General features: G+C 40.0%; 2 protein-coding genes across 4 annotated transcripts; one reads left to right on the plus strand and one right to left on the minus strand.

The window, feature by feature from the left end:
- Positions 1–6986: 6986 nt before the first annotated feature.
- LOC124275926 (G2/M phase-specific E3 ubiquitin-protein ligase-like) lies at positions 6987–31104 on the plus strand. Of its 3 annotated transcripts, XM_046711633.1 has the most exons (8): positions 6987–7120; positions 23950–24013; positions 24098–24209; positions 24315–24379; positions 24603–24698; positions 27543–27647; positions 28450–28967; positions 29160–31104. In XM_046711633.1, the coding sequence occupies exons 1-7, from the start codon at positions 7035–7037 to the stop codon at positions 28483–28485; spliced, it is 564 nt and encodes a 187-aa protein (XP_046567589.1). In that variant the 5' UTR covers positions 6987–7034; the 3' UTR covers positions 28486–28967; positions 29160–31104. The 3 variants fall into 3 exon arrangements, with proteins under 3 accessions (XP_046567589.1, XP_046567587.1, XP_046567588.1); XM_046711631.1 differs by lacking the exons at positions 6987–7120; positions 23950–24013; positions 24098–24209; positions 24315–24379; positions 24603–24698 and adding an exon at positions 25232–25359 and having other exon boundaries at positions 27543–28631; positions 28807–28967; positions 29160–29374; positions 29913–31100; XM_046711632.1 differs by lacking the exons at positions 6987–7120; positions 23950–24013; positions 24098–24209; positions 24315–24379; positions 24603–24698 and having other exon boundaries at positions 27417–28631; positions 28807–28967; positions 29160–29374; positions 29913–31100.
- On the minus strand, positions 30537–36999 carry LOC124275940. Its single transcript, XM_046711644.1, has 10 exons — positions 36660–36999; positions 34479–34569; positions 34271–34356; positions 33860–34033; positions 33620–33743; positions 33023–33160; positions 32135–32247; positions 31516–31661; positions 31075–31304; positions 30537–30545 (listed from the first exon to the last, which is right to left on the minus strand). The coding sequence occupies exons 3-10, from the start codon at positions 34312–34314 to the stop codon at positions 30537–30539; spliced, it is 978 nt and encodes a 325-aa protein (XP_046567600.1). The 5' UTR covers positions 34315–34356; positions 34479–34569; positions 36660–36999.
- Positions 37000–72089: the final 35090 nt, after the last annotated feature.

Below are 72089 nucleotides of genomic sequence, written 5' to 3' on the forward strand. Positions count from 1 at the left end.
GATGATGTACCCTTGGATGCCGTTCAAATAGTGTTGATGATATTAACCCTGGATGCCATTTTGAATAATAACCCCTGGATTATACATTCAAATAGTTTGAATGATATTACCCCCCTGGATGCCTTTTAAATACAAGTCACATCTCAAATGTAAAGATATTACCGAAAACATTACAACATGGTTTGTTTTATGGTTTTTTTTGCGACGGCGGAGAAAGACTTGCTTCATTTAGAGCTTAAGCATTGCAGGGAGGGCAAGGCAGTAGGGAAAATAATGTGGTTCAGGGACTGTGAGACAGTCAAGGAACAGGCTGGCTTGTAAGATGGAGTTCCTGTGATTTCGTTGGAGATTTTGTTTTCAGCTTCAGCTATAAATCCTAATACATATTTTACTTAAACATATGGGCATTAATACTAACAGAAACATTTAGTGCAACAATATATGATTTTTGTCATTTTTTCAATCGAATGAATCATAATTAAGTTGTTATGGCTTTTAAGAAACAATTTCTCTCTTTTTAGTTTAGTAAGCAGACAACAGTAGTCGGTACTAAACTAACAAATTTGACATCGTAAATTGTTAACGTTTCACCAGGCATTTGTTTAAAGAAGGACCTTTGTGGTTGAATAATTAATGAATTTCCTTGTTTCTAAACCAGCAATTTGGTCATAATTGAGACGAGATTGTTTCTAAATGATGTTAATGAAATACAAATGTGGGCGGCTGTATGTTGTGTTACAGATTGACGTATACGGACTGGACGCCGTCTTGAATGTCGGCTGTTACGTCATTACCGTGGCAACGCAGCCCATCAACAGTATCCAATACTGTGGACCTTCGTCATTGATTGATTAACAACTAGTCTCTGAAATGAACATATTTTAGAAATCAGAAAAAAAAGTTGACCGGAGGAGACCGGAGACTTTCTTCATTTTCAGAAACTGTGGACATCTAGACTTGCCACATATTCTAGACTTGCATGGGCTTTACTGGATATATTTGTATCAGGGTCCGTATGACAGACTACGTGACTGATACCTGGATTTAAATGACTATGGATTTACGACATTTCCGTCCCGAGTGATTTCTGAGTGTAAATATACGCCATGTAGTGTGGGTTTGACATTACGTATACTGAAGTAATGGTGAATTATTAGGTCTTCATCACGCGGTGATCTAAATGGGCCGAGTTGTTACCGTCTGTGACAGATCCAGCACTTTGTATAACGTTTTCTTTGATAGAAGTGGTAAGTTTCGAATTCACGGCTATTAAAAAGAGATGGGAGGTTGACTGGTTGACTGGTTAATTAGTTGTAGTGTAATGCCGCACTCAGCAATATTCCAGCCTTTTGGCGGCGGTCTGTAATTAATCGAGTCTGGACCACACAATCCAGTGATCAACAGCAAGGGCATTGATCTACACATTTGGGATACGTTTTTCTGACACGTACACTTTTGGGGTGAGTGTAAAAAAGATTTGGTTCCCCCATAGTAAAAGTTTCGGTGGAACTTTTCATTCCAACATTTGTTCCTGTAATAGTGCATGCGGAACAATTATTTCGTTCCGCACACACAGAATTTATTCCGGGTAAAGAGGAACTTCCAGACACATCATAAAGTGTCTAAAAGAGGGTTTTGTTTGTTGGGGTGATCTAAAATTGGGGCGTGGGGGGAACGGAAAGGAAAAAAAGATTTTTCTACGGTATTTGTTCCATATGGAACAAATCATGTGGCTATCAAGAAGCAATTATCATGTGTGAAAGTTACTTAATTTTTTTTATGAAAATACATAGTAGATTCCCCAGAATGCGAACTGATGATTTTAAATGAATCTTGTGTTAAAAAGAGTTCAGTTATTATGTAACCAAGTTACCTTCATTAATCAGGTTACAGTCAGTAGCCAGGTTACAGTCATTATGTGACCAAGTTACAGTTGGTCAGTAGCCAGGTTAGAGTCACTATGTAACCAAGTTACAGTTAGTAGCCAGGTTACAGTCAACATTTTACCAAGTTAGTCAGTAGCCAGGTTAGAGTCAACATGTAACCAATTAACAGTCAGTCAGTAGCCAGGTTACAGTCAACATGTAACAATTAACAGTCAGTCAGTAGCAGGATTACAGTCAACATGTAACCAAGTTACAGTTAGTCGGTAGCCAGGTTAGTGAACATGTAACCTAGTTACGGTTAGTCAGTAGCCAGATTACATGTGCAGTCAACATGTAACCAAGTTACAGTTAGTAGCCAGATTACAGTCGACATGTAACCATGTTACAGTCAGTAGCCAGGTTACAGTCGACATGTAACCAAGTTACAGTCAGTAGCCAGGTTACAGTCGACATGTAACCAAGTTACAGTCAGTAGCCAGGTTACAGTCGACATGTAACCAAGTTACAGTCAGTAGCCAGGTTACAGTCGACATGTAACCAAGTTACAGTCAGTAACCAGGTTACAGTCGACATGTAACCAAGTTACAGTTAGTCAGTAGCCAGGTTACAGTCAGCATGTAACCAAGTTACAGTTAGAAGACATCCCGGATGTTGACAAGTTGGATGAGTTCATTTTGCATTCAATAATGACAGGAATAGGTTAGACCTACGGTATTTGTTCCTGTTCCATCGAATATTTGCCGTAAGTGCGGAATTTTTATTCGTGTCATCCATTCTCAATTTCACGGCATTTATTCCGAACCGGAACATTTACCACTCGGAACTAAATCATGTTTACATGAGTTGGAATGTTTCCCGCACAGCTGACACGATAGGAAGCCTCAGGAGCGTGGTGGTGTTCGCGCAGATAGTTTCCCGTTTATTGACTTTTTCGTAAAAAAAAAATAATGTGAAAATTAAACTTTAAAACGTGTCAACTTTCTAAAAAAAACAAACATAAAGTAAGCATTGTGTGATGACAGGTAACCAAGGACGGATCCAGGATTCTGGGGAAGGGGAAGTCCAAAGGTTAGGGGGAAATGCTCCTCTGGGAATTTTTTGTCGGGGAACAAGCCGCTCAGAAGCGGTGGGGTTGGGGGGATGCGCACCTCCGCTCTGGATCCGCCCCTGGGTAACGATGCCTGAACGAGGCTTGAGCCTTTGGTTCCAAGCGCTTCCTCTATGGCGGTGTGTGGACCCTGCTTAACTCGTGGTTGGAGGGGAGGCAAAGGTTTCGTCAGATATTCAGTAGATCTAGCCGGTAGGTGAGGTGATCGATGTAAAATTTTCACATTAGGTTAAAAACTCACAAAATATTTGATTAGTCTGTGAGAATATTCATTCGAGGTTAAGGAATAGCACTTGGGAGCAAACGTCAGGTCAGAAAAATGTGTCAAAACAGGGGGGGGTGCTTTTACGCGCATTTGTAACGTTGCCTCTGATTGCACAAAGAATACAAATGCACCAATGGAAAGATGGATAACAAAGTTAGAGACACTTTTTTTCATAGTTTGACAAATGTGACGTCAAATGTTGACTTTGTGAAGGTGAAAACTTCCGACGTGTAAAAAACATATTTATTCAAAGCGCACATGTCTATAAAAAATCTCATAGGTAGACGAATTATCAAGCTTCAATCTGCACTATGAACTGTGTTTTTCTAACAACGTGTTCATGTGGAGATAAAAATGAAAAGGACCCCACCGTCTATACCGGAAGTACTTTTCCTAGCGATCAAGTGACAGACAGAGCCTGCCAGCTGAGATCGTGTTTGTCAGCAAGCGTGGAAATACCGTCTTTCTACGAAATAGGTGAGTGACAACATATTTCATGCTTGCAATATGATGTATCCTGAACTAATGAACAAATATACACCATTTATTACCGCCGATCAATCCAATTTTAATATATACTTGGCCTAAATAACGTGCACAGTGCGTTGACCTATTTTTTCGTGAAATTGACATGGTTATCAAAAATGAAATACTACTGACAGTGAATGACATTAAATGTGATTGTGTGTTACTGTTAGTATATACAAGTTAGCAACATTTGGCAGTTGACCATGGCAACATTTTTTGTATTATCTCTGTTTTCAGTTGCATTCCATTTACAAAATCCCTTCACATTTCTTTAAGTCATATAAAAATTGCCATTGTTGATGAAATAACAATAATAAATAATCAATCATTTACTGTTTAAGCTTGGGGCCATTAAATTGTCACGATCTAATTAGTGCCATACTGTTAAGAAAATATATTAATTTATATTTTCCTTAATTTTCAGGACCAGGGCTGACCAACTGAAGAGAAGAAGCCTGACTACTTATGTTTTGCAAAGTGACAGATTGGTCGCTATTGTTTCTTCAGATTTTATTATTATCATGCAACTTGACCTGTATGCTGTTTATGTGATTTATTTTAAGCAGTTATACCTGCCATATATTGACAGTTTGTGATAGAGTTGAAAATGTTTCTTCCTCATATGTTGTGCATTGATCTGCATTGATCTTTGCCAAAATGGATTCATATGACCCAGGATCATGACATAACTTGCAACTGAAACTGTATTTGTTGGAAGCTATTTGCTTAAGTATTTATGATCATATTCAAAGACACCTAGACAATGGCCTCTAATACAAATATCAGATATGTTATATAATGTTATCAATCCATCATGCATGAGATATTGGATTTGATATAAAAAGGCTTAGCTAAGATTCTACATGCTCCTTGGGCCAGGTTTAGTTTTCAGCCCTGTGATATATATTTTATGTATTATGTAGGAGTTTCTAGAACCTTATTTATTCATTTCATTGTGGTACATACGCTGTTTGTAGAAAGGAGCAAGAGGTCCCTATTTTACTTGATTTTGACTTATTTTGACTCCAGAGACTTTAGTTAACATGAAACTTGCCTTGTATGCATGTATTGTCATTTTCTAGTCATTAATGCCAATATATAGCTGGAAAGAAATACAGTAATTTTTTTAGGGAGTAGGTGTGTTTTAATGCTAATAACTTTTTTATTATTTTTTTCTGTGTTAAAAACGAAGTATTTTGATAGCTTATCCTTTGCTCTAGCCCCACATAACTTTCATGTTAATTGTACGGGTAGAACTCTAGATATTCTTCAAAATACATTTGTATCTCTTGACCTTCAAAGTTCAAGGTCAAGCATATTTTTATAAACATTGTAACATATGCTTTTTTAACTTGATTGTCACTTTTTGGGGGATAAAAAGACGTGTTATCACATAACAATGACTATGTATGCTTATTGTGATGATGTTTTACTCATGTTTAGACATTATTCATGAAAACTTAGTGAAAAGTTTAAAAACGATTTATACGGGGCTACACTTACGGGGTCAGATTTTCATATTGTATGTGGTAAATTTATGTCCATTATCACTAAAATGGATAGACAAGATACCAATACAGAGATAGAATACTTAAACATATTTTTCTTCAGTGCAGAAATATTTTAAGAATGTTCCGAACCCCAAAAAATGGCTGAAAAAAGAAATTCATTTTTCTTTTCTGAGGGTGGGTGTCTTGTAAATCTAATAACTTTTTAATACAATTTGTTGGTATGAAAATCAAAGTGTTTTGTTGTTGAAACTTTACTCTAGCAACACATCAAATTTGGTTAAAAAATTCCTATTAATAAAAAATGAGTGATTATGCCTACTATTAATAGTTTTGACCTTTGGCACACTACTGTATTCGGCGGGAAATCAATATCTTGCGACTCACAGTCGGCAGCGAACAAGGTATAATATCAAATGCTAAAATGTCTCAATGAAACGTGTTTGTTTGCCCTCATAGCATGGAGTGAAAATAATAACATTGACAGTTTTGTGACCAGATGGTCAGATGAGAGGAACGACTGCTTGTGACAGACAAGTGGCACAGTGTTTGAGCTGCTCGCCAGTCATTGTAGTGAATCGTCTGGCCAGGAGCCGTGGTTTCACGGAGCGGAGCGGTAAACAACAGGCGCTCCCGGCCACTCTCACACAAACACATACATTGAAAAGAAATGTTTGTTTTTCATTTGATCTTCTCAGTAAAAAAACATTACTTGTCTTTGCATTTGAGAAATAAACAACAGCAGCACATTTCAATTAAGGTATTCTAAGAATCTCATTAATAATTCTTGGGAAAGTTGGCTACATTGGAATTTATTCTTATGTTACAGGCAACAGTAACTCCAGAACATTCACAACATGGAGGGTGTATATGGTTGTCACAGTCAGCGGGGAAGTATGGTGACAGCCTCCCTGTGTCTGGGGAGAGGATGGTGACAATCTCCCTGTGTCTGGAGGTAGAGGATGGTGACAGTCTCCCTGTGTCTGGGGGTAGAGGATGGTGACAGTGTCCCTGTGTCTGGAGTTAGAGGATGGTGACAGTGTCCCTATGTCTGGAGGTAGAGGATGGTGACAGTGTCCCTGTGTCTGGAGGTAGAGGATGGTGACAGTGTCCCTGTGTCTGGAGGTAGAGGATGGTGACAGTGTCCCTGTGTCTGGAGGTAGAGGATGGTGACAGTCTCCCTGTGTCTTGAGGTAGAGGATGGTGACAGTGTCCCTGTGTCTGGGGAGAGGATGGTGACAGTCTCCCTGTGTCTGGAGGTAGAGGATGGTGACAGTCTCCTTGTGTCTGGAGGTGGATGGTGGTGACAGTGTCCCTGTGTCTGGGGAGAGGATGGTGACAGTCTCCCTGTGTCTGGAGGTAGAGGATGGTGACAGTCTCCCTGTGTCTGGAGGTAGAGGATGGTTACAGTCTCCTTGTGTCTGGAGGTAGAGGATGGTTACAGTCTCCTTGTGTCTGGAGGTAGAGGATGGTGACAGTCTCCCTGTGTCTGGGGAGAGGACGGTGACAGTGTCCCTGTGTCTGGAGGTAGAGGATGATGACAGTCTCCCTGTGTCTGGAGGTAGAGGATGGTGACAGTCTCCCTGTGTCTGGAGGTAGAGGATGGTGGTGACAGTCTCCCTGTGTCTGGAGGTAGAAGATGGTGACAGTCTCCCTGTGTCTGGGGAGAGGACGGTGACAGTGTCCCTGTGTCTGGAGGTAGAGGATGATGACAGTGTCCCTGTGTCTGGAGGTAGAGGATGGTGACAGTCTCCCTGTGTCTGGAGGTAGAGGATGGTGACAGTCTCCTTGTCTGGGGAGAGAGGTGTGGGAAGATCACTGACAGGTAGGGCTGAGTGAATATTTATCAGCCTTAATGAGCAGTTTGTTCGGTTTAGTCCTGTTTTTTTTAATAATCTAAAAGAAGGCAGCACAATGATCCCAACAACACTGTAACTAATTGAGTTGAAATGTTTGTCATTTACTCAATAGTTTTGACAGGGAAAAGAGTCGGGCGTCTGTCTTTTTGGACAGGATATGACCATGTGTAGCAGGTTCAAATCAATCTCAATAAATTCTTTCTGGTGTGGCTTCATCTGAGGTCCTGGGTCTTGATTTAGCGCTACGATAGTCGTAAGTTAATGTTAATGTATGGCACTTACGACTATCCTAGCGCTAAGAGAGCTTCGAAAATCTAGGCCCTGGTCACTTCATGTGATGTGGGCCTGACCTGTCTCCAGGATTAAGTCACCTGGTCCAGGTCCCCACTCTGGAATGATCTATGACGAGACTGAATCCCAAGGCCTGCATTAATTGTACACCTGACTTCTCAAAAGGAAATGACTTATTGACATCTTTCATCACAAATACAGTTGATAAATATATTTTGCAAGTATGATGAATAACAAAGGGCACATTGTTACATGATGTTCAGATTTCTCAGGTATTTCCATTAAAGAAATAGATTTAAAAATGTCTAAAATTCCAACAGACCTTTGTACTGTACCATCCAAAATGAGAAGCATTATGTACAAGACGTGGAAGCATTTGTTGCTTTTGTATTCATACACCACATCGACTTGTGGTGTTGTAATGAATTGGTAATGAATTCTCATTTAAATATGTTCAGTGAGTTGTCAACTTACATTTAGCATGGATGTTGAAAATCATTGCTAGTTTCACGTAGCCAAACCTACATTAAATCTTCACTGCAAATAAGGTGACCATACTCTTATGATTCGATATGTGCAGTGTCTACCAATTGTCTGCACTTCCATGTAACCCTGCTGCCAAATGAATACACTGACAACAAAAGTTGATAGAATGAGCCTGTGGGAACCTGTTTTATACATGTTACTTGCTTTCCCTGTATGCTGGTTAGTCAGAACTGAAGAACCGAACTTGGTGCAAGCCTCACTGTAGGACCAACATGCTGCTAATCATTCAGTTTTGAAATGTGTTTCAGTTTATTTGACCACATTACTATAGTAGTTTATAATACAGCGTTCGAATAAGGGAACCGCTTTTAGCATTTGTTTTTGTCAATCAAAAAAACCCAAACCTTTGGCAGCTCCTTTGATTGTATCATGATCACGGGATTATGTGACCCCTCTTTGAACATGGCTGACATATTGTCAATGTCATCTTGTGCCCATTTCTACTGAGCTTGGGCTCAGACTGGTGACTAAGTCGCAGATTGTCATATGATTTTTGCCAGATGACATGTTTAAGATTTTTTACTTTCCAAAACCAAGTGTTTCTGGGGCTACTGCCTTTTCTACTGAGATTACAACAAAGGCCATTGAGCTGTAACTTTACTGGAAGGATCCCAACTGGGGTATTTCTACAAACTGCACAGAATTTAGTATTTAAGAAAGAAGCAGAATATTGTAGTGTTTTGTTAAACTCAGCATTACATAATTGTTCCCATGTCCTCTACCTCACAAACTCATTTCCAGTGTAACTCACCATGACATGATATTGTCACTTTTTATGTAGATGCAAGGTCACTTTCTTCCTGACACAGAGACCTGATAGTGCCACTCTACAACTTCGTCTTTTCAATGCGTACATTATTTTACAGATTTGTTCTAATGTTTTTTGCAGTGGTAAACCTAATGGGTTATAATTATATTTATCAAATCTATTTACTAGGCGACAGAAACCGAATTTTCACCAAGTTCTCAAAAGAAGAAAGTGAGGTGTATGCACAAGCACAATGGAAGGGCGATAACTCTGCTTGGCTTCACACAGAGCATCGATGTGTGGCGCTAATGCCTTTCGTTATTCTGACAAATCAAAATGATAAGCAATAAATAGATGACCCTATCTGAGAATTATATTCAGACGTTGCATTTCACTGCATTTACTTATATGTGTAATCTTGCTTGTATTAGGACATTTAGAGAGTTCTGCTCCTATACTTAAGTGCTAAGAATAAGTAAATGTAAGATATTTAGATTTTATACACAACGAAATTGTTTGCTTAACTTTAAAGTGAAGATTGAAAGGGATTATCGTTTGCTGTAATCAATGATACAACTGTTTTTTGTGCCACATCAGGTTTGGATGCTCTGTGACAAGGGGCGCGCACTCTCCAAACGACCTGTAGAGAGACATTTTCGGCCATTTTGTCGATATTTCGTCCATTCTGTTGTTTTAACGCCTAACCGGCTCACTGCTGTCTGTGCCTTGCGTTTCCTGTAATGTATGAATACATGTGATACCTGACAGGGCATCGTGGATAGAACATAAATCTCTCTGAAGATAGAACCCTTATCAAGTGGACAGCTTACTCACTCACTCACTCACTTTATCAGCCACTGATGTGTCGAAGCTAGATTTAATTACCGAGTTTGTTCCTCTTCGATGTAAAGACAAGGCCACTTTCTGCCAACAGGGTGTCGAATATAAAGAATAGTCTTACTGAAGATAGAACCTTATCAAGTGGACAACTCCCTTCCATCACTTTATCAACCACTGGTTTGTGGAGGATGGGTTTTATTTCAGAAGACCGTGATATTACTTCGTCCCAACACAGTATTCTGAGCAGTGGGTGCCACCATGTAACCACGGCTATAACTCTTCTCAGCAACGACAAGCAGTTACACATTTGTTCCAATGGATAATACAATGGTGAAAAACTGCTGGGTTACAATTGTAACTATCAAATTTCTGTATACAGGTTGGAGGTAAGCTTTGGTGACATTTGGCTGAATATGGGAGTCAGTAACTGGTTCCTCCGTTTACTAGAGAGGTTTTCCGATTGCACTCGTATGACCGCTCCTTTCATCTATCTATCTATCTGTCTATCTATCTGTGTGTCTATCTGTATGTCTATCTATCTATCTATCTATCTATCCAACCAACCATCAATCCACCCATCCACCTACCTATCTACCCAGCCGTCCATCCATCCATCTATGTATCTATCCATCTATCTTTCTATCTACAATGCCGTGTTTCACAATGTATTTTGATACCTTTACTATCAGTTGTCATGTCCTCGTACATTGTTGTTTGTGATACATTGTTTTACTTATGTATATGAATACGGAAAGCTTTTATGCCTTCTTTAATGTGTGTGATACTTGGCGAAATAATGTAATTCAAAAGAAATTAAATACTGGAATACTTTTACCGTGCATAAATGCGTAAGGAAGCCCCAATTTATACCAAAATGATACCTAAGTTCATAAGTTGCAGGCTTTGGTATTGCGGCAATTATACCATCTCAACATGATGTGGGGACTTCACCATTAGCAGAACATAACGAGAAATGTTTAAGCATTTATTGAATACCATATTACCTTTTTAACTGCTTCAGCAGGGACAGGACTTACCCGGGCAACTTTCATCGCCTTGTCTTTGTTTCGCATTTTAGGAAGCATTAGACTTGCACAAGTCTCCAAGACAATAACAAATAGCTTTTGGCAATAATCCTTAAGAATATAATCGCTAATCAGAACGCGCTGTCACTATTAAAGGACTGGCTTCCATGGATGCGTTGACCATTTGTCTAGACTTGACTAGTAAAAGGTAGAATTGGACCAGTACACTGCCTTGGAGCAAGATTAACGATGGATAAAGGAGACTGGTTGTTCTCAGGCGTTGATTTTATACCCGGGCGACATATATCACCTTGTCTTTTTTTTTCGCCTTATACGAGAGATTACACTTGCACAAGTCTCTTGTACAATGGTAATTAGCTTTCGCATTGTAATAGTCTTGAAGAATAATATTAATAAACAGAACATGCTGTAACTATTAAAGACTGGAATCCTTAGATGTAGTGAACGCTTATCTATATTTGCATATTATAAAGGTAGAATTACATGCACTATAGAGCCTTGGATCAAGGCTAAGGACGGATAGTGGAGATTGGTTGTTTTCTGGCGTTCATATGCTATATTGACTGTATAGTCCACATTTTGTCCAGTAGTCCAAGAGTTCAAAGTCACTTTTGTATTTTTTTGTAATTTCTGGAAAGTGAACATCAAAAGGTTTATTTGGAATCTTGATATAAAATGTTAGATATTGCCTAAATTCTAAAGATACTGATCATACATCAAACGGATTTGTTGCTCAAGGATTAAAAATTTCAAAAAATAACAGAAAACCGAGTTTCCTTAATGTTACCCAAAAAAAACAGACAGAGAGGTACATAACACGACAGAAAGGGGTTTAACTCCGTCAGACCGCAAACTGAACCATTTATGTGTGGCGGTAACACTGTTAATATCAGTAATATATAGATGACCCCATCTGAGACTTAAATTCAGTCGGACCATTTCACTGCATCCACCTGTATGTGTAATTGATCTGGCATGCTTTGGACATTTTGAAAGTTCTAGTCCTATATTCAAGTGTAAAGAAAATCCAATAATCCGATATTTAAATTCTGAAACGCACACTAAATTTGTTTCTTCAATGTCAAGGTGAGGATCGAAGGGTATGTGCATACTTGTGTGGTGTTATTCAGGGGTGGGGATCATGTGAAGGGGTCATGTGATTTGGAAAATACAGTATCATTAATTAACAAGGCAGGTTGAAATTGTTCGTGTGAAAAAGAAAGGGCACAATAGCAGTTATGTATTTGGAGAGCAAAGTGTTGTTCAAACAATCTGTAGCTTACATGTGTTTACGGATGCAATACACCGACCAAGTAGTTCATAGTGGCGGAAACATAGGACTTTCAAAACAAGACACCTACCATCTTGTCTCTGAACAGTACATGTTTACAGAAAAGAATAACAGTTTCCAAATCATACTCATAAAGACTTGAGATTTTTTCCTTATCAGAAACTGTAATAATCTGGGCTTGTCATATCTCGTAGACTTCCATGGGCTGCACTGGGTAAGTCTGTGTCAGGGTGTGTGTGACAGACTCTGTCAGTGTGGTTGTGACTGACGGGACACTTTTATACCCCAGAGTAATATCTGACAAATTTGATCTCTTTGCAGATTTATAGGTGAGGGTGTCCACCCCCCTTCCCCCCCGACCCCCCTTCTCCCGAATACCAAATATCACCTTATGTGTTACCACAACATTGTGTAGCTCTGAATCCTCAATATGTCTTAACACAAATCTCAAAGGCATTGAGAATATAGTGTGATTTGATGTTCCCACGGATTTCTTTCATATGTAATGGATAACCTACAGACAGACCCCAGAATCTACATTGTTGTTGATTATGGCGAAAAACACTCACTAGCTCTATCAGCGACTGAATTGTTTGAACAAGGTTCTGAGAACCACCTATATCATTGCTGACACTCTCTCACTCACTCATTCACTCACTTTATAGACAAAAATACGTTACACTCTTCTCTTGCTCTTATGCATGTTGATCTACTTCCTGTCGCCAAGGAAACCAGCTTTCCTGATGAGGGTGTGTTCAAATCTGGAAATTCTGCGACCGCCTAAATAAACCTTTAATATTACTGCAGAGCTTATCTTTATAATTACCGTGAACACTCTCGCCATGTACACGTGATACAGTGACAGTTGATTCCTAAATATGATAAAAATGAGCCCAGGGGCTGTTGCCATTTTTCCTGAAACTGTGGTATTCTGAAGTTGACATATATTCTAGACTTGCATGGGCTGTATTGGGTATATTAGATTATAGGTACACTAGGTGTGCTGGTCCCAGATCTCTGGTGAGACACATCCTTAGGGCTTACAGGACGAACATAGGTACCCAGCAATCTCACATTGTTAAAAGAGGCGAAGTACCGCCTGGGTTATTTACCGGGCGCCGTCATAGAGCTTGAATATTGAAAAATATCAATAACACAGTTATAACGATGCCAAGATTGCGGTCTGTTATTATGCACAGGAGTATTTTCTCACTGTGTTTTAATGTGCCATGCTTAGGGACCGTTTATAACTTATTGCTAGGGGGTTGATGATGAGTTATATGTAGAAGTATCTGCAATGTGAATGACCCCCTAAAATTTATGTTAATGACACACCTTGCATGCCAAATCAATGACACCCCACCATAAGTTCTTAGCATAAATTTTATACATTGCTATGTACAAAATTCATGAGTCCCCTTCCCCAAATTACCCAAAACTAAATGGGTGACACCCCCTTAAAATCACCACCATCATTCCCCGCCCCCACCCCACCCCCCTAGCCATATATTATGAACGGTCCTATAGCATGAAGAATATATGATTACATATGAATGGAAATAGTAACAATGTCCCACTGAACTGTCAAAGACAGCTCCCAACTCAACATCATGGGGGAAGGGTGTTGGTGGGGGTGTCTGAGTCCTCCTTATGAAGACACCCGGTGTGTATCAGCGGGACAGATATACACTGATGAATGTGGGCGGGGGTGAAACACTGTCTCTGGAATTACGAACAAGCGCTGAAACTTGATTCCGTGAAGGTTGTCATCACTGTATCAACCAATCAGAAGACACCTAGACATGCGCACTGGCACAGTCATTCCAGTTTTGGCGCGACTATATAAGATTGAGAATGCGGCTGTGTTTCAATCCGCTCGTTCACTTCGATCAGAGAACAGCAACAATGCCAAAAGAAGGGGAATTTCATCGGCTTCTGTCGGCCCAACCAAGGGAAAGCCCCGGCCTCTGTCCAAATCCAAATGTAAATACCCATGATTGTGTACTCTAGCTGTTTTAACGCCAAGTAAATACTAATCAAAATGTATGTTCATGTGAGCATCAGCTTCTGCTCTAATATACATGTGCCAGAACACAAGAATAATGTTGCTGTAAGTTAGCATATATAATGAAACCTGCTAATACAGACTCTTGCGATGAGTGGTCAACCATCCTGATTATCAAATGTCCTGATTAACGACCTTTGCTATTTTGATCAATGTCGATTATTGTTGTTTTTTCTTGTTCTGTATGCAGTTTTATTTCTGATGAAACTGATACATAAAATATTTTAATATTCAAGGCAGTGGTAGCAGACTGGCTGGGATGTTTCCTATTTTTATCTGTAATAATAGATCCCTCTTAAATATATCAAACGTAATGGTCATTCCCAGTTACTTTACACCTATGTATAGTAAATTTAGCTGGCATTAACAAGTGATTCATCAGTTTAAAGTTTTGTGAGGTTTCCTTGACACCATATAAAACATCTCTATATAATTTCCATATGGGCTATTTTCAACATGAATCTTTGCCCAGTTTAAAAAAGGAAATCCAAAAGGGTAATACAAAATGACCAGAAAACATGTACTGGCTCACATTTTGTTCCTAAATATTGATTGTTTAAGACACATATTACATGGTATTATAGAATGTAAAATCTTTCTTTGCAACTGTTTAATATTTATTTTCAGCTGGTAATTCATCATCAGAAGAAACAGAAAGTACTATGTGTAGTCAGTTATACCAAGTCTTGGCTTTATCATGAATATCAGATGATTAATACCATGAACAGTTGGAAGTAAAACTTCTAAAGAAGTAAACTTCATGTATATGAGAGAAACATTAAAACCAATTGCGTTGCTATGGTATTTGAGTAAAGTTTGTATTTTCTTGGCGAAATGACAAACCAATGTTTTCTTGAGAAAGTTCCATGCTTGAAAAATTCACCATTTCTCTTGATTACCTGCCAAATATAAACGATACCTGTTTTTTCCATTCTGCATCAAAATGCTTTTTCTGTTTATGAAAACGGTTTTATTATTCCACATCATTTCATTAAATACACCTACCCCATTGTAAAAGTACATTTCCAATAGATTTAAAATATTCTAATGGAAAAATGGAATTTTTACTTTTAATCTTGAAATGTAGAATTACACTGTAATAAAACTGAAATGAGTCAACCGAGACAAACAGAGCTCCAGTGTGGGAATGTCCAAAAGCTGCCTCTTAAAAGTATGTTGTAAGCCATACAGTTTAGTGCATTATAAAGATATGGAAATCTATTTGCTTTAATACCCCTATTTTCATAGCTTCGTAATAAACGATTTTTGATATTTTTCCTGATTTTCTTTTCCATATAATGGCAAGTAATTCTCTATTTATTGACTTATTGACTTCAATATACTTGAGGAAAGAGGTGCAGCTTGCTTGGTGATTGAGTCTGATAAACCTTCTGATTTACTGATTAACATTCTTTCATAAATTGTTAAATATATTGCATTCCATACATCAAAGCGTCGCTTGAATGTTTCTGCTGGTATTTCAATATTGTAATGAAACAAACTGGGTCATCAAGGTCTAACATTATACCAATATATTTGTACCTGGATATGTGGATTGGTTAGACAGCTTTGCATTTTTCTCTAAGTATACAAGGTCCGCAATAGCGAGAATTAACTTTACATTGATCAAATTACATTATTGAATGTTGTTATATATTGAAATAGATTTAACCTGTCTCCTGCCAGTTATGGTAATACACAAGTTAATACAATGTGTGACGATTGTAGCTACTTGCTCTTGTCCTGCTACTTGCAGCCGGCTGTGAGGTGCTGCTTATGCAAGGTGTATAAATAGAAGCACTTTGGCAGACGGTGTATTGTTGAAGGGCAGTGGCAAGAATCTCATTCTTTAGTTTTTATTTTGAAATTGATTGTTGTCCGTCCGTCCTCACCAGGAATTACTGGAATACACAGCAAGTTTGACAAAGTGCTTATACTGATTTGTAATATTTCTTTAAAACTGAAAAGCTGTTTTCAGACTGTGAAGTGAAAAATACAATAATAAAACAATTAATTCTGTATTAAGCTGACAGTATGCAAATAATACCATAATGTTTAACACTGAATGCCACAGGGACATATATGTCCTCCCTCTTCAACCCTCACTTTGAAGTGCAATAAAATTCCAAATATATCAGGCATTCAAATACACTTCACAGTTTCGAATTTTGCGAAACATTGCCTGTTTCGTGCTACCATCAACTGTTATCTTAAACAAAACTAGGTATACGGAACATGGCCTCTCCAAATAGGGTTCATAAGAAATTATGCCATTTTTTTTACTTATTACTTATTACGAAATGCTGATTCACAGCCTTATTTGGGGCATGTATTGAAATGCAAAAGTCGGAGAATTACTCTAAGTGTTGATTTCAAAAAATAGTATATTAATGATCACTGGTACCAGTTTTTCATGAAACCACTAATGATAATTGTGAAACGTTGCTAATGAACTTAGAATCGGTAGGGATGTTTTCGAAAATACACCAAAATGAACGCCATTTTGAAGTGCGCTTTCCGCCATATTGGATAGTGTCTACGAAATGACGTTTCGCGAAGGCGGTAGTGAGACGCCTATTGCATCATGTATATTTCACACTCAGCTACGACAAATGCATCACTGAACTCTTTATACATTTTAGAATCAAATTACAACTGGTCTTTGTCACCAATACTAACTGTCGAAATGAAATGAAAGGAAAGATCCTGGGTGAACTGTGTTCGAATGACAGCATTTGTTTGAAATGTAACCAAAGAATAATTCAGACTTTACACTGTGTAGGATTTTCTCAACTTTTCAAACTTCCATTCGTCTGTTCGTACCATGCATATGCTCAATACTTTAAAAATATGCATGGAAAGGGCATCGTAACAAGAAATAGCAAATTAAAAATAAATACAATACAGTAATGTGATATGTTTATAAACGAAATTGTCAAAGTGTCTGTGCAGCGTGACGTCATGACTGATGCAAAATCACACAGAACAACAACGGTAATTATCGGCATTTCTGGCTTCTTCTCTTGCTTACAATGACAACGATAAAAACATATAACAATACGCAGCTAATCAGAATCATTATGATTTCTTAAAAGCACATATAAATTTATGCACAAACGATCCCTGATTCAAGGGAAGGGTCCTCACAAAATCCTGTGTGCCCGTGTCGTGTATGGATTTTTATAAAATCCTTGTGGTTATTTGCCCACGTATCTGGTTACTGTTTTGTCAATAGATTCCTAGCTGCATCTCTGTGATTTTGAGAACATCTTAATGATATCATCAAGCAAAGCCCCTTCCGCCATCACGATGGTTTGTCTGGTCCCGACTCAAACCCGGCATATAGCAGGCGAGATGGTGCAGCCTCCAGTTGGGGGAGACACTTAAAACATCTACTGCAAAATACAATTTATTATTCATTCGAGCTGGTGTGTTTGAGCTATATTTGTTGCCACTGAATAAAATACAGAACGTAAGTGAAAAAGAATACCCAGTCTAGACTACCCCCAGAAACAAACTACAGTTGGTGTCATGGGGGAATACCCAGTCTAGACTATCCCCAGAAACAAACTACAGTTGGTGTCATGGGGAATACCTGTGTCTAGACTACCCCAGAAACAAACTACAGTTGGTGTCATGGGGGAATACCCAGTCTAGACTACCCCCAGAAACAAACTACAGTTGGTGTCATGGGGGAATACCCAGTCTAGACTATCCCCAGAAACAAACTACAGTTGGTGTCATGGGGGAATACCCAGTCTAGACTATCCCCAGAAACAAACTACAGTTGGTGTCATGGGGAATACCAGCCCTAGACTACCCCCAGAAACAAACTACAGTTGGTGTCATGGGGGAATACCCAGTCTAGACTACCCCCAGAAACAAACTACAGTTGGTGTCATGGGGGAATACCCAGTCTAGACTATCCCCAGAAACAAACTACAGTTGGTGTCATGGGGGAATACCCAGTCTAGACTATCCCCAGAAACAAACTACAGTTGGTGTCATGGGTGAAAATAGCAGTGATATTTATATGGATGGATCGCTGAAAATCAGTGACACCAGGTGTTCACCAAAAGAGTAAGCATGTACCACCCTAACCATGGAATCCGCCATTCCAAACATTTCTCTGAAGTGGAAGTACTTCTTGCCTGACGCCATACAGCAGTGCCATGTGACACCGCCTGTAAATAAACCAGACAATCAAGTGATGGATGGACCGGGAATCTAAATTAGTTGACTCATTTAGAATTACGACTGCTGTGTAGAATATATACACGAAATTTAAGAGTATTTTATTCTGGTGAGAGTAAATGAATTCCAAAGTCAATGCAAGGTCACACCTCGGCTGTTGTCTTACAATCAGCGTTAGATAGTATTATTATGTTACTATTGTCATTATGAATGACATGATACGGTTGGGTGTACTTGTCGAGTTCAAAGTCAAAGTAATGTGTATATGTTATACATATACATTTCATTAGAGCTATTTGACTGCCAGCGCACGAACATATACAGATCAGTGGTTACCGGGAACAGCACAGAATCAGAAATTTAAACGACAACAACAACAACAACAACGACGACGACGACGACGATAACAACGACGACGACGATAACAACAACGACGATAACACACACAGTAAGAACAGGTGTTGTAATGGGTGTGACAACATCATGCGCATCAAACTAACATTATCTGAATCTCCGGGCTCTCAAGTTCCCAATAACTTGTCAAACTTTAGACTAGCTGTCACACCCCAGGGACTCGTCTCCCGTCTTGGTGGCAGTGACAAAGTCCTGTGGCATCACACCATATATTGTTCAGTGAAGCGTCCATTGCCTAATAACACTATTACCTGCCTTGCAATTAGTGTGCAAAATAGTTTCCAAATTTTGCTGTTAATAGTCGGGCTAGCTTTGCCTGAAAGCTACCAGCCCACAGAATAATTCATTAGCCCGAAATTTGAAGGTAGAAACTAAACAAGGTGAAATATCATCATCTATCCGGCCATAATCATGCATACATTTAAAGTGTGTTATAACTTAACTAATCGGAGAGAGTGTATATTTAAAAAAATTGAACCCATGAAATTTCATTTAGACAGTCGGGCCAGTGACTATGGAAATGTACTGGGTTCGAACGGATTTCACTAGCCACGGGCTAGCGGGCCAGTGGCTATTTTGCACACCGTTTGCAATCTGACTTCAGCTATTTACCACAATGCAAATGGAGATATAAATCCCTGGAACAGAGAGGAGGCACTGTCGGATATTTTCTCTGGATCTGACTTAAATTCATACCTGACCACATGGGTGTCTCCTGCCATAATTGTCAAGAAGACAGGCAAAACAAGAAGCCCGAGCCAGACAAACACATCTATAATTCTGTGCACTCGGCAATGACAAATTTCTCCTTACATTGTGTGGCGGATATATAATATTGTATACTGAGTCAAAAAAGAAACTTCACATTCTTTCTTCAGGGCACTATAAAAGAACAAGAGATGGTAAGATGGTTAAATTGTAATTATTTCATTGCTGAGATCTGTGTGATGTACTCGATACACTGACAGTGCCATACTCAGTTCCATTAGGCTACATCACCGTTCCAAAACATGGGTATACAGAATGTCAAGACACAAGAATAAAAATGCGAAATTGCTCAGTTCAGTATCGTGTATGGCCGCCCCGTGTATTCACCACTGCCAAACACCGTCTCCTCATCGACTGCCTGATGCTTGTGAACACGTGGTTGGGGATTCTGCGCCATTGCTCTTGCAAGGCAGCGCCAAGTTCCTGCAAATTCTGAGGCTGGTTCCTAAGACCACGAAGCCTTCTCCCAAGTGCATCCAAAACGTGCTCTATTGGATTAAGGTCAGGGGACCTCGATGGCCAGTCCATGACGTTGATCCCAGCGTTTTGAAGGAAATTTCCTGTCAACATCGCGGTATGCGGCCGAGCATTATCATGCTGGAACTGTAGACCTTGGCCATGAGCCCCCATGAAAGGAACGAGTTCAGAGGCGAGCACCTGGTCGCGGTAAGCAGCAGCTGTGAGGTTTCCACAGATGACCAGAGGTCGGGAACGGTTGTTGCCACATAAAGCACCCCACACCATGCAACTTCCGCCCCCGAATCTGTCGACTTCCTGTACACAACATTGGGCATAAACCGTTCACGACGTCGTCTCCAGACTCTATGCCTGCCGTCCGCGAATCTGAGCGTAAACCTGGATTCATTGCTAAAGATGACTCGATTCCAGTCTCTCTGGGTCCATCGGAGGTGACGTTGGGCTCACAGCAGACGTTGACGGTGACGAAATGGCGTCAATTTTGGCCCACGATTTGGAGGTCGAGAATGGAGATTGGCAGCCCACAACCGATTTCGTATGGTCTGTGAGGCATGTTATGGTGGCTCATTCGGGCAATCGCTTTATCGCCCTGAAGAAATCAAGGCGATATCGCGACAAAGCGATTGTACAACACGATATTGCGATATAGCGACAAGATACAGCGATATTGCGATACAGCCAAAAACGAAATAGCGAAATCACGACACGACATGGCGATAACAAGACACGATATGGCGATAACACGACACGAAATGGCAACAACTTGACACGAAATGGCGATAACACGACACGGCGATAACACGACACGACATAGCAATACGGCGATATTGCGATATTGCGATTCGGCGATATTGCGATACGGCGATGTTGTGATATGCTCACTTGTTAGATCTGCGCATGCTCAAACGGAAAACGAGGCTCATTCGCCATTTGCAAAGTAAAGGGAAACGGGTATGTATTTTCTTACTGAATGTCCTACATTATAACACTCATTTGTTTTCATGCGCATTGATTGTTTTTGTTATAAACAAACGAAAAAACGATGCTAAACTTTGGGCATCCCGCATACCACTTTGAATGTACACAACGTATACAAGAAGATTAGACTTGTATTTCCACATAATATGCATAATCGTGTGTAAGCTTAGGTCTGCCTATTGATTTGTTTTATCTGACACTCTTTGAAAAAGAACTTGCTCAAAAACCCATTTCTTCATTGAAATATTTGCATCCGAATGGAATAAGGTAAGCCAAATTCTTTCATTTTGGCTAGCTATGCTAATAGTGTGTGAATGCGACCTCACGAAGTTTGACTATGTTATGTTAAGTACGTGGGTCTTCAGCATACTGCAGTGTTGTTTACTCTTTATTATAGAAATCATCCAAAGCAAGTTGAAGGGGAAACTAAAGCACTGGACGAAAGTGATACAAATGTCTCAGTTTGAAAGTGATTTTCCTCAAGGCTTTCTCTGTTTTGCATCCCACTTGGAATTTGTCCAAGCTGCTAGCTTTTGTGGAGACAATTACCTGGATGTCATTGACTCGTATGAGATCAATGGTTTCGATCTGTTAATATTTTTTTATGAAGCTGATTTGTTGCTATGCAAAACATTCTGTCTTGATCAATTCTTTACGTTCCTTGTCTACACTGTGACATAATGTACAGTTCAGCTTACAGAGTTTAACAAATCAGCACAAAACCAATTAAACTATTTATGTTTTCAAGAAAACATTCTTACTGCAGTTTATTTCAAACCGCATTGTGCAGTATTCATTGCAAAGCGCGGCATTGTGGCATTTTACAAATAACGCAAAGATACCTTAAAAAGGCAATTGGGCTCATGGGTCTAAGCAACCTAAGCTTCTTCAGCACCTCGAAATGGTACCTGAATAACTACCCAAAATGACTCTGACTGACCCAAATGTTGACTTCATTCTCATGATACTAGCCATAAAAAATACACTGAGTAAACACTCACTACATTCTACTGCTTCAATGCTTTCATTTAATATCAAGTATATCACTGAACAATGTCATCTTAAACATGGAATTATTTCGCTTCTGGTTCGGATCCCGATAGCTTGTTCATTGGTGCTTTTGTCCAGGTGAGCTTCATTGCTGGTGTCACTATTAATTGTAAAATATTTTCTTTTAACCACTGACATTGGAAACCGGTAATATGTGACCAAATACAGAAGATAACACTGGTTGTTTGAGTGGATTTTAAGTGTGTTATATTATCGCTTTAGTTAATGTTCCTGTGTTAGACTTTGATTAAATTATGCAGTGTCAAAGCGTTGGACTGTTAAAGTTATATCTATCAGACTGAAACACTGTGTTTCCGGAACAAGGAACAGGCCGTGGCAGGTTTCTGTGAGTTGTGCACCAATAAATGGAACCTGTAGTCATTTTGTTGATGTTCGGGTGGTCAAATAGAATAATAATGATATACAGTGAATAAGTCAATACTTTCGTGTAGTTCAGGTTATGATAGCTTTAGCTATTGAACACACTGGCTCTGCTCATTTCAGTCACTTGACAGTTGCAACTTCATCTCATGACATGCTGAAATTAGATTGAAACAAGTTTATAAATATACTGATGAGAGGAGGATGTTTCATTCACGTGAAGGCATTACATGTTAAAACCTTACTTTGCACATACATATGTTTATTTGTCTGATCATCATATGGTGGCACTTACAGTCGTTTAATATTAATGTTGATGATGCTGATGGCGCCCTACTGTAATGCTGGAGGAAAGGGTGTCAGTCAAGCAAAGTGTCATTTACAAAGCGCCTTGAGACGTCTTTTGGAGATGTTTCTGAAAGGCATGTATATATCCAGTGTGTTGCACAGGATAGCAACCTAAACAGACTCATTTGCTTGCATGAAATCGGCTGGCCTGAAAAGTGTACGAGGTTTCCTTTTCGTTGATACATTTTATGGCACATGCTCATCCTGATGTGTAACACACACATAAACACACACGCACGCACGCACGCACGCACGCACGCACGCACGCACCCACGCACGCACGCACGCATACATACATACATACATAACATACATACATACATACATACATACATACATACATACATACATACATACATACATACATACATACATATACATACATACATACATACATACATACATACATACATACATACATACACAACTTTATGCCTGTAGACATGCAGATTTGCCTGTATACATATATAAGCACAAAGTAAATTGTGGAATGTTTATCCTTACAGATTACTTTGATCATGTCAAGGCCTGTTTGGGGTAATTTGTTCGTGTTGAAGTTGGAAGACAAGCACTATTTGGAAGAGTTTAACCTTCGAAGTGTTTATGAAATTGTCAGTTATTCCAATGGTTACCTATTCAGTTTCAAGTGCTTATCTGCCTACATTCTATCCAAGCTGATGTTGGCAGAGAGGAAAACGTATTTTCTAAGTTTTTGAGTGGTTTGTGTTGATTGTCAACTTTGGTACTTATAATAGGGGTACAATTCACTATACAGGCGCAAGGCGCGATTTAAGAATGTTTAAATTGGTTGCACAATTTGCATCCTCAGAGAGAAGCAGGCTTCGAAAAAATGCATCATTGATTTTGTTCCCCTTATATATTAAATGAGTACGAACAGCCCCTCTCCTAGAGGAACACTTGCTGTAATTCTTTATAGTTCTATTTCCGCAGTGGATACCATCAATCTATTTGGCGAATCATACACCGTAGTCTTCCCGCATAAGCACAAATGTATTGTCCGACAGATTTTGAAAGTATATAAAATAGATTTATGTAATATATATATTAGTTAGTGAGGGAGTGAGTATAGTTTTACGCCAATAGCATATTCCATCAATATCGATAGGCGAGGGACACCAGAAATGGGCTTTACACATTGCACCCATGTGTGGAATCGAACCCGGGTCTGCGGCGTGACGAATATAGATAATACAAAAATAGATGACAGAATAGCATGAGTGATATATGAAACGTTATTAAACTAATGATGTACATACGGAATTTAGATATGTTTTTGTGCAAAATTATGAATCAGTAAATATGAAAATGAATTACGTTCATTGTGATTTTTTTTTCAGCATGGATGAAATTCTTGAAGCACTCAACCTGTCATCTCTGAAAAAGAACTTTCAGGACAACAAGGTATGGAAAAGGTCGTGTTCATTTTTCTTATTTCGTACGTCTATGGTTTATGATCTATTGCAACTATTCTACGTTTCTCTTAAGGTTGATCCTACAGACGTGCTGTCTTTGACTGAGGAGGACTTTAGAAGTCTTGTCGTGCAGACAATTGGGGAAAGAGCACGATTAAGACAGAGGTGCAAGAATTTAGTTTCCGGTAAGATTATCAGACCAATTAATCCGTAATTCATGAGTGCTGATTATGTCATGTTACGTTCAAATAATAAAATATCGGCGTTTGACAATTTATTAACTTTTCCAGAGTCTATGTCAGAATCACCAGTTGTTCAACGTCTCCGGATGTTTCAGTCTCAACGTAGACAACGGGTATTGTGGCAATTTCTTCTTACTCATTCATCATATAAATAAAAGCAACTAAATATATTCTTATTAGCAAATTTGTATTGCAAACAATTGTACACACAGATAAAGAACCTGGTATTAGTATCGTGCTCATTTTTCGAAACAATGAATATTTGCTGTTGCTATTTGTTGCACATACGTCTGCTCATATTGATTTGAAAAACGATAATGTCGCTATTATTTCAAGGTGAGTTGGAGAGGTCCAAACTCTGCTGCATCACGATCGACAACCAGGCGACTACATATCGGTTGGAAACATAAATCTCGAAGCACGTACATCCCGGTTAGTGCAGGCAAGGGTGGCGGTTCTCAGACTTTTGATGCAGATAAAAATCTGACTTTAACAGACCTTGAAAATAAGGTCATAAGCATTTATTTTCCAAGTGGTGTAAACCAAAGCCAAAACCCTGAGATCTCTAACCTGACGTATCACTTGGATCACTTTAACGGAAAAAAGCTTCCGAACAAGATCAATAACGAAGATTTGACTGTAGATTTGCTGTATACGCACAGAAAGTCCTACCCAATTGGGTTATATATCTGCACACATCAGCGGTTGAAGAGCAGGTACGTGTGGCATCTTAAAGAAAAGTAATGATAAAGAATTTTGTGTTCAGCTATGTCATCCTATACAACTTGACAACCCGCAATGTATTATTCAAGTGTACCTGTGCATACTGTAAAATGCACGTAATATTGGGCGACGCATATACGACATCATTAGAATGTCTCTATGTATACTGGACAAAAACAGTTAGGGATATATGTAAATTTTGAAATTATGAATAATGATGTATTTATTCATTGACACACTGATGAAATATCAATCATAAAAATACCAATATCCCTAACTTATTTTGTCCAATATATTATTACAGACTGTCGAGGAGGGCTGCCCAGGAGATGAGAAGCCTGATGCGGTTGCGAGAGATAATACCTCAGTGGTAAACGTCTGAACACACATGATATATTCTGTAGCTCAAAAGGGGACACAAGCTAAGAACAGAATGCATGTTTCATAAATCTGGCCCGATTTGGTATTATTATATTTGGTATTGAATAATGAAAGCGTAATGCTGTTTAACATGAATATTTTCCACATGTTTCCCATTAAAAGAGAATGTAACATACATGAATTATGGCTGATCACGTTCTGTAACCTGAGCCTGGTAGTGAGATAAGCGATTATTTAACATCACTTTGAACAGGTATATGACGGCGGCGGTCCGTTGTGGGAGTCTGAGGTTGTGAGTGAGTGAGTTTACTTTTACGCCGCACTCAGCAATGTTCAAGCTATATGGCGGCGGTCTGGAAATAATCGAGCCTGAACCAGACAATCCAGTGATCAACAGCATGAGCATCGATCTGTACAATTGGGAACCGATGGCGTGTGTCAAGCAAGTCAGCGAGCCTGACCAACCGATCCCGTTAGTCGCCTCTTACGACAAGCATGGGTTACTGAAGAACGATATTCTGACCCGGACCTTTACGGAAATCTGAGGTTGTGACAAAACTGTGGGTATGGCTTGTATTCAGGACAAATGAGGGATTTGACCATACGTTCATCTGATTCTGTGTTGAAGCTGTAGCGCCTTTAGGCGTGTTCCATAAAGGCAAATAACGAATATTTCTTTGTGAACATGAATTCGAAAGGTATTAGTTTTCAGCGTAGAGATAACGTTTAAACCATATGGGCAACGTATTTAATGAATGTTAATTAGGAACACAAATGTGATCAACCCGTCGAAATTCTGTGCCTGTAAATTAAGTAATATAGTATGACCAGAAATTATTGAGAATTTTAGGAATATGTTTAATTGGATTACTAGTATAAACAACCTTGACCAGCTATCAAGTGCTTGGTTTCATTCAATAGAGACAACTCCGTTAATCCTTTTTCATTACTTTGTGAAGAGTTACCCCCCTTTGTTTACTTGCTAGCAGACGACATTTTCAGTGATCCTCAGTATGGATGATTTATAGAAGAGGAAGTTGATTTTAGAGTATTATAAAAAGGACATCAGATCAGCTAAAGTGATTTCAAGTAGAACAGCCATCCCTTTGTCCACTGTTTATCGTGTTTTGAAAGATATTGCAAATGGATATGGCATTGAGCACCAGGGAGGCGCAGGTAGGCTCAGAAAATTGACTGTCGGTGACAGGAGGCGGCTTGGTATTCTTGTTTCTAAAAACAAACGAAGGAGTTTAGAAACCTTAAGGCTAGATTTGATTGATAGAGGATCTGTGGCTGTCTGTAAGGAGACAATTAGAACTGAGCTGCATGCAATGGGTTGGCAGAAAAGTCGAGTAATTCCATCACCGATCATGAAACCTGAACAAAAGGAGCGAATGACGACCTGGTTCTTACAGCATAAAAATTTAACTGGGACAATGAGATTTTCTCAGATGAAAGTTCTGTGTGGCTGTTTCCTAATACACTGAAATTCTGGACCAAACAAACTAAAAAACCTTTGTATCATCGCCCAAAGTACAGGCCGAAATTTAACGTGTGGGTGGCATATCTGTGTTAGGGACAACGCCCCTCTGTGTATTTGAAGGAATATGAACATCGAGCGGTACACAGATATTCTCGAGGGACATTTACTTCCATCTGCTCAAGTGTTTTATGGAAATCTTTGATTTTCCAGCAGGACAACGACCCAAAACATCGTTCAAAGCATTCACAGGCCTGGTTTCGATCCAAAATATGACTTTATTAGATTGGCCAAGCTATAGCCTTGACCTAAATCCAATAGAAAATGTTTTGGGACTTATGAAGGATAGTGTCAATAAGAAAAATCTGACAAATATTGCTGAAATGAAAGAAGAGGTGGTCCGATAATGGGACAGCATGGACCACGACTTTCTAACTTCTTTGATCAGTAGTATGCCTCGCCGCATTGAAGCCTGCATTGCTGCCCATGGCGACTTGACAAACTACTAACTGTTCACCTGTCTTTAAATCTGGAGTTATGTTCTGCTAATATTCACATTTAATACGTGAGTAATGAGTGAAAAAAATATGTAAAAATTACAATCTTTAAATTCTCAATAATTTCTGGTTGTACTGTATACTTTATAGAAATAAAGTCACGTGTGATAGATTGTTTTATGTGTTTTGGCACAGGTGATGGATATTGATGAGAGTACGTCAGATGATGGAGATGAGCTCCCTTCAATGGATAGTGGGACACCAACCATTGTCTTTAATGAAAGGCATGGCCCTGTAATGGTATAGTAGTGAAAGCTTGGCGCTTTGTCGTTTTCTAATGTTTTCATTGAGACGTGAACACATTTCTACAGCGGAAAAATCGATTGGTAATGTTAAGTGTTCACTTTGTTATTTAACACCGCTGTCAACAAAAATAAAGAGTATTTTTTATCATGTTGAAAGTGGATTCAGATTTTCAAAATGCCCTTTTCAATAGTTATATATAATAATCTTAAAGGACCTAAACTTTGGCATTCATATTTCTCCTTTGAATGACCTATATTTTCTTTTCTCACAATTTATGCTGACAATGCTTGAATATCGATTCTGACATCCCGTATGTAGTGTCTGCTTTTGTCAACTATCTATACAGGTAAGGTGCTGGGTATTTGAAGTAGAGTTGTCATGTCAATTGTCATAGTAGCTTTATGCATGCGAGTGCAGTGTGTTCTGTACGTGTCTGTATCTGTAACTTTATTAATAGACAATAGTTATCCGAAACACATACATCCGTAATACCACATCTTTGTATTAACGTTGCACAGGTGTTTGGATATTAAATTATGTAACTTATCAATGATTAGAACGAAACTAAGTTAAATATCAGCAGCGTTTATTTTAATATCACAAAGTTATCTAAGTTTTACACTGAATGCATGTAATAGAATGATAAATGGACATTTTTTATTACTATCAGATTATTTTCACTCAAAATTCAGGAAGGCTTGCGTGTGTATACGTCTGCGAATGAGAGTACTTGCAAAAGAGTGAGTGAGAATAAATTTCGTGTTTTCATCTCAATATGCATTATTTTATATTTTAGCCTTACAAAGCAAAACTTATCAGACTGTTGGAGTGATGAAGGCATATTCCCTTGTTCACGGGGGGCCACAACCGTCCTTTCTCAGCCCACTCCTTCATGACGTCATCGTCGGAGGTATAGACTCGGCGGCTCCTACTATTGACCACATTTTCAATCCTGAGTACAAGGAACATATAACTAAGGTAAAGTATTTTTTCCGTTCTCGTTCATGTGCTTGCAAAATAAACATACAATATCAGTATTTGTATAACCATAAATATGTCTGGTTACAGAGAACAATATCCAGGACATTTGTTATTGAACGTGCCTGTTTCGCAAACACACCGACAGTCCTATAGGATTCTAAAATCTTTTCAGCTGTGCCAAGCAGAGGACACGTCAACAGTGCCAGAAGCTGGGGAGTTGATCCTCGTTGCAGGATGTGGCGCAATGATGTACAGGGCAGATCGGAAGGACGAGATGATTACAGCTCTCATTCCCTTCCTGGTTCTGGGTCGTGTGTCACATTGCATTGACCAGTGAGTGTAATATACTTAAAATACATTTTTTATTTTGCTATAATAGTATTACATAATCTCACAAGAACTGCAAAGATGTAATAATGGTGCGTGTTCACTTTCTGTGGGGTAACAAGTTGATCATGTGTTATACTTGTAGAAACATTTGGATGTCTTCATTAAAAGCTTGCCCTCTCAATCAACTCATTGTAGATTCTGCCATGGACTCGAAACCCTGGGTGTGCTCGAGGCAGTGAGGCAAAACAGGCACAGCATGAAGGAGCTGTTTGTTCATGAGGACCACAGCATAGATTCCTCGACTTTTGAACTCATCTATACACCAGTGTTTAGCGAGGAGGGTAGTAATACACACAGGCTTGAGAAATTGGTGCACTCCAACTGGAGAGACGTCCTGCTGGATATTGAAGGTATTTGCAAGTCTCTTTAGGCAACATAGTGGTTAATGAATAAGGTTTTTTTATGGATATACCACTTCTTTATTCTGAACAGGTGACGTTTTGACATAGATTCTACTGTCGTTGCAAGGCAAGTGGTTCCATGAGAAGTATTTTTGGGTGATATATATATATATATATATATATGTGTGCGTGTGTGTATATGACATGTTTGGGCAATAGATGAGGGTGAGGCAAACATGAGTTCTGTCGAAACGTCGCCTATACAGAATAAACAAGTTGTATATCCATAAAAATAGTCCTCATTCTTCATCTACTCAACTTCTAGAATGACAATCAAAGAAAACATTGTGGTCAGTCTTGTTATTGCATGTATACTTGATATTATATGGGTCTTAACATGATAAACAACTGCGATTTCTTTTACCTGTAAGGAACTATCATGCTTTCGCCTAAGAATCAATGTGTTGATATAACGTCATAACTGAAACCAGACATTGATACTTTTGAATTCGCGAGTTATAGGTTTGTACAACTTCACTATTTCCAGAGGGTGTGGAAGATACGTCTCTGAAGGATGTGCTGATATTTTCAACTGGTGCCGATAGAGTTCCGCCACTTGGTCTCCGACCGCAGCCAACACTAACGTTTCACCAGTGTGACCCACTTTCAGCAGAGGCAAAAGAGAACTTTCCGTTCGCCAACACATGTTCAAACACATTATCTTTGCCGTTAATTGCGTGTTATGATATGTTCAAAAGGAACATGGCTGCAGCTGTAAAAGTCCACCTATTTACTACAGAGTAAAGATGTAGTTGTACGGCTCCATAGCTATTACACGACCTGTAGGGGGAATTAAGACCCTTTGATCATGTAATACATTGTACAAGCTGCATAAATATACGTGTATTAAAATACACTCTAATCTTGAAATAGGATAATCATTTACCTAACACAGGAAAACAAGAATTTACCATTATTATGTTAGCATCACATTAACCTTCTTATGACACTTATGTTTGGACTACGTAAATACTCTTTCTATGTATTGCATGGATACATGCAGGCATGGCTTTGTTCAGAATATCACTTGGATAATGAGACAAATGTGTCCTTATGAGCTCATTTAGCAACTTCAGTTATTATTCTCTTTTAGTTTGTCAACACCTGTGATTCAGAACCTCTGGAATGATGTACACATACATTACTTTTAACAATTGAGAAATAGTAGAACTTGATATCATTTTATACAGTTCCGTCATATGAGTAAGACATTCAGAAACGTAATTGGTGTAGAGAGTATTTTTACACACGACAGGCTCATTACGTTTTTATTTAAACAATGTATATTTCGAATGTGCATACTACGAAGGTAACAGTTTTGAAGATGACAAATGGCCTACATTTATAATCTCTTTTGAATTTTAGTTTACAGTGAATAGTATTTTACACAAGACAGTGCTTGCGTGAGACATGATTTATAATTGAAAAGTTGATTACGGTTTTGTTTCAACCATTATTTTCAGTATGTTTGTGCATGTTATTCGTATGGAATAATTATTAGTTCGGGTCAAACCCTCTGTTTGTAATCCTAACAATAATTCGGCGCCTACATGAGAGTCATATAAAAGGGGGTCATTAATGAAAGTGACAAGATGCTTCAGATGAAGAGGTTTGAACTGTTTGAAAAATGTGACTCCATGTCTCCTAACATTCTTTAATAGAGTCATACAGTAGAGTCCCTCCAGTTTTGACACGAGCCAAGCATATAGGTCCAGAGCTTCCTGGGTATCCTTTGGCTCTGTCTTCCCGTTGAGGATAAGGAGATTCTGACAGACGTCTTCGAACTCTTCTTCACATCCCGAAGGGCGAGTTATGGTGCACATTGACTGAATAGCGTGGATGTCTCGTGTGTCAACTTCAGTCTTGTAATCAACAGTGCCTGAAACATATACGAAGGGTTTAACGCAGTGTCACAACAGGTATAAACGACACACATTTCGCAAGTTTTGGGGGTGGAACCCGGGTCAAAGCGTAACATGCCAACGAGTTATCTTATAACATCTTTCTACCGTAGGATATGCAAAGTTATGTTTATGCATTAACTGCAACACAACATGGACAGTACTGTTGGTGACTCCAGTGAATCCTACCATATTCAGATGGAAGAAAAAAGAGAAGATCTGGCTTTCCACTGACATCTGCCCCCGTTCGCCTAACCCTGTGCTGGTTCCATTCTTTGCCGATCTGGTCAAGCTCAGTCTGTACCAGCCGAGTGAAACAGAACCTCAAACACTCCCTGTTCAAAAACAGATGTTGCACTTTTGACAGTTAATGTTTACTGATGAACTGAGTGTAAATGTAAAATCCTCTTGTACACTGCAAATTGGCTAAATGAGTCTGTATAACGGGTTTTATGGTCATATATTCATAAATGCAAATCGTGTTTTGAAATTCATTCCTATGGTAACAGTAACAGCTTCACATGCAGCTTTTATAATCAACAAAACAAACACACATGTTAGAGAACGATACGAAATCAGTGACACTCTATTATCAACCAACCAGAAAAGAGTTGTGTGCTCGTTGGCGTTGCCTACCTTTCTTAGGTTTATGGAAACAAATGCAAAAGACACTGCTTGGTTTGCCAATTGAATATGTATGAACCAATAGCAATTCTATTTGCATATTAACAAAACATTATGAAATTATATATTTCAATGTTGAATACAGCAACATATAATGAAAGAAATAGTTGTGATTGCTACTTACATGTGAAGGTTGTTGTCAGTTGATACAATGCCCTGAGATTCCATGTCCTTGAACAAGTTGATCCAGTAATCCGCACCATTTTGTCTCAAGGACATCCACCATTTTTCTATTCTCTGCAATAAACACTGCTTCTTTCAAAGTCAGATACACATGCATTTATTTAGTGCTGAATGCTCCCAGTCATATCTATGTGTATAACACATGGAAAATAGTCTTTACCTCTATAAGACATATTAAAACATTCCATGAAAATATCTTGTTTGAGTGGCATTGTTGGTGTGGTGAACAACAGGGAGTGTTCAATAGATATACAACTTCTTTATTATTAATATGAGCGACGTTTCGGTGTAGCTACTTACACCGTTATCAAGCAAGTGATGTACAATACTGCAAGCAAAGCTATATATATACATAGTCAAGTTTGAACAGTAAGTTGATTGATGTTTACAGAATTAATGAGGTTTATGTACAACGTTTACACAAAAAGGCAATTGTTACATGTACATTTTGTTACTATGTATATATAGCCTTTCTTGCAGTATTGTACATCTCATGCTTGATGATTTGTGTTAGTAGCTACGCCGAAACGTAGCTCAATAGTACAGAAGGTGTATATCTATAGAACTATAGAACTCCCTCAGTTGTTCTATGAAAATAGGAGGTGTTTTCATCTTTAGATGTCACTGAAACAACGTGAACAGAAACTACCATGTGTGATGAAAAGAAAACCCTTTCCACATCCATACGAAATCACTACTAAAAGCAGAGTGGATAATTCCGACTATGTCATGAGCTGTCATATAGTGATGATACTGGGTGTATTGTGAGCTAATGCTTCATACTTAGGAATAGGTATCAGGGTTTATATGTTTCTGCTTCAGTAAAAACCTGATTTCTGTGAGAACTGCCATACAAGACACTGTTTTCTCCTGCCATATCATCCGTGTGTGACCACCTCATTGCTTTTTGTAGATCTTCAATAAATACGTTCTCAGTCCCCTGTCCATCCTTATGGAGCGGGGAACCCTGAAAGGAAAACAAATACTGTTTTGCAAATGCACGGCACCACAATGCATCATATTTAACATAGTTACCGTTGTCGGACATTTCCTACGTTATAACATATGTTATATTTTGGATTACACTTTCTCAGTAAAGTACAGATTCTAGTACTTTTGATGGAGTGAGTCCCATTCGGGATTCGAACCCACACCCTCAGAGTCACGCAACTTATAGCTAGCACACAAAGTCAGCCACCTAACCCGGTCAGCCACCGCTGAGTTACATTTGACCACTTTGTAAATAGCACTGTGTATTCATTTCCAACGCTGACTTGATGCAAAGTACAACTTTTGTGAATTGGAATTAGAGCGGCGTTACAATCCAACATAATTGGGATCCCAAGTTGTTTGAGGTTCTGAATGTATCAGAAATAGTCTGAAACATTGGAAACAGAAGTCATGCATTAGGCCAAAACGATGATACTATACTCCCTCCCGAGTCTCCATTACCTCCAATACTTTCAACGTAGTGCAGGAAATAGTGACCTACAACATATGGATCTTTGTTACTTCTGCCAACTTTGAGCCATAGTATTCGTCTTGAAAAGCTGAAAATGATATTAAAGTATATATATGTCTTCATTCAAATCTCCTTTACTGTGTTAGAATGACGACATGGTGTCTGGTACTAATAATTATTATATAATATTTAGTATGAACTTACCCGCAAATAGCGCCGTGAATAGCAAAACCAAATGGTGTAATCTTGTCGTAGCCATCTATGTGTACAAGATACTTGGGTCCCTTGTTACTGTACAGTCGTCTTGAAAAACGTTGGGTCCTTCGGGCAGATACTCTGTCTGGGTCGACAATCCTCAATATCTCCATGACCAAATGCCTAGTATGAATAGGAGTCGTATATTTCGGATAGAATTATGAGAAACTGATGTGAATAACTTCGACGGGACGAGCGAGCGATTTATCCACTAGGCTACCCCCACCGAACCTCACAATAAACAATATTCCACTGACGATGTATTCTTTGACATTTTATGCCTGAACAATACCATTGTCGCTTGTTGCGCATTTCATTTTATAATTTGTAAAGACACGGATAGCGCACAGGATACTTTACCTTGGTACTCTGAGACCATGAACATTTCTTAGGCGTTCAGTCATGCTTCTGTAACCGAGACAGGTACCACTACCTTGCAGCACATTCTGAAAAGAACAGAATAACTAAGAATAACGCGTGCATGCGTGCATGCGTGCATGCGTGTATGTGTACATATATCAAAGACAAATAAAGTTTGATAGCACATTAAGGATGAAAAAGGTCTTACCTGAATAGCCCTTATAACTCTTTCATGATCTATACAGCCCAAACGACGCCTCAGACCAAGTGTGATGAGCGTTCGCTTCAGAGTTCGTATGCTGAAAGATTTACAGTTGCCTTTTTACTCATTTAACATGCTCCGCGTAAGCAACAGTATGGGTTTATTACCATTCATTAAAGATGTGCTTTCTTTATACTATAGTTACACGACACATGCTATTAGTATAACGAAGAAGGAACACATGCGTATAACAGTTACTAGCTGGTGATAACTACTAATTTACTTACGACATCATCTCTAGAAGTAATACTAAAATCTTACCGTCACTGCTGTTACTATTTAGGTTCATTTTATATGGTGGCTGAATGTTCACTAATATGATCTTACATTACAAATTGCGAGTCGGTTTCCGTTTGTGCATGCGCAGATCTAACAAGTGAACACATGACGATATCGCTGTATCGCAATATCGTTGTATGGCCATATCGCCACATGGTATTACTGTATCGCAATATCGCCATATCGACTTACATCATATCGCCATTTCGTGTCGTGTTATCGCCATATCGTGTCGTGTTATCGCCATGTCGTGTCGTATTATCGTCATATCGTGTCGTGTTATCGCCATATCGTTTTCTGTCTGTATCGCAATATCGCTGTATCGTGTCGCCGTATCGCAATGTCGTGTCGTACTATCGCTTTGTCGCGATGTCGCCTACATTTTTTCAGGGCGATAAAACGATGGCCCGAATGAGCCACCATAGGTTAGTCTATATTGCACAAATATGGTCTTAAAATCGATATGATCGTTTACTTCACTTCCCATTTATCGCATACGTTTGGAAAATTGGATTTCGATATGAAACTATCGTAAACTGATCTAGATCCTTTAGTAGGTTTAATAAGATCATTCCAAGGGGAACTTATCGATACCTTTGTTATGTTTGGGTTTCCAGCAGTTTGAATGACTTCTTTCCATTTTGGGGAATACTGACGATGACACGATTTATGTCAAGTACTGTGCCCTTAATATCAAATTTAGTTTTAAGTTCTGCAAATGAGAGTACCTCTTAGTCATTGAAAATGTCTTTAATATTAACAATTCCTTGTTAAAACCAGTAATTGATTATCAAATATGTGTTGCGTAACTGGTGATTTAACCAAAGAGGTTGCATAACAATTCGTTTATGTTGATATGATTCACTACATATCTCTTTATATATCTATTCCAGGCATCAAATGCATCTTTATCTCACATACTTCCCGCTATCTTATTATCGAATCCTAAGAATAAATCAACGTACCCGCTTTTCTACATATCGCCATATCGCAATGTCGCTGTATCGCCATATCGCGTCGCCATATCGCAATATCGCCTTTTCACGTTATCACCATATCGCAATGTCGCGTCTTTTTATCGCCATTTTGTGTCGTGTTATCGCCATTTCGTGTCGTGTTATCGCCATTTCGTGTCGTGTTATCGCAATGTCGTGTTGCGTTGTTGCCATTGCGTGTTGCGTTATCGCTGTATCGTGTCTTGTTATCGTCATGTCGTGTCGCGATATCACTATTTCGTTTTTGTCTGTATCGCCATATCGCAATATCGTGTCGTGCTATCGCTTTGTCGCGATATCGCCTAGATTTCTTCAGGGCGATAAAGCGATGGCCCGAATGAGCCACCATACTAACCGCTAGGCATCTTACAAACTACAATAACAGCAAATGACAATCTGGGATTATATTCTTAGTCAAGTAAAAATCCTTGTACTTTTGCTAGTATGCTGACAAAAAACGGATGATTTACATCTTTGTTTACATCTTGGCTCTTTGGTGTTTTTCTTGGACATTTTCCAGGTCGATCTGGCGGGCGTGGAGTGTTCCACGTGAGCATTGCCAGTCGCTATGTTATTTATACCTTGGGTCACCGTCACCTGTATACACTCAACTATCGGCTTGTCTTGTTGCTTATCACTGAATGTTTATCCTAATATATAGCAGAGATTTTGAGCTATGGCAACTGACAGGTTTGTCAGAGAGGTATCAGCAGTCTGTGCGCTCCGTACGAGCTAGCACAATACAATCAGCATACGTCTGGGCTAGTACAAGCAGCCACACATGCCTACGCATGCACGTGGTCATATGAGTGAAATATTCTTAAGTACGACGTTAAACGCCATTTCACCTCACCTCACTCGTTGTTTAGTTTAGATTCTCACTGTCGCCCCAACCTGATGCCAGCTCTGGAATGAATGATACACGTCGTTAGTGAGAGCACAAAACCATTCGCATACAGCAGTTAATGATGCCATAAGAAGTGATTAATGACGTCATATGAATAAGTAGTTAGTGACGTCACAATCTGCGGCAAAGCGGTTTAGTAGCTCAAGAAGAAATTATTCGATATTTTCATCACATTATAGTAGTTTTGAAAATTCATCTTTTGACATGGCGATAACAATTTTACTTCAGAATTTGAAAGTCTGCCAAAAATGCAATAATGATATTAAAGATATGTGCAAAAAATGTTTTCATTGTATTTGTTTTTATGAAAATGATGACTTGAACTCTCATTATGCGTCATCTCACAAACTGAAAAATTCACCTAAGAAAAAACAAGAATTACTTCCCCTATCAAGTTGGCCTTGACATTGACATTTCACGGCAATGTGACTGAAAAGAGCAATCTTGTGATTAAAAAAGGCCGAGAATAGGTACGAATTGAACAAATCTCTTTTGTAGATCTAAAGAATATGTGCATTGTAACAAGTGTGTCTATTCATTACCAATAAATTGATAATATAAACTCAAAAAACTCTTCGTAAATCATCAAATCTCTGTGTGCTGTTGTAGATTCAAAAGTAATTTTGGCGAGTTATCTTGTTTGACAACGTCAAAATTGGTGAACAAACAAGAACCAAACTATGTTGACTTCAACTAAGATAGACTTAGGAGTGAGTGAGTGAATTGAGTTTTACGCCGCACTCAGCAATATTCCAGCTATATGGCGGCGGTCTGTAAATAATCGAGTCTGGACCAGACAATCCAGAGATCAACAGCATGAGCATCGATCTGCGCAATTGGGATACGATGACATGTGTCAACCAAGTCAGCAAACCTGACCACCTGATCCCGTTAGTCGCCTCTTACGACAAGCATAGTCGCCTTTTGTGGCCAGCCTGGGTTGCTGAAGACCTATTCTACCCCGGATCTTCACGGGTCGATAGACTTAGGACAAGTCAGAACCTATCCTAGTATTTGTCCTAAGTTAGGATATCCTAGCGCTAGGACACTTTTCGAGAATAAGGTAGGACACCTATCCTAGATCCTAGGATCAAAGTTAGGATATCCTAGGGCTAGTATCCTTTCGCCAATATGGGACCAGTGGCTCATGTGTATTTAAGACCAATAATACGGCGAGCAGTGAGTTTGTCTGTTGGTTGGTGTCATTCGCCAATACAATTCCAATACAATACAATTCTAAATATATCAGGCACGCAACACCCTTCACAGTTTCGAAGTTTGTGTGGAAATGTCCTGTTTCTGGATACCATCCACCATTATCTCAGACAAAGCTAAAGTGCTGAAATCACCTTTCAAAATAGGTTTCATCGTGAATGTCGCCATTTTTGACACGATACGACATCCAGATTCACAGTGTTATTTGGTATATGTTTTGAAACGTTAAATCGGATAATTATTCGGAGTATTGTATTTCCAAAATGGCGTCTTAATGATCACTGATATCAGATTTTTTCATGAAATCACTATTGATGATACTAAAGGAACTCCTCTCATTAAGTAAAAGCACCCCCTCTTTCATGGTTTATGGGAACTGGGGAGTTATCCGCTGGAAATTGGAATTAAATCTCGAACGCTACTCTTTTGGGGAAACTCATTTCAGGAAAGGCTTCTAAAGGCTTCTAAGGCTTCTAAATTAGTAAGGCTTTTGACAAGGTCTGGCACAAAGGCATACTTCGTAAACTTGAATCATATGGTTTCAACGGCAACTTGTTACTATGGTTTAAAAGTTACCTAGAAAATCGATATCAACGCGTTGTTGTAGATGGTTATAAATCCGACCATAGACCAGTTCCAGCAGGTGTCCCCCAAGGATCCGTTTTCGTACCGCTTTTATTCATACTTTACATAAATGATATTGTTGATGGCTTTAATAGAAACATAAGACTTTTCGCCGACGACACCTCGCTTCATGATATAGCCCTTGATTCCAAGACAGCTATGGCTTGTCTAAATGGGGATTTATCAAGAATATCTAACTGGGCAAGGGAATGACAAGTTGATTTCAATCCAAGTAAAACTGTATCTATACAATTTTCCCGAAAACTAGCTCATAGCGCTAAGCCAGAATTGCTCATGAATAACTGTGGTTATGTGGCTGGCCACAAACACATAGGAGTAATATTTCAACAAGATAGCCTTTGGCATAATCATATCAAAACCATTTCAAAGAAAATTGGCCCCATGATAAACTGTCAGAGAAGTATTGAGTATCTACTCAATAGAACGACTCTGGAAACTATGTACAAATCATTTATGCTGCCTATTTTCGATTATGGCAGCCATATTTGGGACAATTGTACAAATGAACAAAAACTTATCCTTGAAAAGTGACACCTCGATGCAATCAGAACTCTATGCGGAGCTGTCCATGGCACCAGGCATGATAAACTATTACATGCAACAAATCTTACCTCTTTAGATGAAAGGAGACATTCTCAAAAGCTGTGTATGTGCTATAAATGGAAAACAGTTCAGTGCCCCCTTATTTATCATACCAAATAAAGTATCTGATTCAACTCCTTTTATTTTAAGAAATTGTAGAACTAGTAACTATGCCAAATCATTCCTTCCTGACACCGTCAACATCTAGCATTTTTTACCCTCAGACAGTGAGTACAAACGCTCTGTCCCTTGGCGAATTCAAAAAGAGATTAAAAAAGGACGATGTTAATAAAACAAAATTACTTCGACTTTACTACGGTTTACGAATTTGTCAAATCATTCACTACCGCTTCCAGCTTGGTTACAGCGATCTCAACGCCGACAAATTTAAAGGTCACATGCAATAAAAAACAAAAACAAAACAAAAAAACATAATCAAAACAACTGTCACTTATTCATGACATATAATATACATTGCTGATTATTCAAAAACAAATAAACAAAACTATAAGCGTACAATCGCAAATCAAAAGTGCAATTTTTGGTACTTGGGTTTACTTCCCTCGAAACGAAGGACCCGGGAGACCGAACCCAGTCAGAGCGGGTGCGTGTGCACTCAAGTGTAATAAAGCCGTTCATTGACTGGTTCATTTGCGGATACGTTGAGGGCTCATTGTGTGTGTGTGTGTATGTGTGTGTGTGTGCGTGTGTGTGTGCGTGCGTGTGTGTGTGCGTGTGTGTGTAGAGAGATGTTGGATTCCTGCTTGACAACGGTACAAGAACCTGTATTGAAACGTCGCTCTCTCGTAATAAAGCTTCTATAATCCCACCCAAAGAAGTTATGTTAGGTTTTGTAAATTCGTGCTCATTTTTATCTGCATTTGCCTTCGATCAAATCAACAAATACTGAGATGGTGAAACTGCGTGGCTGGAAACTGTCGTTCGTTCAAGTACAAAGTAGGGCTTGAAACTGACAATCTGAGTTTTGCACCGGTTTCCGTACGATCCAGTCATCCGAGAAAAATGGATGCAGTTTGTTTGCAACCCATCGACATAATAACATGTCATGTGTAGAAGTATCGCACCTGTCTGTCTGTGTAATTACATAATGTGACAGAGACAGGACTTAGGTGCGCGAGATATAAATCAATGCATTTTGTTTATGGTGTTTAGCCTTATACGTTTCAAGTTCGAATTGCATGTGGTCAGTGATTAAAGTTGTGTATTGCATATTGTCATTAGCAGACAGGCAGGCAGACAGACTCATAGGTGTCAATAAAAGAGACATTGAGTTCTGTCTGTGACAGAGACTGCTTATCACAATCAACACATTTTTCTATGTTTCCATAGACATGCATTAAAACATTTCAGTTTTCAAGCTGAGTAATTTTTAACAAATGTTTAACTAACAAATTAGTATTTCTAATGCTACACTTTCTAGAAAACTTTTTTTTACGAATCTGTCAACCCCCAAAAGCAAGATGTGAAAACATATAACAAAAAGTATGGGACCAGTGTATTTTATTACTGCAGATTAAAGATGCTTGTAATCACAAGAAACATCTTTTGTTAATCCATGCACGCATCACTTGCTGTGTTTTACGAGTCGCCTTCCCAGTTCAAGCCGCGCGAACCTAATCACTGCGCATGCGCTATGGGCTCAGCGCAGCACAGCTGCTGAAGCCACTTTTCACCCCCACCGTTGGGGTGAAATTAGTGAATCGTTTGAACTCCGATTTCGCGGGGTTTTTTTTCGTTGCGTTATTTTCAACTTTATAAGTTGAATTTGCAGTTTTGATAATTTGTTACTGTAAGTTCATACCGAAAGGTATCAGAATCTGCAAAGTTGTGTTTTACGTTGCATGTGACCTTTAAATGTTTTACAGATACCAGCTACATATTGCACTCATCTAGTTAAGTGTTTTATTGATACCAGACACATATTGCAATCATTTAGGTAAGTGTTTTTATTGACACCAGCAACATATTGCATTCATTTAGCTAAGTTTGGCTTGTGATACCAGCCACATATTGCATTTATTTACACCCTTAAAAACAGAAACGCTTAAGAGCAATTATTTCATGTAATTTCAGTGGAAAAAGGGTAAAACTTCAGACCTCATACGAGTTCGCCAACACAAAAGTAGCCTTTATTGTTGTGCTTCTGTTTACATGTATTTTCATTTTTACGTATTACAGATTGAAAGCCAAAGTGCAAAACACAGAGACACAAGTGAAAGTACTGGCACAACAGCTGAGACGTGTTGAACGGGATAGAGACACTTACAGAAAGAGTCTTCGAAAACTACTTCGCAGATTGACCAAAGACATCCGAGAAATTCTGATGTGTTAGTTCACTTGGATGAGAAAGTATCACATTTATCCCCAGAGCAGTTCAAATGTCAGATTTGATTCATGAGTTGTCTGTATATGATCTACATATGTCTCACTTCATAGTACATAGTACTATTTCCGTGTACACAATACGGCACATGTGAAGAGCAACCTCCTCGTGGTGGGTGCTGGGTAACGCTAATAGCTCTTCAGCTGTTCACTTGGCAGGAATACAGGTAGGTTTTATAAGACTCTCATCAGAATGCATGTATGGCGTACTTGTTTGAGAGATGAGGTAACTACGTACTGTGTGCACGTCATGAACACGACAGCATCGACTGAGTCATCTACATTGGAATACAAAAGTGAGGCAACGATACATTTGGTACGACATCTGTTGTGTTTTGGCAACATGTGCATAATGCCACTGGTCACAATAAAATGTCTGAGAAGCAGTGGACTATGTTGTATTTAGGGATCCAGGGGGTTTATACGGCTTTCCTGTTGACAGGTATGCTGACGTACTTAACACACATGAAGACCCAGTCACATACACTGTAGCATCATTCACTCATATCTCTACCGCTGCATTACTCAGTTCCTTAAAACTGTATTGATTTACTTACCACACAGTATTGCTAACTCACATCTTGAATGCTGCATTATTCGCGTGCTCAAACACACGTAATTACTCTCTCTCGTTGTATTCAGCGCTGCATTGTTCCATTACTTACTAAACACAGCGTTACTAAGTTCCAACACAGTGTCACTCACTCACCCAACGCTGCATTGTTCCAAGACTTTTTAAACACAGCGTTACTAAGTTCCAACACAGAGTCACTCACTCACCCAACGCTGCATTGTTCCATTACTTACTAAACACAGCGTTACTAAGTTCCAACACAGAGTCACTCACTCACTCACTCACTCAACGCTGCATTGTTCCAAGACGTATTAAACATAGCGTTACTAAGTTCCAACACAGTGTCACAGGGAGCAGGGTCACATCGTGGGTGTCGGGGGCAATGTCACAACATTGGTGCCGGGGGCAGTCTCACATCGTGTGTGCCGGGGGGAGCGTCACATCGTGGGTGTCGGGGCAGTGTCACATCATGGGTGCCGGGGGCCGGTGCAGGGGGCATTGTCACATCGTGTGTGTCGGGGGCATTGTCACATCGTGTGTGTCGGGGTGCAGTGTCACATCATGTGTGTGGGGGGCAGTGTCACATCATGTGTGTCGGGGGCAGTGTCACATCATGTGTCCCGGGGCAGTGTCACATCGTGTGTGTCGGGGATCAGTGTCACATCGTGGGTGTGGGGGCAGTGTCACATCGTGTGTGTGTGTGGGGGCATTGTCACATCGTGTGTGTCGAGAGTGTCACATCGTGTGTGTCGGGGCAGTGTCACATCGTGTGTGTCGGGGCATTCTCACTTCGTGGGTGTGGGGGCAGTGTCACATCGTGTGTGTCGGGGCATTCTCACTTCGTGGGTGTGGGGGGCAGTGTCACATCGTGTGTGTGTGGGGGGGTGGACATTGTCACATCGTGGGTGTCGGGGAGAGTGTCACATCGTGTGTGTCGGGTCGCAGTGTCACATCGTGCGTGTCGGGGGCAGTGTCACATCGCGTGTGTCGGGCAGAGTGTCACATCATGGGTGTCAGGGAGACTGTCACATCATGGGTGTCGGGGACAGTGTCACATCGTGGGTGTCGGGGGGAGCGTCACATCGTGGTTGTCCGGGACAGTGTCACATCGTGGGTGTCGGGGACAGTGTCACATCGTGGGTGTCGGGGGGAGCGTCACATCGTGTGTGTCGGGGGCAGTGTCACATCGTGTGTGTCGGGGACAGTGTCACATCGTGGGTGTCGGGGAGAGTGTCATCCTGTGTCGGGGCCGTGTCACATCGTGGGTGTCGGGGAGCGTCACATCGTGGGTGTCGGGGGAGCGTCATCGTGTGTGTCGGGGGCAGATGTCACATCATGGGTGTGGGGGGCAGTGTCACATCGTGTGTGGGGGGCATTGTCACATCGTGTGTGTCGGGGAGAGTGTCACGTCGTGTGTGTCGGGGTGCAGTGTCACATCGTGTGTGTCGGGGTGCAGTATCACATCGTGTGTGTCGGGGGCACTGTCACATCGTGGGTGTGGGGGCAGTGTCACATCGTGGGTTTCAGGGGCAGCATCACATCATGTGTCTCGGGGGCAGTGTCACATCATGTGTGTCGGGGGCAGTGTCACAACATGTGTCCAGGTGCAGTGTCACATCGTGTGTGCCGGGGGCATTGTCACATCGTGTGTGTCGGGGTGCAGTGTCACATGATGTGTGTCGGGGGCAGTGTCACATCATGTGTGTCGGGGGCAGTGTCACATCATGTGTCCCGGGGCATTGTCACATCGTGTGTGTCGGGGAGAGTGTCACATCGTGTGTCGGGGCATTCTCACATCGTGGGTGTGGGGGCAGTGTCACATCGTGTGTGGGGGCATTGTCACATCGTGTGTGTCGGGAGAGTGTCACATCGTGTGTCGGGGTGCAGTGTCACATCGTGCGTGTCGGGGCATTCTCACATCGTGGGTGTCGGGGAGCGTCACATCGTGGGTGTCGGGGGCCGTGTCACATCGTGGGTGTCGGGGAAGCGTCACATCGTGTGTGTCGGGGGAGCGTCATCGTGTGTGTCGGGGAGCGTCACATCGTGTGTATCGGGGGCAGTGTCACATCATGGGTGGGGGGCAGTGTCACATCGTGTGGGGGGCATTGTCACATCGTGTGTGTCGGGGAGAGTGTAACGTCGTGTGTGTCGGGGTGCAGTGTCACATCGTGTGTGTCGGGGCATTGTCACATCGTAGGTGTGGGGGCAGTGTCACATCGTGTGTGTGTGTGGGGGGGGCATTGTCGCATCGTGTGTGTCGGCTGCAGTGTCACATCGTGTGTGTCGGGGTGCAGTGTCACATCGTGTGTGTCGGGGGCATTGTCACATCGTGGGTGTGGGTGCAGTGTCACATCGTGGGTTTCAGGGGCAGCATCACATCATGTGTGTCGGGGGCAGTGTCACATCATGTGTGTCGGGGGCAGTGTCACATCATGTGTCCAGGTGCAGTGTCACATCGTGTGTGTCGGGGAGAGTGTCACATCGTTGGTGTCCGGGGCAGTGTCACATCGTGTGTGTCGGGGTTCAGTGTCACATCGTGGGTGTGGGGGGCAGTGTCACATCGTGTGTGGGGGCATTGTCACATCGTGTGTGTCGGGGAGAGTGTCACATCGTGTGTGTCGGGGTGCAGTGTCACATCGTGTGTGTCGGGGGCATTCTCACATCGTTTGGTTGACGCCATGTGTATCTTTTGCACCCGTAGTTAGCTTCTCGCCATGGATCCTTAAGATCAAAGGCATCAATAAGTTCCATTACCTTTTTCTTAGCTTTTGTATTGTTTTCGTGCTTATAATTATAAGTGTCTAATCGTTGGTTTAGCACCAGATTCCAATCACCACTAATGAATATTTTATCACTATCTAAGTCCATAACCATTTTAATTATATTATCGTAGAATTCTGGTGCATCGTCATTTGGCCCGTATATGGCAATAACAGTATATGTAATTTCATCTTTGAGGATCTTTAAAGCCACATAGTTACCATCCTCATAGAGTTTGGAGCTCGGTACTTTGAAGCTGAAATTATTATTAAAAAACATAGCAGTTCCTCGAGCACTGGAGGTGTAAGTACTCACATAACATTCACTGCACATCTTGTAAACAGTAAATATTGCCTTTCTTCTTTTTTTAGAAAGTTCAACAGTTATATGATAATACCTTTAGCTTTTCCATTTCACATTATAAAATCTACCAGTTTTCCTTGAGAAGTGCATAGCAATTTGTCGGATAGTTGTTAGATATAAAAAGCAATGAAAATCATTTAACATGTAGCACTGTTGCCGGTAACTTGTTGTCAGACAGTCTAAATAGCTATAAGGGTATGCCTGTTTTGTGCACGGGAATGATATCGTTCCGATCGCGGTTGCCTGTTTTATATGTCTTTGTACAAGTAAAAGTAGAAACAGAAACAAGTAAAACATTTGGAATACATGCAAATCTCTTTACTTAGTCCTCCCCTCCCCTTCCCAATAGATTGAACCTTTGTCGAGATTGACGGTTTTTCGGCCTTCAAAAAGTCAAGAACATTCAATCAAATAGAAATACAAAAAAGCTAACAAGTAGGCAGCAACATGATTCAAGTAAAGTCATCTTACATAAACTAAACTGAATAGGGTCTATCTTTTAATTTACTGTGGACAAGTAAGCGAGTTTCACATACGTATTATGAACCTTTCACACTTTTAGTAATTGGCAAATGTTGGTACTCACTTATGTCACCAGTCCATATGAATATTTGGTCAATATTCTGAGAAGTTAGAATAATAGACACACTAGCACGCGCACATATCCACATTCATGTGTAGCTGATCATCACGCTCCATAAACCACGTGTAGTTAATCTCAAGGGCCCCCCGCGCACAATGTGCACGTGCAAATAGAGTAGAGATAGTGCAACGACTGTTTCACGGAGTGTAGCAAACGGATTGCAGTTATTGCTAATTCAGTTTCACATGGTAACTCAAGCACACAACTTTCAAACTAAGAAAGTATTATTTTCAAACTAAATACTCAGTTTTAATTATAGTGTACGTTTTACATACATCCTTCATGCAATCGGCTTGTGTTCTCATAGTAACTAAACTGAAAATGGCCTATCTCCTAGTTTGCTGTAGATACGTATATTCTGGTAAAGAAAGTGTTAGAGTATCACATACATATTATGCAACCCCTTCACACTTTTAGTAATTGACAAATATTGGTACTCACTTATGTTACTAGTCCATATGAATATGTGGTCCATATTGTGAGAAGTTATAATAGACAGAATAATAGACACACTAGCACGCGCACATATCCACATTCATGTGTAGCTGATCGTCACGCTCCACAAACAACGTGTAGTTAAGCGCAAGAGCTTCTCGCGCACAATATGCACGTGTAAGTAGAGTAGAGATAGTGCAACGACTGTTTCACGGAGTGTATCAAACGGATCGCAATTATTGTTAATTCAATTCTGCATGTTAACTCACCACAAAGTTTTCAAAGCATGAAAAAAAGAAAGAAAGTATTTTCAAACTAAATAGTAACTTCTAATTATAAAAGGAATGCGATTTACAGACATTCTGCATGTAATCGGCTTACATAGTAAGTTCTCATGAGAATCACATTTGCATCTTCGCTTACTTTTGTGGTGATAAGTTAAGAACATTCAGGTGCGTTTGATCCATGTTGACGGCGTTGTTTTGGGGTCCTTTGTCTCTATGATGATCTCCGTCCCGACCACACTGACCCGTGTCCAAAGATGCTCCTTCTCACGGATCCCAGCTGCCTGTCGACTTAGTCTGGCTGGCCGTTTTTTCAACATACCTGGCAGATCGGTTTGGATACTTTTCCGGATCCTCTTAGTAGTTTTTCGGGCGTTGAACACATCCACCCTGTCCGGCATGTATGAAAATGTGGCAATGATGCTCTTATGTGCGTCCGGTCGGTGCTTACGTTGGTTTTCGGAAACAGGTAATCTGTGCACAACTTTGAACTTCATCCGCTTTACTCTCGATTCCTCAAAGTTAAGGTCTTTAAAGAAAAAAACACGAAGCACTTATTCGGTGTCTTCTTTTGGGGTTTCTGGGATCCCATTAAACAAAAGGTTGCTTTTTCGGTTATGAATGTCCTTTAAATGACTTGTTTCTTAAGGTAGTTTTAGGCGTCTTTATTCTCGGTCAGTTCTTGACGAAGTGCTTTAAGTCACTGTGCACATGTACATCATGTTCAACCGAGCTCACTTTTAACTTAATGTCCGAGATTTCTGCCCTCACCTCTTGAATAGAATCTTGCAGCTCAATCCTTGTAACAATATTTCACAAATTTAGGTAATTCACGTAGCCAAGTCTGACTAAAAATCCATGTGTTGGAGAGAGCGACGTGATAGTAATACTTACAAATGAGTCATTAACGTGATACAAAATCATACTCATTAATATTTCATCCACATTGTTCTTCAGTTTTTAAAACATTTACATGTCCTTTTTCATAAAACGTTTTACATTCTTAAAACAATCATGCAAATTTCACTGCTTGATAAATTCTGATTTTTTTTAAGTGTACGGTGCAGTATGCAAACATTAGAAGGTGTAAAGCAATGCCCCGTTGAAGTCATGGGTTAGAATAGTTTTACTATTTAAAGTTAAATTAGACACACTCACTTCTTTAACGCTGCACTACTGAGGTCCTTCAAACACAACATTACTCACTCATTTCTTTAACGCTGCTTTACTGAGTCCCCTCAAACACAACATTACTCACTCACTTCTTTAACGCTGCATTACTGAGTCCCCTCAAACACAACATTACTCAATCACTTCTTTAACACTGCATTACTGAGGTCCTTCAAACCCAACATTACTCAATCACTTCTTTAACGCTCCTTTACTGAGTCCCCTCAAACACAACATTACTCACTCACTTCTTTAACGCTGCATTACTGTGGTCCTTCAAACCCCACATTATTCACTCACTTCTTAAACGCTGCTTTACTGAGGCACTTCAAGCACAACATTACCCACTCACTAATTAACGCTGCATTACTGAGGCACTTCAAACACAACATTACTCAATCATTTCTTTAACACTGCATTACTGAGGCACTTCAAGCACAACATTACCCACTCACTTCTTTAACGCTGCATTACTGAGGTCCTTCAAACACAACATTACTCACTCACTTCTTTAACGCTGCATTACTGATGTCCTTCAAACACAACATTACTCACTCACTTCTTAAATGCTGCATTACTGAGGCACTTCAACCACAACATTACTCACTCACTTCTTTCACACTGCATTACTGAGGTCCTTCAAACACAACATTACTCAATCATTTCTTAAACGCTGCATTACTGAGGCACTTCAAGTACAACATTACTCATTCACTTCTTTATCGCTGCATTACTGAGTCCCTTCAAACACAACATTACTCAATCACTTCTTAAACGCTGCATTACTGAGTCCCTTCAAACCCAACATTACTCACTCACTTCTTTAACGCTGCATTACTGAGGCACTTCAAGCACAACGTTACTCACTCACTTCTTAAACGCTGCATTACTGAGGCCCCTCAAACACAACATTACTCACTCACTTCTTTAACGCTGCATTACTGAGTCCCCTCAAACACAACATTACTCAATCACTTCTTTAACACTGCATTACTGAGGTCCTTCAAACCCAACATTACTCAATCACTTCTTTAACGCTCCTTTACTGAGTCCCCTCAAACACAACATTACTCACTCACTTCTTTAACGCTGCATTACTGTGGTCCTTCAAACCCCACATTATTCACTCACTTCTTAAACGCTGCTTTACTGAGGCACTTCAAGCACAACATTACCCACTCACTAATTAACGCTGCATTACTGAGGCACTTCAAACACAACATTACTCAATCATTTCTTTAACACTGCATTACTGAGGCACTTCAAGCACAACATTACCCACTCACTTCTTTAACGCTGCATTACTGAGGTCCTTCAAACACAACATTACTCACTCACTTCTTTAACGCTGCATTACTGATGTCCTTCAAACACAACATTACTCACTCACTTCTTAAATGCTGCATTACTGAGGCACTTCAACCACAACATTACTCACTCACTTCTTTCACACTGCATTACTGAGGTCCTTCAAACACAACATTACTCAATCATTTCTTAAACGCTGCATTACTGAGGCACTTCAAGTACAACATTACTCATTCACTTCTTTATCGCTGCATTACTGAGTCCCTTCAAACACAACATTACTCAATCACTTCTTAAACGCTGCATTACTGAGTCCCTTCAAACCCAACATTACTCACTCACTTCTTTAACGCTGCATTACTGAGTCCCTTCAAGCACAACGTTACTCACTCACTTCTTAAACGCTGCATTACTGAGGCCCATCAAACACAACATTACTCACTCACTTCTTTCTTCACCCACTTACGTTGCATTACCCAATTTTAGAAACCTCTGCACTTCTTTTTTGCTCACTTACTTACAACACAGCATAACTCAGTCACATGCGCCAGTATTTCTCACTCAGTGCCACTACTTACTCTGATGCTTAACATGCATCACTCACACTCAGTATCACGTACAGCACTGCATTATTTAGTCACAGTAATCAGCAACCGTCTCATCTTCTTTAAAGCAACAATGCTGAATTCTATATATCTTCATTACTCTCTCACTTACGACACTAGATTGCTCAATGATTTAAATCACAGTATTACTTTCTTAAGACACTAGATTGCTTTTTAAGACACAGGTTTACTCACTGACTAAAATCACAGTATTACTTTATATCTGCAATACTCACATACTAAACCACAGTAACACTCACTATTTTAAGACACTGGACATCTCATTTGCTCAAATAACAGCTAGTATTACTCACTCATGTCAATGTGCACAATATATAATTAATCTCTCCCTCAACATACAGTATTACTCACTCCCAGAAAACATAACACTCACTGACTTCACAATGTACGTTTTCTACAGAGAATTTAGGCAGCAACGGAAAACACCAGACTGGGTGCCCCTAAGATTGTACCGTTGTCTGAGCTTGGCAACAAAATCTGCCTGGTGTCAAGGTCAGACAAGATAAATACGCACTGCGTTGCTACAAAAACATGTTATTGAGCATTCGCACTGTTCTTACAATCTCTTTCATAGAACAGATGCGCCACGTTGCACGTGCTAACATATTTGTGTTGGAAAGTCGCAGTTTTCTCTCACCTTGAGTGTCTGTTACGATTGGCCGATTTGTATCGTGCGTCTTAATGCGTTTTTCTTGAGTTGCGCCGCTGAGCTGTAAGAAGATTCTATTTTCGTGGACTCGGATTCGAAATGTACACTTATTCAGATCTGTATTGTAAAATAAGATCTGTTATTTCAGTAGCGGTAGAACTGTATACTGTTGAAAAGATATAGAGGTCCGAGATGTCAGTCTTGAGTTTAAAATTGTGTTTAGTACAAACTGAGATTGACAGTGAAGGTGTTTATCACTTACTGAGATGTGATCTGTCATTCATGAAGTTTAAATATAAAACGCATTACTATGTTTTACAGATTAAAGATGAAAATGAAGCAGAAAGGGTTCGGGTGATCCTGGCAGGCTGGTAAGGCTCATCATCAGCTCCGGGCCCTCGCCCCCTCTACACGCAGCCCAAACAGCGAATGGGACTTCTCCCAGGAAACACTGCCTAGTCGAACCCACCAAGAACTTTCCGGAGAATATGAAGGCTTCCCAACACTTCAGCCTTCTGCATTACCCAGAGTGTCAGAAGGGCTGTACTCCCGGTGGAGAATCAGGGCACTCTCCTGATCTGCGCCAAGAGATCAGGAGGTACCAAACCTAGGGCAAAGAGAACAATGGGGAGCCCGACGACAGTGTATTTGGGATGCAAGCGAGACATTTCAAAGGCGAGGTCTGCATATTTTTCATGCTTTTCCTGAATCTTGTCAATCACATTCCTGTCAAAAGGGACAGAAAATTCAATGATATAAATACATTCATTGGCTTTATCAAAAAGGACAAGATCAGGTTTGTTGGCATCATTTTCTATGACGCCTTGGACATGTTCAGGGTCGTACCATGGATGGACCTCGGAGTCAAAGCCACAAGCATGGCGAAGACGGTAGTAAAAGCAACGGTAGTAAAAACAACAATTCACTTCATGTACACAGGGTTATTATTATTATTATTTGATATTTATATAGCGCACATATCCACGTAGCTAGTACATGCTACAAGGTGCTGAGTATTTCCTTCGATCACTGGATGTCAATCTCATTATACATGTCACATCCTACCATCAATATCAATTCCCCAGGGATCACAGAATTCTTGCAGCCACTAGGCGCACCGAGTTTTACGGCTTGTTCATCCTTACGGGGTACCGTTCACAGATGGATGAACTGGGACACATAGAGTTGCAGTACTTTGGCGGAAGCTACTGCACGTTGCTGTACCCGCAACTAGGTGTTTGCACGTATACATGTGGCCACGTTCTGGTCATCTATCAACGGATTCGTGGGTTCTTTTAAGTACACAGGGTTGTGTCATCAATGTTTCCACCTGACACTGGTTAATAATTACATTGTCCATGACATGACGTCAGGTCGTGGTGACCCCGTCAACTATTCACCACTACGCCAATAACATATCATGGTTGCCCCATGGACCACGTGTCAGTGGTTCGGTTGTAACCATAGCAACGGTTTATCATTTGCCAAATGAAGATGTCATATTTCTTCCTAAAACGGCCATGTTAATCTTAAATGTTCTCAATGAGACCAAATATGTACGAAGACGATCCGTCGGCCTTCACCTTCAATGGCTTTGTGAAGATACCATGCATTGTCTACAACCAACGAATGACGTCATTCTACATGCCAACAAACGTGACATCACTTCCGGATCAGTTTAGTTCGGTGTTGGTGACGATGCGAGAATGCATGTAAATAAACACGACCAAGAACAAATATATACACTATATCCTTTCTGTAACGACCAGCCATTTCATACTAACACTTTTTGTAATCACTTTGCTTTGTCATCTCTCTCTGGTGTGAAATTCAAATACGGGTGAACAATCCGGTCTTTAACTGAGTTTACGAAACTTGAAGTAACTTTAGCATTCCAGCTTGAAATGACATCTGCTGAATGGGAGAATGTTTGTATTATTTTGTAAGTGCTGAGTGACATCGCTTGTGGAGCGACCGACGTGCAGAGAGTTTTGAGGCATAAAACTTGGTATAATAAAAGCAATAGCCCCTTCAACATGTTGCAAATGGTTTAGATGTTTAGATGTGAAATTGTATTTGGATTACACATACTTTATCATGGAAGTTTCTCACTTCCTTTCAATGTTTTGCGGTGTAATATTTATGTGTGGATATACGCCCGCAAAGCCTTCCCGTGTTTTGATGAACCTGAATTGAAGGCTTATTTCAACTCACCCTGCGGCAGGATCTCACCACGATATCCAACATGAAGCTGCGGCGAACAGGGGGCAGGTGAGCACTGTACAAGTCTAAACAAAACAGGTTCATTGTGAATAGTGTATACAATTCTACCCACAATGTACCGAATGACACCAACAAATTACACACACACACACATAAGCGCGCGCGCGCACACACTCACACACACACCCGTCTCATATTCGAAGAGGTGACTCAGTTGCAGAGTTGTGTCCCTTGGACAAACCAGAACCCGATGCCTGTGCTTTCGAATTCTAGTTCGTATCGCATGTCTAAGATTTGCTATAGCTGGATGAATATGTGTTTTGACAGTTATGTCGTAAAGTAACTGGGTATATATTTGCTTCTAAAGTTACTTTAATGACCACAAATTAGCAGAACATGGTATTGGTCTTCCACCACATTTACTTCACAGTATTTGCACACATAAGACTTGTAATGAATATTCCCTTATAATACCTTAAATCATGATAAACAGAACGATACTGGGATAAGACTATCCTTAGTTTCTTCATATTGGTGGAGCGTATATATGGTTCACACAAGAACATTGAATATTCCCCATATAACACCTTCAATCATGATGAACAGAACGATACTGGGATAAGACTATATTGGTTTCTTCATTCTGGTTGAGCGTATATATTGTTCACACCAGAACATTTCTTTAAACAGGGAACAAGTAAAAGTACAGTATATTTGGAGAGTTACATCACAATCTTGCATAAAGGTTTCTTTGCTTCATCTTATAAGTGAATTTAAGAAATGATGTTTGTTGCCAAGTCGCTGAAATTGTTGCTATTTGTTCCTTTTCTGACATCTACCTTGCACATAAACGAGGAGAGAGCTGGAGGTGAGCGTTGTCAGGGCGTCCTGACACATCAAGAGGAGAGCAGGACCTAACCACATCGGAACGAAGAGGGTCTGGGAAGGGAAGGGTGTATATATACTTTATCTTTCAACATAGCGTAGTTCACGCCAAGGCCACGTGTATAACGCGTGACAACGTTTAGTGCTGAAGTGAGTTAAACGTGGTGTTGGAACATGGAGAAAATCAGACATTCACTAAATAGGGTGAACTGGGTTAATTTCAGATACAGTATGCTGAATGGACGTTAGGTCCTGCACAATGTATAATTAAAACATGTCCTTGAATATACTACATGTATTTGTAGCTGGTATCAATAACAACATGTAACTAAATGCATGCAATATGTTGCTGATATCAACACAGATTCTAATACTTTTGTTGCCTGATTTGGTTAGACGGCGATTAGATACCTGACTGTCAAGGTGTGGGTTCGAATCCCGGATGGAAATAAACCCAACAAGAGTGCTAGAATCTGTTCTTCACTGAGGGAGAGAACTGTACTTGTTATATATTTCCTTGTATATCGTATGATTAGTTAAAACTGGGATATAATTGTAACATAAACCTATGCCTTTGTCATATTTTTGTCAAGGCCAGAAGTCAAAATAGGGATTCAAATTAGTAAAACCAGGAAGACTGACATGAGCTCTTGATGTCGCTCAATCGTTTTACAAATATTACTTGTAGTTGTAGGAGTTGAAAAGGGAAGAAAATTGATTTGTTGTTTTTAACACCATCATCTTGTGGAAGCTTTGTTTTTTGTCAGTGCTTATGTGATCCAACAAACAAAAGGATGTATGGCTGTTAATTCACGTCAATTTTCAACTCACACGCGTACACAGTTCTGCATACTGTATTTGATGAAAAGGCCTTTGAAACATATCATAGTGTGTGTTTATCCCAGTCACTGAAAATCTGTTTTGCTTTGATACAATTTTGTAATTAATTGTCAATGTTAATTTTTATGACCAGTCTACCATCCCAGGTATAGGTGCTTTATCTTCACTAGGTCGACCCAGTGTCAGGCATGTCATGATACTGGGGGTGTGGTAGCAGGGGCCGAAGACCCGGGTTCGATTCCCCACAAGGGTACAATGTGTGAAGCCCATTTCTGGTGTCCCCTGCCGTGATATTGCTGGAATATTGCTATAAGCGGCGTAAAACCCAAGTCACTCACTCATGCTGCTACTCTCTGACAGATGGGGATTATCTAGCATCAAAACTGAGTTCCCCTGCCAAGCACCTGTTGTCGCTGTGTCATTACATTACTTTTTCAAAATGGATTTTTAATTTTTTTTATGTTCTAAGTTCAGATATTTTCACGTCAGGTTGTATTCAATCCATCAATGTCATTTAAGCATATGAGATTGTATTTATTGATCTGTGGATTACAAGACATTTGAACAAATCCATAATGTCAGTAATGACTTTCCTGAACAGGACATAATCTTGTTCTGATATGTTTTTAATGACATTTGCTGCAGTTTTAGATCAGAGTATCCTCTGGGAGAGCTTCTAGATAAACCCCTGATAGTATGTGGCAGAGCTTCTAGATAAACCCCTGATAGTATGTGACAGAGCTTCTAGATAAACCCCTGATAGTATGTGACAGAGCTTCACCAATAATGTTGTAATGTAGCAAAGGTGGGCAGATTATCCGTATTTGACTCCTGTCTATTGTGATATATGCTATAACTACCCCTCCAGTCAAAGAGAAGAAATGAAGCATGATGAAAGAGTAACCTTTAGAAAATCCAACCCCTTTCTACAGAATGTACTCTCTGGTCCTAAACATTTGGCTCATGTGCAGTCATATATAGTACTAGGGAGAGATAAGTCCTCTGATTCGGCAGGTTGGTATTCTTCATAACATCCTTACACAGGTTGGAGGATTTGATTTCGTGGTTCTGCATTATCACATTGTGTTGGGAACCTGTGTGATGTGGTCTCTAGTTTTGGAAAGCTGATGAAGCAATGAGGTAAAACACCTTCTCAGTTTGAAGTAATGTCTATGACATAACCTTAATTCTTGTATTTGGGAGGAGTATCTTGGAATGTTTGAGAACAGGATATTTGTCAGGTTGCAATCGAGGTCGAAAGTCCTTTCTCAGAGTACAAGAGCCATGCCTTTTTGTTGGACCCTTCAAAGATGTTGTTCTGCATCTGGCACGTTCTGTTAACATAACAGGTTTCTTTATTGAAATTGAGGAAATATATTTTCACCATTTGCTGGAGTATGTTTTAATCATAAGTGTAAGGACCAGGTCCTTAAAGAATATAAAACGGTTTACTTCTAATGTCAGCCAAAAGAAACATAGCTTTAGTATCGGCAGGAACTGGTTCCAACCGTTGACAGTGGTAACTATGGACTGACCTGATTTGGATATTCTGACCGGAATAAACAGTTTATGAATGACAGCCACATGCAACGAAATCTCGCCAATACTTAACAGGCTGGTGTACACAACCTTCCCCCATCACCTGTAGCTACATATGTCTGTTGTGTGGTGAACTCGCTACCCTTAAGCGACAAATCAAGTCCTGGCCTGACTGTGAGGCAATAGTTGGAATGCAGTGGGTTCACCATCTTTTGACCATCTTCACACTGCTTCAGCACCAGGCAGTGTTAGAGCTGGAGATGTGGTAGGACTTACTCAAAGTGCATACCCAAAGTTGGGGTCATTTGATTGCTGTAGGCCACCTTGGTTGCCAACTGTGTATATCCAAGGATAGAGGAACATTATGTACACACGTTTGGTATTGTCAAGATAACAAAGCATGTCTAGCCCATAGCACTACTGAGTTCCACAGGCCTGCCTGCCAGTACAAGGTATTCTTTATCTTAAACAATAAGATAGATAAAGTTTGTTTAATGTATTATGTTACAAGTATCCAGATATAGATATTGGCTGCCACTTCTTCAGTAAAGAGAACAGATGCAAATGACACCTTCCTCTCTCACACTATTAAGGTTAAGGTGTTTTCCCAGTGGATACATGAAGTAGTTAGGGTTGAACTCGTTCCAACATTTTGCTCTTTTAATGTGGAACTTAAACTAAAGCAACATTGATAGACTGGTCTGCACATTCTTGGTAAGGGTGATAGCAATGGTATGTTGTCACTGGGTGGAAATGTGTTATCCCTGATGTGGAGGATTTTATTGTTCGTATACCTTATACAAAGGTTGTCTTATCTTATGGGTTAAATCTGTAGATAAGAGGGTGTTATGATTCATATTCCACACACAAAGATTGTCCCTATTCACGTGTTAAGTCCTTTGATAATGGGTCGTTATCACTCGTATTCCGCATGAGAAGGTTGTCCCAATTCACGTTTATATGCTTTATCATATTTATTTTGTTATGTTGAGTTATTTCAGCAAACGCTCATGTATCCCATGATCTGATTAATTCATTTGCAGTTAGAGATTTTTAGCACATTTGTGAACCACTTAACATTTGGTTGTAGATGATATTGCCATTGTTAGTGCTTTGATTGTGTTTGTTAACATGAGTAAGTCGAGGCATTGTTTTATCCATTCTGTTCATTTCTAGTAACAGCATCAGTTGTTCACCTTATAATTCCTGGATGCGAATGAACTTTTCTGACGAAAACTGTAACGAGAGAAAACAAACAATACATGGTTGTCTGATTTCACACGAGTTATCTGTTTGCTTTTTCTGCAGAAAATTATGGACGTGCCAGAGCAGAGATAGAAACCAACTCATCTGACTGAAAGTCTAGGGATCTTTAGTGGTGGCGTGTTGTCTGGTGTCATCCATGCATCTAAAAGCCTGACCAGTGAAGATCCGGTTAGAATTGATCTTCAGTAACCCATGCTTGTCGTAAGAGACGGCGAACAGGATCGGGTGGTCAGGCTCACTGATTTGGTTGACACGTCATCGTATCCTAGTTGTATAGATCGATGCTCATGCTGTTGATCACGGGATTGTCTGGTCGAGACTCGATTATTTACAGACCGTCGTCATATAGCTGGAATATTGCTGAGTTTGGCGTAAAGCTAAACTCACTCACGCACTAATTCTAAAAGTCATCTCAGAAACCACTGGTGCAATGAAGCTACATCTTTTGCAGGCTTGCCCCTGCCTGTCAGGACACACAGTTTGTTTTAGAGAGGCTTGAATCCTACTTACAGCTAATTATAGTCCGTTTGGCTCAAAAGCAGACCGATGAATTGCAATCTAACTCGAAAACTAATGAACATAAAATACTCAATGAAACGCTGATCATAATCAAAACATCATACCCACTCTGTGAGGGTTTTGCAGAAATTTTGTCCTAAAAATAATAAAGTTGTTTAACAAACTATCATTAAAATACTGACAAAGATCACTGTTTGTTACGAGGAAGGGGTGCAGAGAAAGGGACAGCCAGGTGTTTGAGAACGGATGGAGACGGCACAGCACAGGTTAATGAATACAGCTCATACAGCTAATTACAAGCATATCATATTTGCTGAAAGTTAACTCCTTCTTGTTAGTAGGCAGTGGTAGGACTAAATATACATGTTGTGTATCATTGTCATATTTTTATCCCCAGCAACACGTTTTGCTGGGGGTATTAAAATGGACTCCGTGCGTGCGTGCGTCCGTCCGTCCGTTCACATTTGTCTTTTTCGGAGCAGAACTCTAAAACCATTCAATGTTTCTTCACCAAACTTGGCACATAGATTGGTCTGGTGGTGTACTGGTGCCTTTTGGTAAAATATATTTGGCATTTCCATGTCAACAAGTTTGATCTAGCCTCAAATTGGTGGTGGTTCTCTTTTCCAGAGCTGAACTCTAAAGCCGTTCACTATTTCTTCACCAAACTTGGCACATAGATTGGTGTGGTGGTGTACTGGTGCCTTTTGGTAGTTTTTGAATTCTTCACCAAACTTGGCACATAGATTGGTCTGGTGGTGTACTGGTGCCTTTAGGTAGTTTTGGATTTCTGAATAAAATATATTTGGCGTTTCTGTGGCAACAAGTTTGACTTAGACTGAATTAGTTGTAGTGATCTCTTCCGGAGCAGAACTCTAAAACCGTTCACTATTTCTTCACCAAACTTGGCACCTAGATAGATCTGGTGGTGTACTGGTGCCTTTTGGTAGTTTTGGAATTCTGAATAAAATATTTGTGGCTTTTCCATGGCAACAAGTTTGACATAGACTGAAATTGGTGATAGTGCTTATTTCTGGAGCAAACCTTTCAATACTCTCTATCCACTTTTCTATATACACACCTAAATATTTGATATAATCATAACTCGTAGACATAATCATGAAGAGTATTTTGCCATTGCGGGGGATATTGATGACTTTGTCTTCTTGTTTCAATAATGGAACGTGCTGTTAAGAGAATTGCTGAATATGCATTTATTTGTTATCGAGGGAGGAGGAGTTAATCTGTTTTAAATTTGGAGCTCTATTTAACTTTACTCTTTCACAATATTTCTGTCTTCTCTCAAGCTGCATGCTCCAACTCAACATGTCAAAAAGCTCTGAACTAATGATGCTGAAATTATAAATGTTTCTCCCTGTGAATGAGGCACCCAAAACTCTTCAAGATGTTTGGTGGGGCACACTGACCACAAAGTTGTGGGCAGGCCAGAATCCTTCATCATGGGTTCAACTTTACACCAGTCAGGTCTCCAGGATTGTCTGCTCCACAACTGTCACCCAAGTGGTAAACGTGAAATCAGCATCATTGTAATGACATGCTGTGAGTTTAGTTTTACATCGCTTTCAGCAATACATGTATTAAAGCAATATTTCAGCAACATTACAGCAGTTGATGACACCAAAAATGGACTTCACACATTGTACCTATGTGGAGAATCGAACCCAGGTCTTCGATGTGACAAGCAATTGTTTTTACCACCAGGCTACCCCGTGTGTCATTCAGAAAGATCATGAAGAGGTGCACCTTACCTGTTTTCCACTTTCGTGACATGACTCACCTAGAATACCGTTTAAAGCTGTGTTAAACCAGACTCACTTAGAGGTTTGGATCTGACATGACTTGCCCTATTATACCGTTTTCTGATGTCCCCCGCCGTGATATTGCTGGAATATTGCAAAAAGGAATGCAAAACCAGACTCACTCACTAACAGTTATGACAGAGGTGTCAAATGGTGAGTGTATTTGGCTCCAACAGTGAAAACTGTTGAAAACACATGCAAAGGCAGGACAATTATACATTAAAAAAAACACATAGGAACGTAGGTCACAAGACAAGGAAGTGTGTTCTGCTCAGAGTCTCACTAAAGTACTGTCGGAAATGCTAGAAAAACGCTTTTCATCCCTCGCAACGCGTTTTGCTGGGGGTATTAAAATGGACTCCGTTCGTCCGTCCGTGCACATTTGTCTTTTTCCGGAGCAGAACTCTAAAACCGTTCAATATTTCTGAACCAAATTTGGCACATAGATACATCTGGTGGTGTACTGGTGCCTATTGGTAGTTTTGGAATTCTGAATAAAATATTTTTGGCATTTCCATGGCAACAAGTTTGACTAAAAGAGAAATTAGTGGTGGTGCTCTTTTCCGGAGCAGAACTCTAAAACCGTTCAATGTTGCTTCACCAAACTTGGCACATAGATTGGTCTGGTGGTATACTGGTGCCTTTTGGTAGTTTTGGATTTCTGAATGAAATATTTGTGGCATTTCCATGGCAACACGTTTGACATAGACTGAAATTTGTGGTAGTGCTCCTTTCTGGAGCAGAACTTTACAAACCTCACAATACTCTCTATCCACTTTTCTATATACACACCTAAATATTTGACATAATCATAACTCGTAGACATGAAGAGTATTTTGCATTGCAGGGGATATTGATGACTTTGTCTTCTTGTTAGCCTTAATATCTTTAGAAACGTGATAAATGTACTATGTTGTCAATATATCAACTCACCGAAAGTGTACCTAATTTTTATTTCAATTGATTTAACATTCCCATGCATTTAAAGGGCAGTTTACAGGAGGCAAGTTGGTACCAAAGCAACAACTTAAGATTTTGTCAGAGTTCAACAACAGAAATCTGAAATAGTCCTTACATTTATGCTAATAATACAGGTGGTGTACAAATATGAATTAACGTTTTTAAACAAATACATGTTGAATGATTGTGTTCCTTTACTTAATTATCGTTTCTTTATTGAAGAAATATTAATATAAATGTTAAGTCTTTATAAAGAAGTTTCCCATCATGCATGCACATCTTTATCACAGCGTCCACTATGGCCAACGATTTGCAGTCGTTTGTTGCAAAGGTTTATAAGTGTTTTTGTGATTGAAAAAGACAGATATAAACCTTTCATGAGTTTAGAAAGGGTTTATTACAAAACTTGTAGAGTTGTTGGTGTGTCTTACCAACAAGTTTACAATATTGTAAACAAATCAGACAAGACAAGGACCGTCTCAAAAGCATAACCGGGACGTAAAACCATCCTTGACATCTTTGACAGGGAGTACTTAGACGTGCGGTCTACAAACTTTATGAGACGAAGAATATATATATTCTAAAGAAGCTACACCAGTGACTTCGTTAAGTCTTTGGCAGATGTTCACAACTAGATTAAACTGACTGAATTACAACAATATTTTTGCAATGAAATATACTGTTGACATGAAAAACATTTATTAAAGCGTTGCACATTTCTACAATCAATCTATAAGACAGCACAAGTGATAGGATTCTTTCCAATGTACAGTAATTCGTATGTTTATTTCTAAACCAACACACATGCACAAATGATGCATTACATAACCAATACGTATACTATACGTACACATATTCAACATTTTGAAGAAAACATCTATTGAGATGACCCCTCGCCCGAGCTTGTGTTCAGGTGTCAACTTCACCTGTCGATACCGTTCATGCTGATGACGTAACAGGCAGTTAATGTTTGTATCAAATAACGTCCCACTACCCCTTATTTTTCTAAGTTTTTCATATTTTCATATGTAAATACACATTTTAGGGCATGTCTCAAAATGTATTCCCTCGCTCTACTTAAGGTAGATGTTTCTTAAAGGATATTTGTTATTGAAGTAACTGTGATATCTCTGAATTTCAAATATGTCAATAAAGCATTTCTAGCACTTCCGACAGTACTTCAATTCCCTAATTTTGTTTGAGTGAGTTTAGTTTTATGCCGCACTCAGCAATATTCAAACTATATGGCGACGGTCTGTAAAGAATCGAGTCTGTACCAGACAATCCAGTAATCAACATCATGAGCATCGATCTGCGCAATTTGGGATACGGTGACAGGTGTCAATCAAGTCGGCGAGCCTGACCATCCGATCCGTTAGTCGCCTTTTACGACAAGCATGGGTTAATTCTAACCCGGATCTTCACGGGTGTAGACAAGCATGGGTTGCTGAAGATCAATTCTATCCCGGGTCTTCATGGGTTACTCTCGTCTGAAATATATATTTTTCCATGAAGGGAGTCAACATGACCCCACTCCAGAATTTCAAAGGTTGTGGCTTTATGGAACTTTCTCTTCACAAAGGGAAACATATAAACAAGGTGATGACAGGAGACACATACAGGTTCGTGTTGAAGGAATCTTTCTCTCTTATGGTCGTATGCGTTGGTGCAGCAGGTGCTTGTGTTGTAGAACAGTTCCAGGAAACCGGATGTATTCTTAGGTGCAGGTAGCATCATGTCCATGAAAGGCCGACTGATCAGTGGAAATATGTCTGTCTTACTGACGAACAAGTCAGTGGTTGTCCTCATGACGATGTGTGTTCGATTTTCAGTGTAAAAGAAGATATCCAGAAAAGGCCATTTCCAGGGGTATTCACATCCATTCACAGATGTGTAAGTTATCCATTCTATTTTATTGATGTTTTGGAGAAAATGCTGAATTTACAAGGATTTAGTGGGAAAACTTAATGTAGATTTTATGACTCGAGTTCATTTAAAACGTATGCTAATTTCTTGAATTACCAATTGCTATCTGAGGTTTGTCAAAAGCTGCAAGAAAAGTCATGACACACAGGCAAGTCTGTCAGTTATTTTACACCATTAGCTACATCCACTTGGAAAAGCGAGAGAAACAATCAGATTCACTCCAGAAACAGAAACCCACTCCAAATATAGATACTAAACCCGAGAATGGATATCTGGATCCTGTCTGGAGACGAAGTCGGCCGAACACTGAGTTTAATCATTTATCTGGTCTGTCTCACAGGCCCTGAACAATATCACTTCCCCGCTCCCACCAGCAACTACTGTGAAGTAAAAGCCGGAAATAAAGTCTCGAGTTTCATCAGGTGTGATATCCTCATTATAGGCATTCTCTACAGAGGTTAAATGGAGTTCTTTCTTGCTGCTAACATTATGTATTTACGGTGACATACCACGCGATGTAAAATCGCAGTGTAACGTTAGGTTTCTGACATTCAAGACAGTAGTCCAAGAGTGCGGAACCGCTGCCACAAAAATGGCTCATACCAAAGTAACCACAACAATAGAATAAGTTTTTACAACTTTTAATTCTCCCCTTAAGGTATAATTAAACCCCAGTAACTATACAAAGCTGAACCAGTTCTAAAAGTACTAAACAAACAACTACCTGAACTAGCTGCACATACGGTTCTGCCTCCCCCTAATATTGCACTATACTAATATCCTTACACCCACACTAATATAGACAAGGATTAAATATACAAAACTGAACACTAAGAAATGAAATAAGTAGCAAAAAAGAATATTGCCACTCTATGGTCTTTCAGATGTGTAACAGAATGTCAGTGCACTTTTGTTCCACATTTTGACACGTCCTGTGTATTGGTGTGTTGTTTTGATGGTGTGTGTGGTGGTGGTATGGTGTGGTGTGGTGGTGTTATGGTGCGGTGTGTGTGGTGGTGTGGAGTTATGGTGTGGTGGTGTGGTACCGCTCACACACAGGCGATGGCTTCCCTCACGGAGTAGGAGGTGCCTGTGTAATTAATGATGGCTGTGCCATCTACATCTCACTCTTACTCGGAGATACCCTTTCCTCATTTGCCTCCTTACGGGTGGAGATATTTCACCTCTCCTTACTATAACCGGCCAGTTCCGGGACACTACAATACAATATAGGTAACTTCAGTTACTCACAAAGGCATGTGTCACATTACCTTATACTTTACACACTGCTTAGTGAGTGAGAGTGTGATTTGAGTTTTACGCCGCATTCTGCAATATTCAAGCTATATGGTGGCAGTCTGTAAATAATCGAGTCTGGACCAGACAATCCGGTTATCAACAGCATGAGCATCGATCTGCGCATATGGGAACCAATGACATGTGTCAACCAAGTCAGCGAGCCTGACCACCCGATCCCGTTAGTCGCCTCTTACTACAAGCATAGTCGCCTTTTGTGGCAAGCATGGGTTGTTGAAGACCTATTCTACCCCGGATCTTATACCTTATCTTATATCTTATCACACACTACTAAGGTTTACATTTCAAAAAGTGGAACTGTTAAAATGGAACGGTGACTTCATCTGCATTAAGTGGCTAGATAATGCTACAATATATATGTATATATATATATATATTTATATATATATATATATATGCATATATATATTTAGTCAAAAAAGGAACTTCACAAAATGTAATTTGAAAAATAATGAATAATCTTTCTCTGATGATACATCTATGTATCCGAAATGGGATCCCTATCTTTCGACTCTAGAAAAAGTAAAACACTCAAACCCATCCATTCGTCGTGCAAATGACGTTGAGTGCCAAATCAGGTTTTGCACGTGCAGTCGATCACGTGATCTTCGCATCAGTTTTCTTCATAAGCACGTGTTTGCATTGGCCTCAAGAATTGAAAATAACACTTTTAAACCACAGTTCTAACGGTACTTGAAATGCGACGATTGTCAAATGTGCAACGTGAACGTGCTGTTGGCATGTTGCAAGCGGGAAAACCAGTTATTGACGTCGCAAGAGCAATGGGATGCAGCCGTCGTACTGTGTATGACTTGCGAGGTCGTCTACAACAAACTGGCACCACTTCTGATCGCCCAAGGTCGGGTCGTCCACGTGTGACGTCACGAGCAGAAGACCGTCAAATCGTCCTACGTCACCTACGTGACAGATTTCTGCCGGCTACACGAACCAGGGCTGAGATGTTTAGAGGTCGACTGTCCTCACAGACCATTCGAAATCGGTTGCGGGCTGCCAATCTCCATTCTCGACGTCCATATCGTGGGCCAATATTGACGCCGTTTCATCAACGTCAACGTCTGCTGTGGGCCCAACGTCACCTCCGATGGACCCAGAGAGACTGGAATCGAGTCGTCTTTAGCGATGAATCCAGGTTTACCCTCAGATTCGCGGACGGCAGGCATAGAGTCTGGAGACGACGTCGTGAACGGTATGCCCAATGTTGTGTACAGGAAGTCGACAGATTCGGGGCGGAAGTTGCATGGTGTGGGGTGCTTTCTGTGGGAACAATCGTTCCCGACTTCTGGTCATCCGTGGAAACCTCACAGCTGCTGCTTGCCGCGACCAGGTGCTCACCCTGAACTCGTTCCTTTCATGGCGGCTCATGGCCCAGGTCTACAGTTCAGCATGATAATGCTCGGCCGCATACCGCGATGTTGACACGAAATTTCCTTCAAAACGCTGGAATCAACGTCATGGACTGGCCATCGAGGTCCCCTGACCTTAATCCAATAGAGCACGTTTGGGATGCACTTGGGAGAAGGCTTCGTGGTCTTAGGAACCAACCTCAGAATTTGCAGGAACTTGGCGCTGCCTTGCAAGTGCAATGGCGCAAAATCCCCAACCACGTGTTCACAAGCATCAGGCAGTCGATGAGGGAGACGGTGTTTGGCAGTGTGTGAATGCGCGGGGCGGCCATACACGATACTGAACTGAGAAATTTCGCAGTTTTATTCTTGTGACTTGACATTCTGTATACCCATGTTTTGGAACGGCGGTGTAGCCTAATGGAACTGATTATGGCACTGTCAGTGTATCAGGTACATCACACAGATCTCAGCAATGATAAGATAAGATAATAACAATTTAACCATCTTACCATCTCTTGTTCATTTATAGTGCCCTGAAGAAAGAATGTGAAGTTTCCTTTTTGACTCAGTATATATTCAAGTGAAAAATCTCTTGCCAAATATACTCAATCATGAACGGAAGTAATATTAATAAAGTCTTACGCCAGCTAGCGTGAGATGTATTGGAATGTCAGTTGTTTCTACAAAAGGTCTTATTTCATCGGTATTATATATTAATCTAATCATGGAGTTATTTTAGTTGCAGCTTTTACTAAATATTAGTTACTGTCGCAGAGTAGTAGACCCCAACCTCAGTTACTGTCAGAAGGAGATGGACCCCAACCCCAGTTACTGTCAGAGGGAGATCGACCCCAACCCCAGTTACTGTCAGAGGGAGATAGACCCAAACCTCAGTTACTGTCAGAGGGAGTTGGACCCAAACCTCAGTTACTGTCAGAGGAAGATAGACCCCAACCTCAGTTACTGTCAGAGGGTAATGGACCCCAACCTCAGTTACTGTCAGACGAAGATAGACCCAAACCTCAGTTACTGTCAGAGGGAGTTGGACCCAAACCTCAGTTACTGTCAGAAGGACATAGACCCCAACCCCAGTTTCTGTCAGATGGAGATAAACCCAAACCTCAGTTACTGTCAGAGGGAGTTGGACCCAAACCTCAGTTTCTGTCAGAGGGAGATAGACCCCAACCTCAGTCACTGTCAGAGGGAGATGAAATTTTTTGTGTGTGCCCCAGACCTGTTGTTACATTTACTTGCATTCTCCTCCCCATACCGAAATGTATGCTTTTTTCCTTTAACTTTGTGACTAACGACATAGAGATTATGAGACGAGCAAGTTAAATTTAGTATTGCCCGAGCGAAGGGAATACGTAAATTTGCACGAGTTTCCTATACGTCGTACGGCACACTTCCTCGAGTGTAATAATTTCTTTATTATAAATTATATTCATGTACATATGTGCAGTAAAACATGGTAAGCAATTGTGACGGCCCTGTTCATTGACGTGACGTTCAACTGCTTTATGACGTCACAGACAACGAAATACAGAAACAATGGTTGCTAGGCAAAATTGATATGTGCACATATGATATATATGGCTTTGCTTATGTTTCACCGTATGGGTAATAAATTACAATACTATCGTGTGACTAAACACATTACATAATTAGCAAACAGTGTTGATAACACTTTATGCAACAAAGCTTTCAAACAGAAGGTAATATGTCTGTTTCATTTTGGACTCTTATTACAGTCTTAATGCCAGATATTTGTGAAATTGTACATATCCTTCTTGGTAGATATCCTCTCAGAAAACACACACCGTAGGAGCGGTGAACGGCAGGAAATATTTCAAAACATGGAGTGAACGATTTATCACGGGAGAGCTTAGGTGAGCAAGTTTTTGTAGGGGTAGGAAAATTGTTTTCAGGGCTCATGGGCTTGTAAAATGACGGGAATGGAAAGATATTGGTGGGATTGCGCACATGTGTCTTCTATTTTACAGCATGAGTTTGCGAACAATGTAACCTATACAAATATAGATATTGACAATGTTCCTACCTAGAAAACCCTTGCTCACCTCTCGCGTGATAAATCGTTCACTTTCATGCTATGAAATATTTCCTGCCGTTCACCGGCGTGAAGACATGGCCTTTTTGTAGTCACTCGTTGGTATAGTTACCTTTATTCCATTATGTCCATTACGTAAACTATTTTAGAACAGTTTTCTAGTGTGTCTCTTTCTGTTTCTGGTTTCCCGGGGAAATGCCTATCATCTTTGAGCAGGTGCCAGAATGCACAATGACAAGAACATTCCCTGACATAAGGAGAACACGCAGATCCCTCATGCTGTGAGCCATCTACCACTCGCCCCATACAGACACAGTGGGTGCGTGAAATTTTACACTGCATCGGCAATATTGCTGGCACTGAGCGAGAAGAACAAGTGCAATAATATTAAAAATCTGTCTACCAAGAACAGTAAAACAGTATGATTAGTATCAACTTAACAAACCCAATTCTTTATAAAAATATTAATTTCTCAGAGAATTACTTAGTATAAAATAAAACAAAGATATAGACCACTATATATATATAGCTAGTGAAAAAAGCCAGACCACCTTCCTTGAAATCAAGGGGACTTACGGTACTTCTGCCTCCTACATGAGAACAGGAGAATCTACGTCATCATACGTAGTATCATCATCACTTCATACCCACATCACTTCATACCATCATCACTTCATACCATCATCACAACATACCATCATCACTTCATACCATCATCACAACATTCCATCATCACTTCATACCATCATCACTACATACTGTCATCACAACATACCATCATCACTTCATACCATCATCACAACATTCCATCATCACTTCATACCATCATCACTACATACTATCATCACTTCATACCATCATCACTTCATACCATCATCATTTCATACCATCATCACTTCATACCCACATCACTTCATACCATCATCACTTCATACCATCATCTCTATACACCATCATCACTTCATACCATCATCACTTCATACCATCATCACTACATACTGTCATCACAACATACCATCATCACTTCATACCATCATCACAACATTCCATCATCACTTCATACCATCATCATTTCATACCATCATCACTACATACCATCATCACTACATACCATCATCACAACATTCCATCATCACTTCATACCATCATCACAACATATCATCATCACTTCATACCATCATCACTTCATACCATCATCATTTCATACCATCATCACTTATATACTCATCATGCAATAATCACAATATACCACCATCACTACATACTACCATACCACCATAGCTACATATCATCATCACTACATACAATATTATATCACAACTACGTACAAGATCATCACTACAAACCATCATCACTAAATACCATAATCACTACATACCATCATCACTACAAACCATCATCACTACATACCATCATCACTACATACCATCATCACAACATGCCATCATTACTACATAACATCATCACTATATACCTTCATCACTACATACCATCATCACTACAAACCATCACAACTACATACCACCATCACTACATACCATCATCTCTATACACCATCATCACTTTCACACCCATCATCCACCATCCATCATGCCATCATACTACATCATCACTACACACCATTATCACTACACACCATCATCACAACACATCATCATCATCACTATGCACCATCAACACTACGAACCATCATCACTACACATCATCCCAACATACCATCATCACTACATACCATCATCACTACATACCATCATCACCACACACCATCATCACTACATACCATCCTCGTTACACACAAATATCACTATGCAATCATCACTACACACCATCATCACTACACACCATCAACATTACATACCACCATCACTACATACTAGCATCACTATACACCATCATCACTGTACACCATCATCACTATACACCATCATCACTGTACACCATCATCACAACATACCATCATCACTACATACCATCCTCACTACACACCATCATCACTATACACCAGTATCACTGCATACATCATCACTACACACCATTATCACTATGCACCATCATCCACTGCCCTACACGCATCATCACTACATACCATCATCACTACTACCAGCATCATTACTACACCATCATCATTACTACACATCATCATTACCATCATCACGCATCATCACTTTGCGCCATTATCACTATGCACCATCATCACTGCCCACTATCATCACTTTTCCATGCTTACATCACTACATACCATTCATACATCATTACTACATACCATCATCATACTACATACCACCATTGCACTACATACCATCATCACTACCCACACATCATGATCAGTACATACCATCATCACTACATATACCATCATCGAGTTCATACCATCATCACTACATACCATCATCACTGCATCATCATCACTGTGCCACATAACATCATTTACTGCATGCCATCATCACTAAATACCATCATCACTACATACCATCATCACTACAAACCATCATCACTACATACCATCATCAGAAGATACCATCATCACTACACAGCATCATTACTACATATCATCATCACTACACATCATCATTACTACATACCATCATCACTACATACCATCATCACTACACACCATCATCACTACATACCATCATCACTACACACCATCATCACTACACACCATCATCACTACATACCATCATCACTACATACCATCATCACTACTCAGCATCATTTCTACACATCACCATCACTTCACATCATCATTACTACATACCATCATTACTACATACCATACAAACCATTATTACTACATACCATAATTACTACATACCATGATCACTACACATCATCATCAGTACATACCATCATCACTACATACCATCATCACTTCATGCCATCATCACAACATGCCATCATCACTAAACATCATCATCACTACACCATCACTTCATAACATCATACTACAAACCATCATCACTTCATACCATCATCACTACACAGCATCATTACTACATACCATCATCACCACATACCATCATCACTACACAGCATCATTACTACATACCATCATCACCACAAACCATCATCACTACATGTCATCATCACTTCATACCATCATCACTAAACATTATTACTACATACCATCATCACTACGCATCATCATTACTACATACCATCATTACTACATGCCATCATCACTACACACCAGCATCACTTCATACCATTATTACTGCATACCAGCATCACTACATACCAGCATCACTACATACCATACTGACCATATTAATGTAACAATTTTTCACAGCTATAGAGTACTCTACTAAAACATGTAACATTATTTGGATGTGGAATGTGTCTTGGATGACAAAGTTGAAAGTACAAGTGTTGAAGCTGGACGATTGATGGTATCAGAAAGTTTTAATACGTTGATAGCAAATGATACGTCAGAGATTACATTCTTTGTAAAGTATAGTCCAGAATTCTTTTGCCAGTACTCTGACAAAAAAGGATGATTTGCAGCTTTGTTTACATCTTGGTGTCTTTCTTGGACATTTTCTAGGTTGATCACGCTAATGTTCCCCGTGTGCATGCCAGTCTCTGTGCTATTTATACCCTGGGTCACTGTGACCTGTACATACTCAGCTATCAGCTTCTGCTGTTGTTTATCACTGAGTGTGTTACAATATATAGAGCTAAGATAGATTTTGAGCTATGGCAACTGACAGGTTTGTCAGAGGAAAGCAGTCGACAGTCTGTGCGCTCCTCTTCACTAAATTCACTTCTAAGTTGTTTCCCTCCGGCGAAGTTTGAAAGTTTTATCAAATCAACAGCAAGAAAATCATAAACGAGAAATATGTCCCCAATGCGGATACAGACGCACACAAGTTCCTGTGAACATAACTGAGTGTTGTTACTCACTAACCACAACCGGATTTTCTGAACTGAATAGATTCCTGTTTTATAAAAATAAATGTGATGAACTAGTTGTTCTACTGTCCTTTGGCGATATAGTTTTATATCCCTTAAATATATTTCATACTTTTTTATTGCTGTATTAAGTTCTCTAGTCACGATATTGCTGAAATATTGCAGATGTGACGATAAATTTTAACTCACTCAATAAATATATATTCCTGAAATGGTATTGCAGTGATTTGTGTGACTTCTCTGAGAGGCATTTAGAAGTTGGAGCAGTAAGGAAGGATAACAATATATGGATGAACAACTTCTGTATTGCTGTGACAGCGACGTTTCAGTGGAGGTTCGAACACCGTTATCAAGCAAGTGATGAACAACTTCTGTATAGCTGTGACAGCGACGTTTCAGTGGAGGTTCGAAAACCGTTATCAAGCAAGTGATGAACAACTTCTGTATTGCTGTGACAGCGACGTTTCAGTGGAGGTTCGAACACCGTTATCAAGCAAGTGATGAACAGCAGGATAATAGAGAAGGATAAGTACAAGTTTGAGGAGATGTTTGTACAGTACAATAGGGGATTATATGCCAGACATAAAAACAACACATGACCTGATCAAAGCGTTAACACGTGAAGCCAGCAGTATACACGAAGGGATAGTGAAGTCTGTAGTGTACACGAAGGGATAGTGAAGCCAGTAGTGTACACGAAGGGATAGTGAAGCATGTAGTGTACACGAAGGGATAGTGAAGCCAGTAGTGTACACGAAGGGATAGTGAAGCATGTAGTGTACACGAAGGGATAGTGAAGCCAGTAGTGTACACAAAGGGATAGTGAAGCCAGTAGTGTACACGAAGGGATAGTGAAGCCTGTAGTGTACACGAAGGGATAGTGAAGCTTGTAGTATACACAAAGGGATAGTGAAGCCTGTAGTGTACACGAAGGGATAGTGAAGGCTGTAGTATACACAAAGGGATAGTGAAGCCTGTAGTGTACACGAAGGGATAGTGAAGCCTGTAGTGTACACGAAGGGATAGTGAAGCCCGTAGTATTACACGAAGGATAGTGAAGCCTGTAGTGCACGAAGA

Source organism: Haliotis rubra, unplaced genomic scaffold, assembly GCF_003918875.1.
Source record: "Haliotis rubra isolate DU_JTF1 unplaced genomic scaffold, ASM391887v1 Scf204, whole genome shotgun sequence".
In the NCBI taxonomy this organism is placed as follows: domain Eukaryota; kingdom Metazoa; phylum Mollusca; class Gastropoda; order Lepetellida; family Haliotidae; genus Haliotis; species Haliotis rubra.

Coding starts and splice junctions, on each gene's coding strand:
- LOC124275926 (XM_046711631.1), top strand. CDS start 28,485: ATGAAGGCATATTCCCTTGTTCACGGGGGGCCACAACCGTCCTTTCTC. Junction 28,632..28,806: donor ACAAGGAACATATAACTAAG/GTAAAGTATTTT, acceptor AAATCTTTTCAG/CTGTGCCAAGCAGAGGACAC. Junction 28,968..29,159: donor GTGTCACATTGCATTGACCA/GTGAGTGTAATA, acceptor AACTCATTGTAG/ATTCTGCCATGGACTCGAAA.
- LOC124275940 (XM_046711644.1), bottom strand. CDS start 34,314: ATGACTGAACGCCTAAGAAATGTTCATGGTCTCAGAGTACCAAG. Junction 33,161..33,619: donor GAGACTCGGGAGGGAGTATA/GTATCATCGTTT, acceptor TTTTCCTTTCAG/GGTTCCCCGCTCCATAAGGA. Junction 32,248..33,022: donor GCAGTTCTCACAGAAATCAG/GTTTTTACTGAA, acceptor TGTTTATTGCAG/AGAATAGAAAAATGGTGGAT.